The sequence below is a fragment of the Hordeum vulgare genome, chromosome 7H (assembly GCF_904849725.1).
Source record: "Hordeum vulgare subsp. vulgare chromosome 7H, MorexV3_pseudomolecules_assembly, whole genome shotgun sequence".
In the NCBI taxonomy this organism is placed as follows: Eukaryota; Viridiplantae; Streptophyta; class Magnoliopsida; order Poales; family Poaceae; genus Hordeum; species Hordeum vulgare.
This window is the reverse complement of record NC_058524.1, coordinates 210,312,246-210,383,540: the sequence shown is the minus strand read 5'-3', so window position 1 is coordinate 210,383,540 and position 71,295 is coordinate 210,312,246. Positions and strand designations below refer to the sequence as shown.

Below are 71,295 nucleotides of genomic sequence, written 5' to 3'. Positions count from 1 at the left end.
TTCTCCTTATTCTTTCTCTCATATTTCTCCATAGCTTTTGTTGTTGTGGTGGGATTTTGGAGTGAGGTACTTGACCACTTCGTGTGTTCTTGCCATTGCATTAGTTGCATCGGCTTGAGTTCTCCACGGTGATACGTTGAAGTGAAAGGTTGAGAAGTTTATTACTCTTGGGTGTTTGGGCGCCCTAGAGCATGTTTCTCTTGGGTGCTTGGGCGCCCTAGACGGTTGGTGGTGCCTTGGAGCTCAATCATTGTGGTGTAAAGCTTCGGGCAAGCGTGGGGATCTTCAATTAAATTGTGGAGATTTTCCCAAACATTTTTTTACGGATTCTGGTGACCGCCCCAAGGGCTGCCAATTATACGGGTTCGGTGACCGCCCCCAATGGTCACCATTGGTACTGGTTCGTTGACTGACCTCAAGGGTCCCTCACTGAATTCTTGAATTTTTATTGTGCGAGAGCATGAGGAGATTACGGTGGACCTAGTGGCATTTTAGGGAGCACTGTGCCTCCACACCGCTCCAAACGGAGATTAGCATCCGAAGGGTGTCTACTTTGGGATACATCGTCATCTCCACGTTCCTAAGTCATGTCTTACCCGAACTCTTTACTTATACACTTTACTTTATGATAGACATATTGTTTCATGTTATATATCTTGTTATCACTTAGTTGTTTATCTTGCTTAGCATAAGTTGTTGGTCCTCATAGGTGAGCCTAGCAGTAGAGTAGCCAGCTCAATAATCCAGGATGGTCCAATAGTAGAACTTTCATTTGTATTTAATTACTCACATTATATTTTACTCATTTTTTGCTATAATATATAGGCCATAGAGAAATCTCACGGTGGTCCATGGACCACCCGGACCACCCCCTAGCTACGCCAGTAGAGCCTAGTTGATTTAGTTTTTGTGTTTGACAAATTAAACGCTAGTTTGTTTCCGTATTTGTTTAAATCTAAACAGTAATTATTTTAAAGCGTTTATTCACCCTCCTTCTAGACGACATCCATGTCCTTTTAGTCACCCTTGAAAAATAAAAAAAATCTAGAGCAATTAATTAGCATTGAATGCCCATCCTCCAAACGTACTAAGGTTGGCCATAGTGGGAAGTATCATATAGTAGTATCATACATACGATACTATTGTATGATACTACCTTCATAGTGCATAGTATCATAAAGTAGTATCATAGATGACCTCATTTATTGACATGCATGACACATAGTAGCATAGAATTTAACATGTTATGGTATCTACCTATGCTACTCTAACCCTCTCTCTCTTCTTTAATTGTCTACCACATCAACATGTTTGCTAGTCTCAAGTACATGATACTAACTAAGTTACTCCCACTATGACCAGCCTAAAGAGTGTCAAATTGGGTTGCTTTAAGGAGATATTTTTCTGCAAACCGTAGAGTCCAGTTTTTCTGGTCCCTACATTTAAAGGATCCATAGGTTTCTTCCTCACACACCAGTCTATTCCTGTGGTTATTTTTCCTTTATTTTTCTTACCTTTATACTAGACGGAGCCTCGGTATTATGTTTGATATAGTAGGGTATTTTTCATGTGATAATTAATTTACGTCTTTAGTTGTGTCCCACTCAATTGTTTTGCCACTAATTCTAAAAAAAACTCGATCCTGCCCAAGTGACTTCAACCTCTTATGCATTTGCCCTTTGATCATTTGATCGTTAATTTAAAAACTTCATAATAAATTCATATTAACTCAGGAAAATAAAATAAAAATCAAAATGTTCGAAAAACATCACCTAAATGTGCATGTCATTTGCATTCACGACAAAAACAAAAACATCGCCTAAATGTGCATGTCATTTGCATTCACGACAAAAAATATTTTTTAAACCTATCGAGGTTACTAATATTATTAAACATAAAAATGTATGAACAACACTTTTGTCATGAATGAAGTGACATGAACATATGGATGATTGTTTTCTAAACACTTTGATATCTTATTTGCATTTTTTTGAGTTAATATGAATTTGTTATGAAGTTTTTAAACTAACATTCAAACGGTCAAAGGATAGTGAAAGGGCAAACACATAAGAAGAGCAAAGTTGTATGGACAGAAACAATGAATTTTGGAAACTAAGGGAAAAAGGCGAAGTGGGACATAACTAGGGGAATAAAATTAACTATCCCATTTGTCATAGATGGTGAACCAAATCTTGAGATTTTATTATACAAATCGAAAATATTCATTTTCTTATTTCGCTTTATAGACAAAATAGATAGTTTAACCATTTTACAAATTATAAATTCGCGAGAGAAACGGTTATGGGCTGGCCGATTTGACCTTTTGTGGCTGCGTGGGCCGTGCTCCGACTGCAGAGATCATTTTGAGACGCCATGGATGCGAGTGGGAGCGCGAGCGCGCCCGGACAAAAGCGGGCACGCGACCACGTTCCTGTCGTCCGGCCCTGACCCGACCGGCCGAGCCCGAAGACCTCATCGTCCCCGTCCCCTCCCACCTCTCCTTTCTTCCGCCTCCGTCGACGCCGCCGCCTCCGCAGCAGCCCTCTTCGGGGTGACCTCGGTGCGGCGGCGTTGCGTCCGGACCTCTCTCTGGGGAAGGCGAGGCAGGACGGGCCATCAATTGCCGTAGGGGCGGAGGTCGCGTCGGGGGGAGGGTACCCTAGGGTTTCCTGCCTCTGCGGCGGGCGGGATGTACGTGCCACGGCCCTCCCATTCCGATGCCGGCGAGCAGCCTAGGGTTTACCAGGTTTGGCGCGGAAACAACGTACGTTATCTCTCTTTCTCCACCCTTTCCATGTCTCCTGTCCATCGCCGTAGGAGGGATTTCGTAGTGGCTAATGTTACCTAGACTAGAAATTCATTGTGGAGTTAGTCAGAATGGGTTTTCGATAGTCATGTCGCTTTCCGCTCTTGTGCGATTGGAACGTTTGCATTCGAAAAAGAGCAAACTCATACCTGTGTCTCTGAAATTATCTTTTGACCAATCGCCAGTTTACCATCCCCATCTCGGACGGCGAATTGGAGATTGGTAAATGATCAGTATTGGAGGTACTTGTGACTTACTTGGATGGCTGCCGCTCTGTGATGGCTGTCACCCCAGAAAAATGGAAGTTTGGTTCCATTTGGAAAAGATATTCCCTTTTTCTTTTGTTCATTATCATACAACGACATGTCTGCGGATTAGGTATTTCATTCGGATAAATTCAGTTGAAATATATGTTGAGCAGTAGAATCGATGGATTTTAGTTGAAAATTTATCCGCAGTTTTGATGGTTGGTCTCTGTCTCTAGGACGAACAACTAACTCCTTGTGAGTTAGTATCTGTAAGGATGCCTATGCTTTAGCTGCAACTGATTTCAGTTAGTACATAGGTGAAATGAAACTGTGCAAATCAAAGAGTTGTATGTGTAAAGATGTTACCGATAATGATAAGTTTTCTTGCAATTGCTACCAACGCTGATAAGTTCAGGTTGATAACGATGATTTTAGAAAGCTTTGTTTCCTGACATCCAAACCTGCTAGTTTCTCCGAATATTTTTAGTCTTGTGATATTTTTGTTATCCTTAGCTTGAGTCGTGATTGACTGCACTTACAATACTTCTTGCTTGCTCTTAGATTAGATATGATGGACCTTGTTCATGCTAACATTTTCATGAGTTTTGTCATATTGTTCAGAAATCACAATAAGTTGCATTTTGTTCTCTTTTCTGTACATATGGCTTGATATTGACATATGTTTTCGAGTAGAGCTAAATAGTCAAAATGGTCATTGGTGAAAGATACAAACTTCTTTAGCTTATTAATTTATGATAGCTCAGCTATGCCATCAGACACTGTTTAGGTGAGCTTCTACTTAAATCCAATAGAAGCTTAAGCTCCTCCAAAGGGTTTACAGCTTGCAGGCTTCACAGGAAAGCTTTTGTTGCTATTTAGGCTGCCCGACTGCTTTAAATATGAAACATTTAATGTTTGCTATGATTGCTTATTACAACCACATTTGCTGAATTTTGTTGATGATATGCCTTCACATTTTCAGGAATTCTTCTTGCAAGGAAGATTTATATTTGGGCCTGATGCGAGATCCATATTTCTCACTATGTCCCTCATCTTTGCACCAGTGGTGGTGTTCTGTGTGTTTGTCGCCAGACACCTCATAAATGACTTTCCTGATCACTGTGGTATCTCAGTGATGGTAGTGGTGGTTGTCTTCACCATCTATGTAAGCATACTAGTACATCACAAATCATTAATTATTTATGATTAGAAGCAACAACAAAAAAGGCTACTCCCTCTGTTCACAAATGTAAGACGTTTTAGCAGTTTAAATTAAACTGCCAAAATATCTTACATTTGTGAACATTTAAACTGCCAAAGCGTCTTACATTTGTGTTAAACTACCAAAACGTCTTACATTTGTGAACAGAGGGTGTATTACTTAACCTTGTAAAATGAAATGGTCCGAGTGAACTTATGTTTATTTTGTTTATTACTGTCTCGTACATAGCACCGGCCATGGTTCTTTCGATGATAGTTTTTGCATGCATTGTAAATTAAACACAACTGAGCTTCTTCTTTTCCTTTTCTAGGATTTGATGCTACTAATTCTTACATCTGGTAGAGACCCTGGTATAATACCTCGCAATACTCATCCTCCTGAACCTGAAAGCATCGATGGGAGCAATTATATTAGAGGTCAAACACCTCTCCGTTTACCTCGGACAAAGGATGTTGTTGTAAATGGAATTAGTGTGAAGGTTAAGTATTGTGACACCTGCTTGCTTTACCGACCACCTCGATGCTCACACTGTTCTATTTGCAATAACTGCGTGGAACGGTTTGATCATCATTGCCCATGGGTTGGCCAATGCATTGGGCAGGTAAGTTTGAAGATTTGTAACAGTTTGTAATGTATCCTTATTTTTGCAAAGGCATGTTGCTTGGGTGTGCTCGTAGGTATGTCAAGGTTGATCTTTGTGCAGACATTTCTGATTGTAGGATTTCTGCTCACTTATCTTCAATATCAGTTGGGTCTAATCATAAGCATATATTTGGTGCAGCGTAATTATCGGTTCTTCTACATGTTTGTATTCTCCACCATGTTAATCTGCCTCTACGTATTTGCCTTCTGTTGGGTGTACATAATCAAGATTAGTGATGCTGAGCATTTGTCAATTTGGAGGGCAATGTTAAGGACACCAGCCTCAGTTGTTCTGATTGTCTACTGTTTTCTTTGTGTGTGGTTTGTTGGTGGTCTGTCTGTCTTCCATTTGTACCTGATGAGCACAAACCAGGTAGGCGTTGGTTTTTTTAATAACCATCTCCTACTCGTAGAACTTGCAATTCAATAGTTAATCATATACCCATTTCCTTTTGTAGACAACTTATGAAAATTTCAGATACCGCTATGATCGGCGGGCTAACCCGTATAACAGAGGTATTCTGAACAACATTCTAGAGATATTCTGCAGCTCTATTCCTCCTTCAAAGAACAATTTTCGGGCAAGAGTCACAGTAGAGCAAGCACGATCTTCATCTAGGGGTTTCATGAGCCCCAACATGGGCAAGGCTGTTGGAGATCTTGAAATGGGCAAGAAGCCAGTGCCTTGGGATGAACCCAGGACGACAGCCAATATTGGCGACTTGGAAGTAGGTCTTGGTGGCATGTTGGATGAGAAAGAGGGCAGAGTAGCCCATGCATCTCCAGATGTTAGTGGGGATGAACTTTCCCTGGAGCATGTGGAAGGTCGAGCAGGCATGCATTCAAGGAATTCAAGCTGGGATCCTAGAGCTGGAACCTCGGAGTCAGTGGAAAGCAATTCTGTGCAAACATCCCCTAGCAAAGCAGCTGATGGGGGCGGCCATGTTACTACAAGCGATGCACATTAGCAATCATAAACGGAATGCTACAGATGAACATTTGAGCTCTGCCTTGCAGTGAGCCATCGATCATGTTCTGAATGGAGCACCATGTGTTTACGGGGATAAGATCCTGGCCCCGTGTAATTCTGAACAGACTTCCTGTTCCTTTCCCGGTGGTGCATCAGACCGGTCAAGCTTCTGTTGTTGCGTGTGTTTGTTGTGTTGAGAAAGTGGCCTATAAGAGCTCAAGCTCCCGCCATTCCTGGGTTGGGGTTGATGATGTATCTGCAATACAATTGTGTGTATATATCTATAAAAATTATCGGACAGTTTGTGTTTGTGGTTGTGGTTGCGATGCTGTGGCTTGTCAGAGTGCCATCTCCTTTTTTCCCAGGTTTGATTGAAGGAGGTGTGTTAAATCAAGATTAATGTTGTTATTTTGGGAGTAAATTGTAAAAAACCACCACAACTGGGGCGAAGTTTCCAATGCTTCAGGAAAAAACCACCAGAAAACATGCATTTTGGTGGCTGTTTGATGACTTTTACACAATTGTGCTGTTTTTTTTGTTGCAATTTACTCTTACCTCGGAGTGTACTCTCAGCTGTGTTGAATGGTCAAGTTGGCTTCGGTTTCTGTTCTTGTTTATTTTAGAGATGCCCCTGTCTGTTTAGAACAAGCATCTTCCTACCAAATTGTTCTAGAATTACCAACTGCTTTGCAGAGAGGTTCGTTGGGAGCATATCATTCCTACTATACGTCCTAATAAAACAGGGTCCCCTTAATCGGGCTTGCCAGCTCCGTATGCTTGGAAACTCCAAACAGGGCTATTGACAGGTCTGCTTCGATGTCTCACGAATGAATCCTGCCGACTTGCCGTTGTACGTCCAGAAGCCGAATGAATCCTGCCGCGTTGCCGTTGTACGTCCAAAAGCCCAATCGCCTCAACACGCACATATGCAATGCAGGCGCGTTTCTCGTCTGGAGCCGACACGGGAGGCCAATATGAATATGAATATGTATGTGCACACAGCACACGAGAGACGATGCAACGACAGTGGCGCGCACACCATCGATCCATCCATCCTATCCTATCCTCATAATGACATCCTAGTACTTGGTCGCCGGCCGTGCGTGTCATTTCCAAGCACCCCATCCATCATCGCCTCGCGTGCGCGCATATCATCGACATCAAAGATGAAGCACACGGTGGGTGGATGGCTAATGGGCGGCTCCAATCGCATTTAGCAACTGGCAGTGCTGCTAGTACACTACATGGCGCGCTGCCGACCTGGCCCTACGTACATGCATGCATGTAATCATGTAGATGTAGCAGCACTCCGTGAAGTGAAGCGGGTGAGAGGGACCGGAGGTCGGTCGGTCGAGAGCACTGCAATTTGCAAAGGGAAGCTAGGTAGGTGAGATAGCCGATGGATCAAGCAAGCAAGCAAGCAAGCAAGCATGCTGGTGCAACAAGAGTGAGAGGGGTCGATCAAGCATATGCATATGCATATGCATATTGGAGGATGGCATTGGCATCGCTAGTGCCTCCTGCAGGCAGCAAGCAGGCCGCCGCAGTGCATGCATGGTGCCCTCCAGCTCAAGTGACAGGCAGGCCGGCCGGCCGGCCAGCTTTATTTCGTTTTCTCTAGATAGACACTCTATATAGTAGGAGTAGAAACAACTACGATCCCAAACTCAAGTACGGCCACGTTGCCATCCAAGGCGCGCACACGGGAAACGAAAAGCGAATTTGCGGCCCGTAGTGGCGATAGATCTCACCTCAGGCTCAGGGCTAGTCTAGTCAGGGTGATGTATACAAGCACGTAAGGCATGGAGGGGTGAGCTAGTGAGCAACAGCTGCACTACCCCGGCCGGGTATAGTGTGATTCTGTGCCCAAAACCGCCCGCAACTTGGCAAGTCGCCCCCCTGTCCTGCCTCAGCTCCAACGATCCATCGCCCCGGCCGGTGCATGCGTAGCTGTCCGGCCACCGCGCCGTTTCCTAGCCCACTCCCGTGTCTACCTACACTGTAGCCATCCTTCCTATATACCGCCCTACTCCACTGATCTGCACCTGCACGCACACTGTTTTCTCTCCCGCTGCTCCCACTCTGCCACTTGTACAGGGAGGGACGAATGTGCTGCCTGCCTATGTGTGTGCCCCGTGGGGACAATGGAAAGAATAGGAGGATTGCGGCCGGCGGTGGGGCCTGCGTGACAGTCACTGTCCACCGCCTCGGTGTAAGCCGAGCAACATGTGTGCCGTTAGGGCATGCATTTCAGTCACCACTCTCCGCCTGTCGGTGGAGCCAGTATGTCAGCGACTACTCGCAACGGTGGTTTTTCGGATATATGCATGTAACCGTTTGCTCTTGTACAAAAATGCGAAAATGATCTATTACATATTGAGGAAGAAGAGTTGGAGTTGAGGGCGCCAATGGCTGCATTTTTGCATGTGGGACCACGCGTTGCTTGGTTACCTTCACCTTTTGCGGTTGTGATGTCGACGGGACTGAATTTTGACAATAAGTGATTTTTTTTAATATATATTTGCATCCTACTAAGGCATATGTATGGTAGCGTACAAGTCACCAGACTAACACGAAAGCAGGTGCAACTAGAGCTAGCTAGCGGGGTTTTGCCATGGAGATGCATGTCACTTTTTGGCAAGGGCTAGAAATGAAGGCAGAGCACCATGTCCTCTTTTTTTTATTTATAAAGGTGCCTTTGCATGCTAGGATGTGACGGCCCCCGGGTGCTAGCTCACAAAATAGGCTGTATTTGTTGCGCGTTATCATGTCTATATATATTGAAAATCTTACTGAGGCATGTGTGTGATGTGTCAAGTACAACACCGAATTACTAACTCGAAACCATCATGAAAATAATGGGTTTCGACAAGAATTTGAAAAGGAAATATGAATTATTAGTTATGTACATGATATTTTTGCTTAATTAATTCGTCAAGATTTTCATTTTTGCCATCGCAGAAAGTAATAATTCCTTTTTTGGGTATTACGGAAATACTCTCATGGGAAATGCATGCAGTGTGAAGAATATGTTTCACCAGCATGCCGTTCAGGAATACTACTCCCTCCGTTGTTAAATATAAGTTCGTTTAGAGGTTCCACTAGCGGGCTACATACGGATGTATATGGGCATACTATATAATGTAGATTCACTCGTTTTGCTTCGATGTAGACCCCTAGTGTAATCTTTAAAAAAAAAATTTAGTATCGGAGGAAGCACATATCATGGTAAAACAAAAGTAGCCTCAGCTACAGTGTAGTCATTTTTTACGGATGTTTTAAAAATTAGAAACCAGATGCATGTGGAAGGTGCACACTGAGCTTCTACCTTTAGGAGCTAGGGCTGGTAAGATCAAAAGGCACAAACTTGCGTCGTTTCCTCAAAAAGAGATATCCCTGCCTCCCTGGTACAAGATGTGCTTAACCAACCCACGCCTAATCTTAAAATGACATGCTCTAACATGTACAAGCATTTATTAGAGAAGAGAAACAAAATAATAGTACGTCAGTTAAATCTCCACTACTACGAAACCAAGGCCTTTTTCAGCCGGGTAATTTCTCTCAATTCATACGACAATCAAACCGTTTTGTACGTACAAAAATTGGCGTGCTTGAAGATGGATCATGGTATAAAGAAATTTGAAATTGAAGAGCTCTACCAACCTACTCCCATAGTCCGTCCCATGTATGCATTCTAGGCAATGGGCGTGTAGTACTGATGTTCCAGTAGAATTGGGAGGTCCATGATTGGTAGGACAAGCAAGCAACCAATTTTTTTTTATCGTCCTTGATTATTCCTTTTGGTGTTGACTAGACGAGGCAACTGGAACCTCGTACGCGCGAGACGTCGACACTGAGGCAAGCACTTTAATAATTCATTCACCAGTACAGTGGCCACATAGGTCACAGCACACACGATAAGATATGAGTGTCAGAGGGGGGAAAAAGATCAAGTTATTGAGAGTCCTTGGCACCAACTTGCCGTTTTGGAAGAACCAACGGCCAGATCAGCTGCATGCATGTTGGCATGCACGCACACGCGGTTCAGAAAAGTCTAGTGGTGCTGAAAATAACCACCAAAATTCACGGCAAAAACATGCCATTTGATCACCTCGATTGTACTGGGTGCTGGTTTTCTTTGGGGTGCAAAGGGCACAGGATCGCTGTGTCCCCTTCCTTCTGTCTGGGTCTATGCGTGCAAGCTAGCCAGGGTTGTAAAGTTCAGAACCACTTTGGTTCAAATGATTGTTGTAAGAATTTTGGAGCTTTACTGGCTATCATCAGAAATCATTCTTCCGTGTGGCGGTTTCATTTGTAAATATAAGATGTTCCAACTCTTTTCTGAATCGAATGTATATGTACACGTTTTAGTGTGTTTGTTTACTCACTTCATGTAGTCCATATTGAAAATATCCAAAACATCTTATATTTATGAATGGAGGGAGTACTGTTTTTGCCAATTTCTATTGACTCAAAGGACCCCCCGGAGCTCGGAAGGATTCGATGCATCACCACCAAGCAATGCTATAGGGAGGTGGTAACTTGCGCGACATATTCATGGCGAGCCGGCCATCAGATACATATGTACGTGCGGTCTTTCTGCAAGATATGGTTGGTTGAGATGAGGTAAAGATTTTGCCTCCGTTTCAAAAAATAAAAATAAAAGATGGTTGGTTGATGTGCTCGTCTCACTGGCCGGCTGAAGGTGAAACGCTACAGATTTTTCATTGCGCGCGCGGGCCAGCAGGGAATGGAAGGGATCGGAAGAGATGAGGTGATGAGGTGAGATAGAAAGGGGAAGAAAAGCTAGGCCTAACCTCTACTGCAACCACCACTAGTAAAACCCGTCCGGCCGGTGCACACGCATTGTTTTGGGGCTGACCACCCAAGTTGCCCCATGTCCGGCCACCCCATGATCTTGATCGTGCGTGAAACAAGATTGGGAAAATGGGCACAGCATTACCGGCACTAGCAGTAGCAGCCCAGCCAGAGCCGCCTACCTACCCGGCTAGGTTAAGGAGATCTGCACACCTCTCGACTGCCGGCTGCTCTTTTGCTTGAGGATCCCAGTTTCTGTCTAGTAGAAACTTAACCAGATTCTGATCTTTCCCAGGAAAACAACACAAGAGCTTTCTCCCTTCACCACATTTACCCGTCACCTCCACCTCCAGCGGCAAAGTTTGTTACGGTCACCCCAGCCTTGCAGCAAAAACGGATGTCGACTTTTCTTGAGAAGGAGAACATATATGGGCTTGACATTTTCACATTTACCCGGCTAGGTTAAGGAGACCTGGAGTATATCGTAAAGTTCATTACTAGTATATCCCAGTTCGTGATATAGTAGTAGAGGGGCCCATAAGTGACACCTGTGCCTGTTTATATATAGCTCAATTAGTTGCTAATTCACACGGCTGTTCTGTCCCCAGGTTTGTTCTGTCCAGCATGCATCAAAGAATCTGTCCTTGTTTCCTTGTAAGAATTTAGCACCACTTGAGCTTCTCTACTACTAGTACTAGTTAGGAGCATTTAATGTGTGTGAAACATCTACTCTGATGGAGATTCTTCATTTGAAGTACACGTGAACCATTTCCAAGTAGTACACCATGCATGGGGAAAATGTCAAAAGATTCTTAGCAGAGCTGGGTTCCCGCCACCTTGAGTTGTTCATACCAGATACCGCTGCAAAACCACGCGCATTTAGATGCGTGTTGCGGAAAACGTAGACAGTTGAGGAAATGGCACGGGGGACATGGTGATTATGCATAAGATCAGATTTGCCATTCTTGAACGACAAGTCTGCAGTACTGCCCTACCGGGCTGGCCGGGGGCAAGGCAAAGCTAGTGGACGGCCATGGGTGAAATGCAGTACCCCACTATGCAACTGTAGGAACTGCACACCTTCAGTTCAGTCTCCCAGTTCATGATGCATGGGGGCACATGTAGTCAGAAAGGACAGCAGCAGAGGGAATATTAACATCTCCATCTGCAAAGCATAGGTGGTATTCATGCTCTTTGGTGTCACGTTAGTGATTGTTAATTAACTGACCTTTTTTTAGGAAGACAACATGTAACCATCTTGAGTACGGAGATGAAGTTTCAGAGAGGCACACGCTTTGATGGACACAAATGAAGAATAGGAGCCTCCAAATAGCCTAAGGGGGTGTCTGATTAGGCTTAGCTTTGGGTTTTGTGGCTTATAAGCCAAAAAAACACTTGTTCATGTGCTTTTCACTCTGGTCAAAAGCCAAAAGCACATAAATAGGGCCTTTTTTGGCTTATAAGCCCAAAACTAAATTTAAGCCGAACCAAAAGATTAGTTGGCTTTCTTCTTCTTTTTCTATATTAAGATCAGTTTTCTTTTTTTTTTTGGGAAAAGGAGGTTACGGTTAAGATCAGTTAGCTTTGTTTACAGAACATTTGCACTGAGGTCAAAGTAGATGCTGTCTAGAATTTCCACACCTAGTCGCAATATTTGGACAGGATAAGATAACAGGGCTTATCACCTACTGGCTGTCTCTTAGCATGAATCTATATATGAATGCCTTCTGAAGCAACTGCTAGGTAATATTGGCATGATAAGAACTAACTGCCCACATCATGGCTAAATTTGATGCTGAGTGACGCGACAGCCTGATGAAATATGGGAGCCCAAGCAAACACCACATCTCAGCATCTTTTCTTTTTCCGTAATTGGATGTTGGAATGCTGCCACGGGCAAGAAACAAGAAACTGAGACCAGCAAGTTACTACCCATCATCGGCCAGATTAATTCTAACAACAATGTACGATCAAATTTCTATTGGTTCTGGTTTACAACTAGAAGCTACCAAATTTGCTTGAAGAAGAGGTGTCGTTGAGAAGTTGCATCCCCTGATGGAAATTTAGTAATAAAATCAAGTGAATGTATAGACCAAGTTTTTGGAACAGGTTAATATTGGAGGCCAGCTATATGTCTACTTGTACGGCACCTCTGAGCAAATCTTTCTCTTCGGCCTAGCTGGTTCTATGAAACATAAATAGCAGTGGACTAGCTAGCAGCATCCATTTCTGTGGACAGTCTGGTGGTCTAGTTGAACAAGTGTTGCTAAATATGCCACTAAGATTTTTTTTGCATTCATGTCATGGTCCTCAACTCCTCATGTTGCATGATGACAGTGTTTGCTGCCTCAAGAGCTAAGCTGCTCAAGAAACCAGGGATCGTATCAAATAGGAAAGGCGGATCCAGAAAGTATGTAGTAGTACAAATGCAAAATATTCCAAACCAGTACAATAATAATGTGACACTTTTGAAGATAGCTGATGTGAACCTGAAGGGACCCAAACTCTGCATTCCAAGTCTCTTGGGAAGAAAAAAGGGAGGCACTGCTAGTTTCTTGAGTCCTGACCTTTTGTTTCCTTTTGGTGAAAAGAAGCCTGTCTATTAACTTCAAATAAAATTCAGTAACACTAACAATAAATTTTGGATTTTGAACCGCCCGCAACCTTCAAATGGGCTTTTCATGTATATCGTTAAGCCTTTTCGTCTGCATAAAGTAAAAACACTTCAATCATATGTCATAAGTAGTAGTAATGCTCATATCTATCATCTTCCTGAGATTAAACATGCATATCTCTTTGACTAGACACATTAATTAGCATACAATCATCTATAAGAATTGCAAGTGCATCCTTCAAACTGATACTACTCCATGTATTCCTGCAAGTCAAATTTGCACTCCACATACAGTACTGGTAATAAAAATTATTTTCAGAAATGGTATCCCCAGTTGATTGCAAGCAATCCTGGCTAACTAGTAGTGTGGATTCACATGGTTTCCCAGAACTCTTTTTTCATAGCTAGCTGATCACTTGGTGGAGGACAATATGTGCGCTACTATTCTTGATCAAGTCACTTTTCAGTGCATCATGTTTGAGCTCACCAATGGTGATGTAGTCAACATATATCTCTTCTGCTCCTGTCAGCTAAACTGTTCATGCCGAGGGCTTATGTATGGGTGATCATTCTTTTAACTTTCTCTGTATCTTGCACCTTTTGTGAACCAAAATATCTTATTGGGAGCTGGGGAAGAAAGAGAATATATTAAATTTGTTTTAGTACTTTTTTCAAGATGGTCGTCAAGGATATATGGGACAAATTCCCATCGGTGTGATGCCGTCGGCAAACACACCTCATGAACATTGTGAGGGAAAGCTGACAGGAATAACTACACTGTCATCACTGGAAGCCGACATCATATTTTCTGTTTGAAATGTTCCGCCTTTTTCGCACCCTCATATACCAACTTGGTGAGCCAAGAGCACCAAAATCCTGCAGATTAATTAATGCTGGCTGATCTCTTCCGTGTTGGTTGATTGTTAATTGGATTTCGGAATTCACTCCCTTCTATAGCAATTCCTAACTTATGGAATGGTGATTAATTCAATTAATTCAGTGCTAGCAAGCAATCAATGATGCGGCAACAAACTTACAAACCCCTTTCTTTCAGGCTATGTTTTCGTCTATGTATAGTATAGATCATGATTGCCCCTTAGAACACATTCATGGTTTAGCCAGGCAACTAGTTAGTTAAGTTGTGTAGTGAATAGCTTGGAAACTTCTACAATGACTAAGAGGGTGTTTGGATACTCTCTAGTCATGTGACTAGTAGTAGTCAGACTAGAAGTTTGTAGTCAGGCCCTCTTTGGAAGGTGACTACTACTAGTCAGCATTAAATGTCTCAGTATTAAATTATTCTCTCTTCCTTTCATTTATCTCCTTTCCATTGGCGTGTCCGCATGGGAGGATGAGCCTGCAACAGGTTGGGCCCGCCAAATTAATTAAAGAAGAGACTTTAGTCAGTAAAAGTTGGGGGTGGGGTGACTAGGGACTAAACTAGTTTTAGTCACCCATTAGTCAGGGGTGTTTGGAGGTTTACTGACTAAAGATGACTACTACTAGTCTCTAGTCTCTAGTGATCCAAACACCCTCTCAGCCTCCCGTGATCGGCTGACGGGTCTCGGTGGGGCTTCTCCTTGCTGTGATCTGTCAGCGGCGGTCTGGATCCGTGCACGAGAGTTGGAGGTTCTTCGAACAGATCTTGATGAAAACTGGCTATCGGCTATTGCCAAGGCCGGCGATGGTGGCGTTGTTTGCGTCATTCCCTTTCTGAACGCATCCTTGTGGGGAAGTTCGAGTTCACTCTCTGTCACCTTCGGGGAAACCCTAGATCAATAGATCTGATGACGGCGGCTCTCTGGTGTTTTCCCCCTTTGGGGCCTCATTTTTGAAGGTACACACGGGCTCGAGGAACCGGAGGACGACTTCTTTGGTGGAGCGGTGTTTCATCTTACACATTGTGGCGGCAGATCTCGGCGGCGTGGCGTTATGGAGACTCGACGTCCGATGCGTGGAGATGGCTCCCGCAGGAGGAGGATGTTGTCTGACGCCATGGTGGCATCGATGGCACAGAAGCCTCACAAGGTCGATGCATTAGTTTGCTCTGAAGATGGATTGGTAGAAGATGGCGACGACGACACATGAGAGTACGTCGGACCAGTTTGTGTCACAAACCGAGTATGTGGCTTGGTTGAGACCTCTGGCTTTAGATGTTAGGCTTTTGTGCGATGTTTGTTTGGTATTAGGCTCGGAATATTGACATTCCTTCATCATGTGGTCAGGATTAGCGACAGATGTTGTTAAGATGATGGCTTCAGACTACCTGATGTATTTTGTAAGGTATTTATGAATGATCAATAAAATGGTTGCATGCATCGCCCACATGCAGAAACCGGGGGTAATCCTCCTTTTCAAAAAAAAAACGAAAAGGCACTTTTATAGGGAAATGTCGTTCTAATCCAAGCATTAGTTGTTTTTATAGATGTATGTATTACATACAAATATTTTTTACCATTTTTTTGATTGTACTGTTTATCCGAGCTCACATGAGCTCGGGCTTAGAACAACACTTTCGCTTTTATAGATGTATACCATATATTGTTTACAACTCTCCCGTTCATAATCATGAAATGTTTTGCATATTTCAATATAAACTACATACAGACTAAAATAAGTGAACAAACACATTATATAACAAATTCTAGCCACTCCACTCCACTCCACTCCCCTGTGCCCCCAAGCTCACTTCCAGTGAACTCCGGCCTTCTCTGACATGGCGGGCAGCGTATCTGAGTCTTTCGTCGGCCGATCTGCCAACCGGAACCTCATTCTAGGCGGGCGTGAGGAGGAGATGGTCGTCCGCATTGCGATTGGTCGTTCCCGCAAGGCCCGACATCGGTCGGACTCGATCCGTCAGGAAACCATCGCCTCTGCCCAAATGTCACGTGGATCCGGCGCGCGGCTTATCGTTGCTGCCTCGTAGGAGGAGGTTCACTCAGCCTGGCGTCTAAACACCTTCGCGACCCTTATGTTGGTGTGCCAAGGACGATGACATGTGTAGCCCATCCGCTGAGTGTATGGCATGGCATACCCGTCATGCGAGGCAGAAGGCGCGGCAGGCCGCGACCGACGTCGACGAGGCGGAGTCTAATGCTCGTGATTTGTGTTGGGTTTTCCGTGAAGAGGAACGGGTTATCGCAGAACAAAGTGGATAAGTATTTCCCTCAGTTATGAAACCAAGGTTTATCGAACCAATAGGAATATTAACCACAACCATCTTCACCGGCTGCACATAAAAGAACAAGCAGCTTGCACCCAACACGGGCAAGAGGGTTGTCAATCCCCTTGGTCTCGTTATTTGCCAGCGAATTAGGTGTGTAGATAATTGTAAAATGTAAATAAAATAAAAGCAAATAAATGGTAGCAAGGTATTGGAGGTTTTAGCAATATGTTGTGAATAGACCCGAGGGCCATAGCTTTCCCTAATGGCATCTCTCATGAAAATAGCACACAATGGGTAAATAAATTAGTGTTGGACAATTTATAGAAGAGCGGATAGTTATGCGATTTTCACGGCAATGATCATGTAAATATAGGCATCACGTTCATAAAAAAATAGGCCGACTCGTGCCTGCACCTATTACTATTACTTCACTTCAAGAGCGCTTCTATGCTTGCCTCTCTACATATTAAGTTTATGACAAACGAAGTAATGCTTGGAGTAAGATGACATGATGTAGAGGAAGTAAACTCAACCAATATGAATAAACCCCAACCGTTTTACCCTTAGTAGCAGCAACACAAAGACGCAACTTGTCCCTAACTATCACATGGATATAGAAACTCGCGAGGCTGAACTAACTACAACGCAATTCTCTCACCAAAGAATATCAATCTAGTTGGCCAAGTTATTTCAACAGGTCGGAGAGAATTACGAAGCTATCGTAATCATCCACATAAGAATCATATTATATATTAGAGGAGACTCAAATATTTATCATGAATAATCTGAACATAAACCCACAATTCATCGGATCCCAACAAACGCATCGTATAAAAGAGTTACATTATATGGATGAAAGTGAATATGTGATGATCACTGTATTGAAGATCAAAGAGAGAGAGAGAGAGACTGCCATCTAGGTACTGCTATGGACCCGTAGGTCTATGGTGAACTACTCACACATCATCATGAGGGCAGGAAAGTTGATGAAGAAGCCCTCCATGACCGATCCCCCCTCCGACAGAGTGCCGGAACAGAGCTCTAGATGGCCTCCCGACAGACCAGAGACTTTTGGCGGTGTAAAAAGTGTTTTGGGACCTCTCTCGAAGGTTTTAGGGTAGATAAGAACTTATAGGCCATAGAACGGAGTCGGGAGAGCCACGAGGGGGCCCACCCTATTAGCTTGTGGGGGCCTCGTGCGCCCTCCGTCCTTCTTCCAATGCTGCACGGTCTTGTTTTGGTCGAGAAAAAATTCACAAGAAGTTTCAGGTCAATTTGGCTTCGTTTTGTAGTGGAACCTGAAAAATGGAAAAACCTGTAGAAAACAACAACTGGCACTGGGCATTGGGTCAATAGGTTAGTGTTCAAAAATAATATAAATTGGTAGATAAATGCATAAAAAGTGTTCTAAAATGATAACATAATAGCATGGAACAATAAAAAAGTATAGATATGTTGGAGATGTATCAGAGTTGCACTCTCCGCCTCCGTGGATGGCATGCTAGCTCGGGTGGCGCAGTCACATAGGCCTCCCCCGAACACGATGGATCCATCGACAATCTCACATCGACCGACACATGAAGGCTCTGGACTCCAACGAGGAAGAGTAGGGCAAGTGAGACGATGGTGCATGGGGTCCCGCAAGCCAGTGTGTGTTTCATGTCCTACTCTAGCTCGTAGACGGCCGGAGCAACACTACAAGGGGCACAACTGGCCGGACGACGTGGGCACGATGGAGGCGGACGAGCTCCTCTTAGATTATGTCTCACGCTACATGTAATAGTATCAAATTGAGGTTCCCTAATTGAGGTATCCGGTTGTGGAGAAAACTATTTGAGGCGTGACCAGTCACTGTGGGTGGACGCATCCACGCCCGTCCGCGGGCGTTTCAGGGGTTGAATTTTATATATGTGACTGTAGATCTGTAGATGCTCTTATACAAGTGTTGTAATGTAATATATGAAACAATAACAATAGTTATTTTTTACAACATTATGTACTCTCTTTACTAGTTAGGATGTGTCACATTGTAATTTTGCCTATGTGACAATCTAGGAGTGTGTCCAACACGGAGTACCGCGAGATGCCTCACGCAAAGCTACTCCATCTGACGCATAATGTAAGATGTTTTTTTAACAATAAAACCTTTTATCTTGATCATACAACTTTCCAAGAATAAACACACAAATGAATTAAGCCAAGATAACACACAATTTCCACTAGTTAGAGAGAGATAAACACACTGCTCCAAAATTCATTCCAAATACAACCAATGTTCACACAAGGGAAGAGACGGAGACATATTTGTAACTCATATGACACCCACCACAAATAGTGGTGGGCTGATGGCGATCCCCCGCTCCCGCTCCCCCTCCCCTCCCGTGGTGCTTTCGTCCCCTCCCACCTCCCCCTCCCCCAGGCCTTGCCTCCTCGCCGCGGCGGGCTTCGGTGCCGACCCCTCCTTCCCCCTGCCGGTTTTGTGGTGGCTTCACCCCTCATTCTCCATGCTTTGGTTCGCTCTTTGCCGCTGCACCCTATACTAACCGGTTTTGTGCCCTGGATGTTGCTTCATCGGACTTTGATTTCGAGGCACCTGATGGGGCTGATGTGCCTCTGGCCCCGGTCGTTGCGGCGTTGCCGGTGCCCTCCCAGCGTCGGTGTTTTGCACGTGGGGGCCGTGGGGGTGCTTGGCTGGTGTCATCACCAGCTCGCGTGGCGGATCTGGTCTGGGACATGGTCGTGTCACGGCTGTCTCGTCATTCCGGTAACTTTGCTCGCTGCTCCTTAGATGTTGGCATCCTTGGCTCCGGATCTGCGTGTGCCTCTCCATCCCTCTCTAATAGGTGCGGCCTCGCCGTCTTTCCCCTCGCCGGCGCCAGATGTGGTTCTCCTGGGTGTGCGGCCGATGGTGGAGGTGGATTGCGGCCCTGGTGTGGCTCCAATCCTAGTTTGAGGTGGGGTTGTGAGTGGTCCCTTCCGCGAGCTAGTCGTGTTTGTTGGTGGGTCGGTCCCTCCGTTTATCTATCTGACATGTCGCTCTCTCTAGTGGCGTTTCCCCCTCTCCTCGGCCGGGCTAGTCCGACATGTTCTCGTGCTTCTCCAGTTGGGCCTGAACAATCACGGCCTCGTCCCCTTCCCCGTGGCCTCATGTGGGTACTTAAGAGGAATCCATACCCCTGGCTAGGGTTTCGTGCCTCACTCCATGACTTGTCCACATCTAGGGTTCCCCCTCGCTCCGTCTCCCTCTACCTTCCTCCACCTCTGCTCTCCCTCTCGTTCGCCGCCTTTGTCACCATGGATTGTTCCAGTGGCTCCTCCAACGATCGTAAACCCAACGGCAAGAGGTTGTTGGGGTCTCCGGAAGATGGGGGGGGGGGGGTGGATCCGCTAGCCTATAATACGTCGTTGTAGTCCAAGCTTCATGACGTGCAGGCAGCGCGTGAGCATGATAAGGTGGGTTCCTCTCATGCCGTCGATGGCTGGGGCGCGTTGTCCGATGGTGTTGCAGACCTTGGGAGGCAACAACTTTGGTTGGTTCCGGCTCGGCGCATGCATCTCCGCCTCCGGTGGTGCCCAGATCTGCCCATGTTGGTGGCTCTCGGGATGGTGGCGGGCCTCTTCCTCTACAAGGCTTCAACAACTCATCCTTCTCCAACAAATCCCACAAGTTTGCGTCGGCGGTTCATGGCGACGATATTCTTCCCCCTCCCCCCGATGCTCCTTCTGCTTCCATCACCCACGTGTCCTCCATCGCCCTCATCTGGATCTCTCTCGTATTTTGCTTGTCACCGTCCTGGTCATTTTCAATCCCATTGCAAGTTTCCGCCGTTTTGCTTGATTTGTCGGCAAGATGGTCATCTTACGGTGGATGATGGTAACCGCTAGCCCCCTCCTTCACCTCCCATGGTTAAGCACTTTGGGGCTAGGCGGCCTGGTTGTGATTTCTTTGCGTTGGTTGGGAATCTCGAGTCTGCGCCTCCTGTTCCCGTCATCCAAAATGTTGCGGTGATTTTGGTGTTGTCTTCTAGTGTTTCTCTCGAGGTCCTTTCGGACGAGCTTGGGGCCACGGTCCTGAAGGGATGGGATTGGGAGATTCAGCAGTTGGCTCCGGCCTCCTTTGGGGTCATTCCTCTCTCTCTCTCTCCCTCTCTCTCTCCCTCCCTCTCTCTCCCTCCCCTCCCTCCCTCCCTCCCTCTCTCTCTCTCTCTCTATCTATCTATCTATCTCTATCTCTATCTATCTATCTATCTATCTATCTATCTATCTATCTATCTATCTATCTATCTATCTATCTATCTATCTATCTATCTATCTATCTATCTATCTATCTATCTCTTGCTCGCTCTCCCTCTCTCTCCCCCTCTCTCCCTCTCTCCCCCTCTCTCCCTCTCTCCCCCTCCCCCTTCCACTCCCTCCCTCCCTCCCTCCCTCTCTCTCTCTCTCTCTCTCTCTCTATATATATATATATATATATATATATATATATATATATATATATATATATATCGCACCTTCTTGCTTGAATTGTCTCTCAAATTGGATGTCGCGTGTGTGCCCTTTTTGTTGGGTGGAGACTTTAACCTTCTTAGGTTTCCTCGAGACAAAAACAACTCTATTTTTTCTTGGTCTAGGGCTGAAATTTTGAATAATTTTGTGACTCGTTTTGCATTGCATGAGCTTCATAGATCTGTTGGGAAACGTAGCATAAATTCAAAAAAATTCCTACGCATATTCAGATCTTCCTATGGAGAGACCAGCAATGAGAGAGGGGTGAGTGCATCTTCATACCTTTGAAGATCGCTAAGCAGAAGCGTTACTAGAACGCGGTTCATGGAGTCGTACTCGCGACGATTCAGATCGCGGTGTGATTCCGATCTAGTGCCGAACTACGGCACCTCCGCGTTCAACACACGTGCAACCCGGTGACGTCTCCCGCACCTTGATCCAGCAAGGAGGAGGGAGAGGTTGGGGAAGATCTCCAGCAACACGACGGCATGGTGTCGATGGAGAGACGAGGTCTCCCGGCAGGGATTCGCCAAGCACCGGTAGAGAGGAGGAGAAGGAAGAGCAGGGCTGCGCCGAGGGAGAGGGAAAAATGTGTCTCCAAAAGCCCAAAAGTGCCCACTATATATAGGGGGGGGGAGGGGCTGCACCCCCTTGAGGGTTTCCCTCTCCTGGGAGGGGCGGCAACCCTAGATAGGGGGAGGTGCGGCGGCCAAGGGGGGAGGAGGGGTGGCGCACCCTTCTGGTGGGCCTTAGGCCCACCTGCGCTAGGGTTCCCCCTCTCCCTTCTTCTTGCGCCATGGGCTGAGTGGGGGGGGGGGGGCGCACCAGCCTACCTAGGGGCTGGTTCCCTCCTGCACTTGGCCCATCTAGCCTCCCGGGATCATTGCCCCCTTCCGGTGGACCCTCGGGGCCACCTCCGGTGGTCCCGGTACGTTACCGGTGACGCCCGAAACACTTCCGGTGTCCGAAACCATCCGTCCTATATATCAATCTTTACCTCCGGACCATTCCGGAGCTCCTCATGACGTCCGGGATCTCATCCGGGACTCCGAACAACTGTTGATAACCTCATATAACAATTCCCTATAACCCTAGCGTCATCGAACCCTAAGTGTGTAGACCCAACGGGTTCGGGAGACAGGCAGACATGACCGAGACACCTCTCCGGCCAATAACCACCAGCGGGGTCTGGATACCCATGGTGGATCCCACTTGCTCCACGACGATCTCATCGGATGAACCACGATGTCAAGGATTCAATCAATCCCGTATACAATTCCCTTTGTCTGTCGGTATAGAACTTGCCCGAGATTCGATCGTCGGTATACCTATACCTTGTTCAATCTCATTACCAGTAAGTCTCTTTACTCGTTCGTAGCACGTCATCGTGTGACTAACTCCTTTAGTCACATTGAGCTCATGATGATGTTCTACAAAGTGGCCTCAGAGATACCTCTCCGTCACACGGAGTGACAAATCCCGATCTCGATTCGTACCAACCCAACAGACACTTTCAGAGGTACCCGTAGTGCACCTTTATAGTCACCCAGTTACGTTGTGACGTTTCATACACCCAAAGCACTTCTACGGTATCCGGGAGTTGCACAATATCACGGTCGAAGGAAAAGACACTTGACATTAGGAAAGCTTTAGCATACGAACAATGCGATCTAGTGCTACGCTTAGGACTGGGTCTTGTCCATCACATCATTCTCCCAATGGTGTGATCCCTTTATCAATGACATCTAATGCCCATGACCAGGAAACCATGATCATCTATCGACTAACGAGCTAGCCAACTAGAGGCTTGCTAGGGACACATTGTGATCTATTTATTCACACATGTATTACTGTTTCCTGTTAATACAATTATAGCATGAACAATAGACGATTATCATGAACAAGGAAATATGATAATAACCATTTTATTATTGCCTCTAGGGCATATTTCCAGCAGTCTCCCACTTGCACTAGAGTCAATAATCTAGTTACATTGTGATGTATCGAACACTCATAGCATTATGGTGTTGATCATGTTTTGCTCGTGGAAGAGGTTTAGTCAACGGGTCTGCAACATTCAGATCCATGTGTACTTTACAAATCTCTATTACTCCACTCTGGACATGGTCCTAGATGGAGTTGTAGCGGCGTTTGATGTGCTTCGTCTTCCGGTGAAACCTGGGCTCCTTGGCTATGGCAATGGCCCCAATGTTATCACAGAAGAGTGTCATTGGACCCGACGCGCTTGAACAACTCCAAGGTCGGTGATGAGCTCCTTCATCCAAATTCCTTCATGAGCCGCTTCTGAAGCAGCTATGTACTCCGCTTCACATGTAGATGCTGCCACGACTTCTTGCTTGCTACTGCACCAACTCACTGCCCCACCATTCAAAACATATACGTATCCGGTTTGTGACTTAGAGTCATCCGGATCTGTGTCAAAGCTAGCGTCGATGTAACCCTTTACGACGAGCTCTTGGTCACCTCCATAAACGAGAAACATTTACTTAGTCCTTTTCAGGTACTTAAGGATATTCTTGACCGCTGTCCAGTGTTCCATACCGGGATCACTTTGGTACCTCCCTACCAAACTTATGGCAAGGTTTATATCAGGTCTGGTACACAGCATGGCATACATAAGAGAGCCTACGGCTGAAGCGTAGGGGACATAACTCATCTTCTCTCTATCTGCAGCCGTGGTCGGCGACTAAGTCTTAGTCAATCTCATACCTTGCAAAACTGGCAAGAACCCTTTCTTTGAGTTCTCCATATTGAACTTCTTCAATATCTTGTCAAGGTATGTACTTTGCGAAAGACCTATGAGGCGTCTCGGTCTATCTTTATAGATTTTGATGCCTAATATGTATGCAGTTTCTCCAAGGTCCTTCATTGAAAAACTCTTGTTCAAATAGGCCTTTATGCTCTCCAACATCTCTATATCATTCCCCATCAATAATATGTCATCCACATACAGTATGAGGAAAGCTACAGAGCTCCCACTCACTTTCTTGTACAGACAGGCTTCTCCGTAAACCTGTATGAACCCAAACGCTTTAATCACCTCATTAAAGCGAATGTTCCAACTCCGAGATGCTTGCACCAACCCATAGATGGAGCGCTGGAGCTTGCACACTTTGTTAGCACCCTTAGGGTCGACAAAACCTTTTGGTTGCATCATATACAACTCTTCCTTAAGGTTCCCGTTAAGGAACGCTGTTTTGACGTCCATTTGCCAAATTTCATAATCATAAAAGGCGGCAATTGCTAACATGATTCGGATTGATTTCAGCTTCGCTACGGGAGAGAAAGTCTCTTCGTAGTCAATTCCTTGAATTTGTCGAAAACCCTTTGCGACAAGTCGAGCTTTATAAACGATTACATTACTGTTTGCATCAGTCTTCTTCTTGAATATCCATTTATTTTCTATGGCTCGCCGGTCATCGGGCAAGTCACCAAAGTCCATACTTTGTTCTCATACATGGATCATATCTCGGATTTCATAGCTTCAAGCCATTTGTTGGAATCCGGGCCCGCCATCGCTTCTTCATAGTTCGAAGGTTCACCATTGTCTAACAACATGATTTCCATCACAGGGTTGCCATACCACTCTGGTGCGGAGCGTGCCCTTGTGGACCTTCGCGGTTCAATAGTAACTTGATTCAAAGCTTCATGATCATTATCATTAACTTCCTCTTCAGTTGATGTAGGCGCCACAGGAACAACTTCCTGTGTTGCGCTACTATCCTGTTCGAGAGGGGGTGTAATTACCTCATCAAGTTCTACCTTCCTCCCACTTACTTCTTTCGAGAGAAACTATTTCTCTAGAAAGGATCCGTTCTTGGCAACAAAGGTCTTACCTTCGGATCTAATATAGAAGGTATACCCAATAGTTTCCTTAGGGTATCCTATGAATACGCATTTCTCCGCTTCGGGTTCGAGCTTTTCTGGTTGAAGTTTCTTCACCTAAGCATCGCAGCCCCAAACTTTAAGAAACGACAACTTAGGTTTCTTGCCAAACCATAGTTCATACGGTGTCGTCTCAACAGATTTAGAAGGTGCCCTATTTAAAGTGAATGCTGCAGTTTCTAATGTGTATCCCCAAAATGATAGCGGTAAGTCGGTAAGAGACATCATAGATCGTACCATATCTAATAAAGTGCGGTTACGACGTTCAAACACTCCGTTGCGTTGCGGTGTGCCAGGCTGCGTCAGTTGTGAAACGATTCCACATTTCCTTAGGTGTGTGCCGAACTCGTGACTCTAATATTCTCCTCCACGATCAGATCGTAGACACTTAATTTTTCTGTCACGTTGATTCTCGACCTCACTCTGAAATTCCTTGAACTTTTCAAATGTCTCAAATTTGTGCTTTATCAAGTAGATATACCCGTACCTACTCAAATCATCGGTGAGAGTTAGAACATAACGATAGCCACCACGAGCTTCAACGTTCATTGGACCACACACATCAGTATGTATTATTTCCAATAAGTCGGTTGCTCTCTCCATTATTCCTGAGAATGAAGTCTTAGTCATCTTTTCCATGAGGCACGGTTCGCATGTGTCAAATGATTCAAAGTCAAGAGACTCTAATAGTCCATCAGTATGGAGCTTCTTCATGCGCTTAACGCCGATATGACCAAGGCGGCAGTGCCACAAGTATGTGGGACTATCATTATCAACTTTACATCTTTTGGTACTCACACTATGAATATGCGTAACATCACGATCGAGATTCATCAAGAATAATCCATTCACCAGCGGAGCATGACCATAAAACATATCACTCATATAAATAGAACAACCATTATTCTCTGACTTAAATGAGTAGCCGTCTCGCATTAAGCAAGACCCTGATACAATATTCATGCTCAAAGCTAGTACTAAATAACAATTATTAAGGTTTAAAACTAATCCCGACGGTAGATGTAGAGGTAGCGTGCCGACGACGATCACATCGACCTTGGAGCCATTCCCGATGTGCGTCGTCACCTCGTCCTTGGCCAGTCTCCGTTTATTCCATAGTTCCTGCTTTGAGTTGCAAATGTGAGCAACAGCACCGGTATCAAATACCCAGGAGCTACTACGAGCGCTGGTAAGGTACACATCAATAACATGTATATCACATATACCTTTAATGTTGCCGACCTTCTTGTCCGCTAAGTATTTGGGGCAGTTCTGCTTCCAGTGACCCTTTCCCTTGCAATAGAAGCACTCAGTCTCAGGCTTGGGTCCTTCTTTTTCTTCTTCCCGGCATCTGGCTTACCGGGCGGCAATGGCTTTGCCGTCTTTCTTGAAGTTCTTCTTACCCTTCCCTTCTTGAAACTAGTGGTCTTGTTGACCATCAACACTTGATGCTCTTTCTTGATTTCTACTTCTGCAGACTTGAGCATCGAGTACAACTCGGGAATGGTCTTCTCCATCCCTTGCATGTTGTAGTTCAACACAAAACCTTTGTAGCTTGGTGGGAGAGACTGGACGATTCTGTCAATTATAGCATCATCCGGAAGTTCGACTCCAAGTGAAGTCAGACGACCGTGTAACCCAGACATTTTGAGTATGTGCTCACTGACAGAACTGTTCTCCTCCATCTTACAGCTAAAGAACTTGTCGGAGACTTCATATCTCTCGACATGGGCATGAGCTTGAAAAACTAGCTTCAGCTCTTGGAATATCTCATATGCACCGTGTTGCTCAAAACGCCTTTGGAGCCCCGTTTCTAAACTGTATAACATGCCACACTTAACCAGAGAGTAGTCATCACTCCGCGTTTGCCAGACGCTCAGAATGTCCTGGGCTGCTGCGGGAGTGGGAGGGTCACCTAGCGGCGCATCAAGGACATAAGCCTTTTTAGCTGCTTCAAGGATGAGCTTCAAGTTGCAAACCCAGTCCGCATAGCTGCTACCATCATCTTTCAGCTTGTTTTTCTCTAGGAATGCGTTGAAATTGAGGTTGACGCTGGCCATCTACAATATTTATAAAGACAACCTTTAGACTAAGTTCATGACAATTAAGTTCATTTAATCAAATTAAGTATGAACTCCCACTTAAATCGACATCCCTCTAGTCATCTAAGTGATACATGATCCATGTTGACTAACCCGTGTCCGATCATCACGTGAGACAGACTAGTCACCATGATGAGCAACTTCATGCTGATCGTATTCAACCATACGACTCATGTTCGACCTTTCGGTCTCTTGTATTCGAGGTCATGACTGTACATGCTAAGCTCGTCGAGTCAACCTAGATGTTTCGCGTGTGTAAATCTAGCTTACACCCGTTGTATGCGAACGTTAGAATCTATCACACCCGATCATCACGTGGTGCTTCGAGACAACGATCCTTCGCAACGGTGCACACTTAGGGGAATACATTCTACAAAATTTTAAGAGGGATCATCTTATTATTCTACCGTCATTCTAAGCAATAAGATGAAAAACATGATAAACATCACAATGCAATCATATAGTGACATGATATGGCCATTATCATCTTTGCTCTTTCGATCTCCATCTTCAGGCATCACATGATCATCATTGTCACCGGCGTGACACCATGATCTCCATCATCATGATCTCCATCATCGTGTCTCCGTGAAGTCGTCACGCCAACTACTACTATCACTACTACTATAGCTAACCCTTAGCAATGAAGTAAAAGTAGTAAGCACATGGCGTTGCATCTCATACAATAAATTAAGACAACTCCTATGGCTCATGCCGGTTGTCATACTCACCGACATGCAAGTCGTGAAACCTATTACAATAACATGATCATCTCATACATCATACATGCAACATCACAACTTTGGCCATATCACATCACATGTGAAACCCTGCAAAAACAAGTTAGACGTCCTCTAATTGTTGTTGCAAGTTTTACGTGGCTGATTTGGGTTTCTAGCAAGAACACCTTCTTACCTACGTGACAGCCACAACGATGATATGCCAAAGCTATTTACCCTTCGTAAGGACCCTTTTCATCAAATCCAATCCGACTAGAGTGGGAGAGACAGACACCCGCTAGCCACCTTTATGCACGGTGTGCATGTTTGTCGGTGGAACCAGTCTCACGTAAGCGTACGTGTAAGGTCGGTCCGGGTCGCTTCATCCCACAATACCGCCGGAAAAGAATAAGACTAGTAGCGGCAAGCAATTGACAAATTATCGCCCACAACCTTTTGTGTTCTACTCGTGCATAGAATCTACGTATAGAAAACCTGGCTCTGATACCACTGTTGGGAAACATAGCATAAATTCAAAAAACTTACTACGCATATTCAGATCTTCCTATGGAGAGACCAGCAACAAGAGAGGGGTGAGTGCATCTTCATACCTTTGAAGACCGCTAAGCAGAAGCGTTACTAGAACGCGGTTGATGGAGTCGTACTCACGGCGATTCAAATCGCGGTGTGATTCCGATCTAGTGCCGAATTACGGCACCTCCGCATTCAACGCACGTGCAACCCGGTGACGTCTCCCGCACCTTGATCCAGCAAGGAGGAGGGAGAGGTTGGGGAATATCTTCAGCAGCACGACGATGTGGTGTCGATGGAGAGACGATGTCTCTCGGCAGGGCTTCGCCAAGCACCGACAGAGAGGAGGAGAAAGAAGAGCAGGGCTACGCCGAGGGAGAGGGAAAACTCTGTCTCCAAAAGCCCAAAAGTGCCCACTATATATAGGGGGAGGGAGGGGCTACGCCCCCTTGAGGATTTCCCTCTCCTGGGAGGGGCGGCAACCCTAGATGGGGGGAGGTGCGGCGGCCAAGGGGGGGGAGGAGGGGTGGCGCACCCTTCTGGTGGGCCTTAGGCCCACCTGCGCTAGGGTTCCCCCCTCTCCCTTCTTCTTGCGCCATGGGCTGAGTGGGGGGGCACACCAGCCCACCTAGGGGCTGGTTCCCTCCCGCACATGGCCCATCTAGCCTCCCAGGGTCGTTGCCCCCTTCCGGTGGACCCCGCGGCCACCTCTGGTGGTCCCGGTGGTCCCGATACGTTACCGGTGACGCCCGAAACACTTCCGGTGTCCGAAACCATCCGTCCTATATATCAATCTTTACCTCCGGACCATTCCGGAGCTCCTCGTGACGTCCGGGATCTCATCTAGGACTCCGAACAACTTTTGATAACCTTGTATAACAATTCCCTATAACCCTAGCGTCATCGAACCTTAAGTGTGTAGACCCTACGGGTTCGGGACAAAGGCAGACATGACCGAGACACCTCTCCGGCCAATAACCATCAGCGGGGTCTAGATACCCATGGTGGCTCCCACTTGCTCCACGATGATCTCATCGGATGAACCATGATGTCAAGGATTCAATCAATCCCGTATACAATTCCCTTTGTCTGTCGGTATAGAACTTGCCCGAGATTCGATCGTCGGTATACCTATACCTTGTTCAATCTCATTACCGGTAAGTCTCTTTACTCGTTCTGTAGCACGTCATCGTGTAACTAACTCCTTTAGTCACATTGAGCTCATGATGATGTTCTACCGAGTGGGCCCTGAGATACCTCTCCGTCACACGGAGTGACAAATCCCGATCTCGATTTGTACCAACCCAACAGACACTTTCGGAGGTACCCGTAGTGCACCTTTATAGTCACCCAGTTACGTTGTGACGTTTGATACACCCAAAGCACTCCTACGGTATCTGGGAGTTGCACAATCTCACGGTCGAAGGAAAAGACACTTGACATTAGAAAAGCTTTAGCATACGAACAATACGATCTAGTGCTATGCTTAGGATTGGGTCTTGTCCATCACATCATTCTCCCAATGATGTGATCCCGTTATCAATGACATCTAATGCCCATGACTAAGAAACCATGATCATCTATTGACTAACGAGCTAGCCAACTAGAGGCTTGCTAGGGACACATTGTGATCTATTTATTCACACATGTATTACTGTTTCGTGTTAATACAATTATAGCATGAACAATAGACGATTATCATGAACAAGGAAATATGATAATAACCATTTTATTATTGCCTCTAGGGCATATTTCCAACAAGATCTGGGGCTAGTTTTACTTGGTCTAACCACCAGTTAGACCCGGTGCATTCAGTTTTTGATAGGGTGTTTGCTTCCCCCGACTTGGATGTTCTTTTTCATTGTTCTTTGCTCGTTGTGGAGCCTTCCATTGGCAGTGATCATACTCCTCTCCTCCTTGACTCGGGGTTGGCCTCTCTGATTTTTCCCCGCCCTTTCAGGTTTGATACCTCATGGCTACTTATTGAGGGCTTCCCTCAGTTGGTCTCTGATAAGATTTTGGGTTTGTTTGGTTCTTTGCATCATTCTTTTGGTCCTATAGATGATTTCCATTTCTTGTCCTCTAACCTCAGGCGATTCTTAGAGGGGTGGAGTTGGAATCGTGCCTCGGAAGCTCGTAAGGAGAAGGGTAGGATTCTATCTTTGATTAAGGAGGTCGATGCTACTGTTGATTCGGTAGGCCTGGATGTGGGTGGATGGTCCCATAGATATGAGCTTGAAGATTCTCGTCTTTGCTTGCTTAAGAAGGAAGATATGTACTGGCAGCAACGTGGTATCCTTTCCTGGTTGCTTAAGGGGGACTCAATTATGGCCTACTTCTTTGCTATTGCCAATGGCTGGCATAGGTGTTCCATTCTCAGGCTTTGTATCAATGAGGAGGTGGTCGCCGACCCTGGGATCATCAAGCACCACATTTTTTCATTGTTTCTAATCTTCTTGGGGCTAAGTGTCCGGCTGATGTGCGTTTCTCTCATGATTTGTGGGCGGTGTATGATAGCGTCTTTGTGGATGACAATATAATGCTTTTGATTCCTCTCTCTCATGATGAAATTGACTTGGTGGTCTTTTCGTCTAGATCCAATTCCACTCTTGGGCCTGATGGGTTTTCTGCCCCTTCCTTCAAGAAATTCTGCCCGGTCCCCAAATTCCTTGTTCAAGCTATCATCACTGGCTTGTGCTTGGGTACGCTATACATCTCTAGATTGAACTATGCCATCATTTATCTCCTCCCCAAGGTGAAACAGCTTGATTCCATCAAGCTGTTTAGACCTATTGCCCTTATTAACAATATTGCCAAGTTCTCTTCTAAGGGTTTTCCAACCCGTCTGTCTCCTGTTGCTCATAAGATCCTTGGTCAACATCAGCCTCCCTTCATCAAAGGTTGTTTTTATCTTAGATGCATTCCTCAACCTGCATGAAGTTCTTCATGACCTTAATTCTAATTGTTGAAGTGCGGTTGTGCTGAAGCTGGACTTTAAAAAGCGCAAAATTTAGTTAGTTGGTCCTTTCTCCGTTATATACTCCTTGCTAAGGGCTTTGATAGTACCTATGTTCACCATACCATGCGGCTTGTGTGTGTGAGGGAAGACACTGCTAGTTCGGTTAATGGCACAATCTGTCCCTACTTTAAGAATGGTCGAGGCCTTAGACAGGGTGAAAGGACGTGGATGTCTCCTAGAGGGGGGGTGAATAGGCGCTTTAAAATAATTAAAGTTTAGGCTTGAATAAATGCGGAATAAAACTAACGTTTAATTTGTCAAGCACAAAACCTAAAACAACTAGGCCCACCTATGTGCACCAACAACTTATGCTAAGCAAGATAAACAAATAAGTGATAGCGAGATATATAGCAAGAAACAATATGGCTATCACAAAGTAAAGTGCATAAGTAAAGGGTTCGGGTAAGAGATAACTGAGGCACGCAGAGACGATGATGTATCCCGAAGTTCACACCCTTGCGGATGCTAATCTCCGTTTGGAGCGGTGTGGAGGCACAATGCTCCCCAGGATGCCACTAAGGCCACTGTAATCTCATCATGCCCTCACACAACGCAAGATGCCATGATTCCACTAAGGGACCCTTGAGGGGGTCACCGAACCCGTATAAACAAGGTTGGGGCAATCTCCACAACTTAATTGGAGGCTCCCAACAACACCACGAAGCTTCACCACAATGGCATATGGCTTCGAGGTGACCACAAATGCTCGGGGCAATCTCCACAACTTAATTGGAGACCCCGATGCTTGCCCGGAGCTTTACACCACAATGGTTGAGCTCCGAGGCACCACCAAGCTTCTAGGATGCCAAAGAATCCACGAATAACAATCTCTAGGGGTACCAAGTACCCAAGGGGTAATAAGCTTCTCAACTTCTCACTTCCACGTATCACCATGGAGAACTCAAAGATGCAACTAATGCAATGGCAAAAACACAAGAAGTGGTCAGGTCCCTCACACTCAAATCCCTCCACAACAACAAAAGCTATGGAGAAATGTGAGAGGAAGAACAAGGAGCTCATAAAGAACTCCAAGGTCAAGATCCAAGGTGTTCCCCTCACATAGAGGAGAAAGTGATTGGTGGAGATGTGGATCTAGATCTCCTCTCTCTTTTCCCTCAAGAACTAGCAAGAATCATTGTAGGGATTGAGAGTTAGCAAGCTCTAAGAAGGTCAACAATGTGGGAAGAACACGAGCTCAGCGGATGGATTAGATCCAAAGGGGAAGAAGACCCCCTTTATATAGTGGGGGAAAGAATCCGACCATTACCCCCACTCACAGCCCGAGAAGAGAGGTACTACCACTGCTAGGAGCGGTACTACCGCACAGTAGGTTCACCAACCACGGTAGTAAAAAAATTACTTCTATGCCTGCCACCTATGAGGCTGCACTTGTGCAAAAGTCCGACGACACGGTAGTACCAGATGGTACTACCGCCACAGAGTGGCAGTAAAAAACTACTACCGCTCCAAGAGCGGTACTACCGCTGGCCACTGAAACTGCCATAACTTTCGCATACGAGCTCTGAATCGAGCAAACTCAAGCTTGTTGGATTTAGAACGACAAGAGCTATCCAAAATCTTGAGAATATGCAGTTGTGAAAATGCCAATGATATATAGATATGAGACCTCTATGAATGAAGAACCGACAAAAACTTCCAACATCGAAAACATCATAGAAGATGCATATGGACTCCATTTTCGATTTACTCGAGCTTGTCACGAAAATGACCATAAGCTCTAAAACTTACAAAGAGAAACACCAAACAAGAACCAAGAAAGATGATGCAAGGATGCAAATGGTTTGAGCTCTCAACGAATAATATGATCAAGCTACTCACTTGAGAGCCCCCCTTGGTAGTACGACAAACTATCCTACAATAGAAAAACCTATCAAGGGCAAACCAATAACTTGCAACTAGTCCTCTTGAGCTAGATGATGATGATCTTGGCTTCCTCGAGGTGGCCCACCTTTCTTGATTGCGTTGGTTTGATGAAGACTAGTTGATTGCTCCCCCATACTCACTATGGGTGAGCCACTCTTCAGCACATCTTCACAAGTCCATTGCCACCACAATGGACGGCAAGCTTCAAGCATGATATCTTCGTGATGCTCCACTTGAACTTGCGCGTCGCAATCTTGATGACGGTCACCACTTGATGTCATCCTTCATAGGTTGAATGAGATCTTCCTCTTGACGCAAACCCATGGAAACACACCTAACCCCACGTAGAACTCTCACGAAGACCATGGGTTAGTACACAAAAGTGTTATGGCAATGCTTACCATACCATGGGATCACTTGATCCCTCTCAGTACATCTTGTACACTTTTTGTGTTGATAATCTTGATTTACTCTCTGCTTAGTCTTCATCAACCTTGTGTCTTTATGACCAATCTTTGGATAATACTTTGAATACCACCTTGGTGATCATATAAACTCCTTGAAACCAACAGATGGACTTCAAGAAGTTCCTATGGACAAATCCTTCGAATATAACTTAAGGCAACCATTAGTCCATAGGGATTGTCATCAATTACCAAAACCACATATGGAGAAATATGCTCTAACACACGTGATCCCATTTCCCCTCTTCAATTTAATTTTGTAGCCGATGCTTTCTCCTGCATTCTGAATCAGGTCACGGTTGCGGGCCACACCCTTCCCGTGTGCTCTAACATTCTCCATGCGGGTCTTTCTCACCTTCAATATGTGGACGATACTATCATTCTTGTACAAAACAATGATCGGTGCCTCGCTAACCTTAAATTTCTTCTGCTATGTTTCGAAGAGATGTCTGGCCTTAAAATCAATTTTTCTAAGAGTGAGATCCTTATTTTGGGTGCCCCTCCCGAGGAGTCTAGGGAGGTGGCTACTCTTCTAAACTGTTCTCTTGATTCTTTCCCTTTCATATACCTTGGGATGCCTATCTCTCCCCTCAAATTGTTATTGAAGGATTTCAATTTCCGTGTTGTTGAGGTGGGTAATAGAGTTATGCCTTGTAGGGGTCGCTACAACTCCACGGCTGGTAGGGTTAGCGTGATCAATGTGTGCTTCAATTCCCTCCCTATGTTTCTCATGGGTTTTTATCGCCTTCCCGAGGGTATTCATGCTGGCTTTGACAAACATAGGAGTGGTTTTTACTGGAACACTGCGGACAACAAAAAGAAGTACATGCTCGTGAAATGGAAGCTTATGTGTAAGTCTAAGGGTTTGGGGGTCTCGGGATCCTCAATACCTCTATTATGAACAACTGCTTGATGTGTATTCTTCATTCTGATCCAATCTCTCTTTGGTTGTGCGTTCTTAAAGCTAAATACATCCTGTTTCGCATCCTCTCTTGGCTAATTCTGAGTCCGGATCCTCGGTCTCTCAGTTTTGGCGCCAGCTCCTACAGGTTTGTGATGGTTTCAAATGTGTGGTGAAATTTTCAGTTGGCAATGGCATGTCCGTTCGGTTGTGGTTGGACTGGTGGGTGGGAGATGGCCCTCTTGCCTTTTCCTTTCCTATGCTTTTTTTCTTTTGTGTGTTTTCCTTCTATCTCTATCGCGGAGCTTGTGGCCAGTGGTTGGGACATCGATTTCCGTCAGGTCTTTTCTCCTAAAGAGATGGAAGATTGGCATCACCTTGCTGATGTCCTCTCTATTCTCTCGGAGGATCATGATGTGGCCTTCTAGCCTCATTGTGCATCTAGTTGTTTTTTGGTTAAATCTTGCTATCGTGTTTTGTCCTCCGTCCCATCGGTGTCAAAGTTCATTTGGTCTTCTAGGGTGCCCCCAAAAATCAAAAATTTCATGTGGCAGGCCATGAGGGTCCGGTTACCCGCTACTGATCAGATTAAGAAACGACATGGCTTAGGTACGGAGTTCTGCTTTCTTTGTGGGAGCTTGAAGGATACTGATCACATCCTGTTTATGTGTCCATTGGCTTCCTTGCTTTGGAACTGTATGAGGGAGCGGATGGGTGTTCCTTGGGCCCCTTCTAATTTCTCTGATCCCCTTTTGCTCGCGGCTCCTGTGTCCGATTAGTTCAAGAGGTTGTTTTGGTTTGGCTTCTTTGCCATGTGTTGGATCCTATGGATGACGAGAAACAAGTTTACTATTAAACAGGTGTTCCCTGACTCGACAGTTAATGTCATCTTCAATCTGTCCATATTTTTGCAGCAGTGGAAATCTCTGATTAAGAAGACTGACAAAGCGGTTGTGGATGTCCTCATCGTTCGTGTGCATGCGTTTGTTACTTCTGTCTCCAGAAGTGATCGGGCCAGGTCGCCGTAGTTGGTGCTGCATTTTGCGTTCTATCATCGTCTTAGGCTGGTTTTGTTGGGTTCTTTTCTTGGCATGCGTGCCATTTTTGTTGGTTGTGGCCATCTTATTTTTGCTTGGTGGTTTGACACTTTGCCCCGAATGTTTGATTGTTACTCTGGTTCCATGATGGCTTTATTAATTTAAAGTCAGGCTGCGGCCTTTACTCCAAAGGAGATACCAAAAAATAGAACAAGTATTCATATTCAATCATAACATTTCAATTCACATTTGGGAGTAGTAGCTAGTGCGTTGAGGCCAAGGCGAGGGCAGGCTGAATTACAACGATTTTTATACATAAGTTATCAAATCTATGGTGTTTATATTACCATATATGTACGTTGGAATTATAAGGGTATGTTTCCTAATACATAAGTAAATCTCAGAACCGTAGAGGTATCACTGACACCATAGCCGACATCTTCCCTCGCAACCAGCATCTCCTGTAAAAGCCTCCCGTTTCACATCAATCGCAGCGCTGATGATGCACTAGAGAAACTCATGAAAAAACCAGGTAATAAATCCCCCTATACAAAATTTACAAATACAGCAGTAAACAAGGATTAAAGAAGCTGGTTTTCCTTTATATATTAGACAAGAAGTGAGTTGGTTATTGTTGTGAGTACTAGGTGGAGAGAAGGTGATGCTTTCAGCTTTGTCGACCCAGCCGATCGATGCGTATATACTAGTACCAGTTCAACGAGGAAACACAAAACAACCAAGGGAACCGTTCCGGCGGTCTGTCCAGCGGCTTTCGCAAAAAAGGAAAGAAAAATAAAAGATGGAAGAGGTCTAGGTCTAGCGGTTTTCAACAGAGGTAATAAACACAACGGAAATTGATACGCATCCTGCGAAGGTCGAATCGCTCGCGGCCGGCTTTGTCGCTAAAATTCTTAAGCTCGCCAATTTCACTTTCCTCTCGTAAAATAAAATGTACCATCTTCCCCTCCCGATCACACGACTTTCCAAGACTAAACCACGCAGATGCGATATACCCCACGTTTCCAAAAACTCATTTTGCCTACGTTCCAAATGCACCAAATGTTCACACACACACAGAGAGAGAGAGACAGAGAGAGAGAGAGAGTGGTAATAGGCTAATAGCTAGTGTGTTTGACAAGGCCGGCCGGGCAGGGTGATGAACGGACCGCTCCATCCATGGATGATGCGCGCGGCCAGGAGTGGGCTGCCCACTGTAGAGCACCAGCGCCAGGGAAAAGGAGCCCGGCTCTGGACCTATATAAGCCGGCGCCCGTCGCCGAGGCCAGAGCACACAAGCAGCAGTCGCATCTCCTCGAGAGCCAGGCACTGATCCTTGTGTCACCCGGAAAGGGAGTAGGAGAGGGGACTCTTGGCTTCGGGACTTGTTCTTGGCTAAGATCTTCTCTCTCTCTCTCCCTCCCCTTCCTCCAGCTGATACCAGCGCTAGCTAGCTAGTAGTAGCCGAGCCGTCGTCGCAATGGCTGGGGGCCCCTTCGACATGTCTCACCCGGCGTCCGCCCTCGCCGGCATCGCAGGTACGTGATCGAGAAATGCAGTTTCATTCAGGTGCATGTATCGCAAGATGGATCGTCGTCTAGGTTGGTTGGTTCCTTGCATAGGGTAGGGAAGCGCATCCAGAACCCCACCACCTCCCACTTCTAGCAAGAACACATCCTCGGCTGCTGACAAACGGCACAGACACACACAGACACAGATCGATCCATCACACCTAAAAGGCTAAACCTCCATCCATCAATTGTGCATGCATTCCTCTTCGTAGTTAATGCATTGTCACCAACAGCTCACCATGCACCCGGCCTCTATCCATTTCTCTGCCAAATTCCCTTTCTTTTTCTTCAAGTGGCGATTGGTTGAGCGGCGACGGATGCGTGCTCCCCCCTGCAACTTCCTTGCCGCCGTTAGTTGCACCCGTGCACTAATAAATAAGTTAAAATAGCATTTCAGTACTAATTAAGTGCCAAAACAATTAACTAAGGAATAATGTCAATGACAAACTTGTCAAGTAACTAACGGCGTCGATTTTCCTCCTCCTTGATGGTGCAGGGAACATCGTCTCCTTCTTCGTGTTCCTCGCGCCAATGTAAGTGCTTGTAACCAGCTAATTAGTTCCTATCAATGATGCATGTGGTGATCTTGAATTACTGACGCGCGCGTACGTTACGGGTGCAGGGCGACGTTCCTGCGGATCTACAGGAAGAAGACGACGGGCGGGTTCAGCTCGGTGCCGTACGTGGTGGCGCTCTTCAGCTGCTCGCTGCTCATCTTCTACGCGCTGGTCAAGACCGAGTCCCCACTCCTGCTCACCATCAACGGCTTCGGCTGCGGCATCGAGACCGTCTACATCATCGCCTACCTCGTCTACGCGCCGCCCAGGGCCAGGCTCAGGACGCTCGCCTACTTTTTCATCCTCGACGTCGCCGCCTTCGGCCTCGTCCTCCTCGTCACCATGTACGCCTTCGCGCCGGCACACCGCGTCAAGTTCCTCGGCAGCGTCTGCCTCGCCTTCTCCCTGGCCGTCTTCGTCTCGCCGCTCTCCATCATCGTAAGTCAGGCCCGCCGCCTCTCTCTCTTGTGCTTCGATTCGATCGTTTTGGCCGGCCATGGCCATGGCCATGCAATGCATGACAGTTGATTAATTGACATGGCGCGCATGCATGCAGTTCAAGGTGATCAAGACCAAGAGCGTGGAGTTCCTGCCCGTCGGCCTCTCCTTCTGCCTCGTCCTCAGCGCCATCGCGTGGTTCTGCTACGGCCTCTTCACCAGGGACCCATTCGTCATGGTATGCTTGCTACCTAATTACTCTGTTCCATTGGCATTGCTCCTGCCATTGATCGAGTGGACGGATCTCTGACTCTGCCATGCATGTGCGCATCCATGCAGTACCCGAACGTGGGCGGCTTCTTCTTCAGCTGCGTCCAGATCGGGCTCTACTGCTGGTACCGCAAGCCCAGCAACGCCGTGCTACCCACTACTACCGCCGACGCCGGCAATGGTGGCGCCGCGGACCAGCCGCAGGTGATCGAGCTGCCCGTGCACGCCGTCGCCATATTGTCCGTGAGCCCCACCCCGATCCTCGGCGTGCACAAGATCGAGGTCATGGCGGCAGAGCAGCAGACCGCCATCGACGTCAAGGATGCCGCCAAGGCGGCCGAGGCAGTCGACCAGCCGGAGGTCATCGAGATCGTCCCCGCCCCCGCCGTGTGAGACACACAGAACTCCACCCCACCCCACCCCACCAACATCGACCACGACACGACACGAATACGCAACACGACATGCATGGACATGGAGAAGTGATGGATTTGATTAGTTAATTACTACTGCAGGGTGCGCGCGCGTGTGGATTACTAGTTAGTTAATTACCATTTTTACTGGATTGTACTGTGTGGCGTTAGTTAATTTACCTTCAGGTGTGTGTGCCTCGATCTCTCTTAGTAGTCCTTAGGTTGGTGTGGTCACAATAATAAGACGCGATCTAGTACTACTTGTGCATGTTGTACATGCATGTGTACTGGCCATGCTCTGTACCACGTAGTAAGTACTTGCTTATGTTGCAGTCTCTATCTCGCCTCAGACCTTAACTGATTTGTGGCATCCATGTATCGATCAATAGACTGTAATATGGCAGTATATTAATTTAATAATTGGAGGTTCTTTCATTTACTATGATTGATTTTACTAGCTTGGTTGTCTCTTTCTACCTATACTGTTTACTGGCTCAACCACACAGCATCCCTTCTAGTGCCTAGACATCGGCCTGCCAAAAGCCAAAAGGGCAGTGGTTGATCAAGCAAACAGTGACAGCTTATATAGTACAATAAAAACAAGGTTTTTATTCACAACACATCCATCAGGACAGTGAGATCAGCTCCCTGTGTTGTGTTGTCCAATATAGCTAGCTTCTAGCTTGGCAAATGGGAGCACATCCACAGATACGGACGTTCTGATTAAATAGATTGGGCCATCGGCCATCATCAGGAATGCCCTTCCTGGCTCACGACGCCATATTCTTCCACGAGCTTCGTCACAAGCACCATAAAGGTCAACAAACACACTGAAAAATGATCGAAGGAACCGGGCCTCTGCTGCTTCAAAGTGCCTGAAATATATATATATGTAATCTCCAACAGCAGCACAAAAAATATCGCGTCCAATAAAATGGTTAGCGTGTCACTGTAGCACTTTTAAAACGCGAGGACCGAAGTATCTCCAACAGACGCGTACGAGTGGGGCGCCCAATCCAGCGACCCCACTGGCAGCAGCACAGAGTTTGCTGCGCGCGTAAGCCGGCGCACCAAATATGTTGCGCGCGTCCAAAAAATTTTAACGCGCACACTGTTTTGCAGCGTCTGTTGGAGCTATCCGGTGCCCAAAAAATGAATCTTTTAACGCGCGGAACACTTTTTAGGCGTCTGTTGAAGATGCTCAGGTTTAAACAGTGCCTCTTCGCAAAGATAAATAAATCAAATGCTTCCCTCATGGAGCAACGCAAAGGAAGCTTTTAGAAATGTGGGTGTAGGTTTACTAACATGAGAAGCTTGCCACCAGAAACAGTCGTCTCCCGCCTGACCTTATTGGGTTGCAACTGCAATATGATGCAAAGACATCAAATAGAGTATTCGACGAAAGTGTTTCCGTGGACCATGGTTCAGTCGAACCTACACTAGACACCATTGATCTCTGGACACTATTCATGAAGATCTGTGCATGGTTGATTAAAAAATGCATGATAAAAGATGTTTACAAGTTAAACAATGCATGACACAAACATACTAGAGGGTGTGGTTGTCCTTCATGAAACGCTGCACGAAATCCACTCAAAGAAACTAGGTGGGGTCATCTTTAAATTGGATTTTGAGAAAGCATATGATAAAGTTAAGTGGTCTTTCCTTCAGCAAGCGATACGTATGAAGGGGTTTGATGATGTATGGAGAAAACATGTCGAATCCTTTGTACAAAAGGGAAGCGTTGGAATTAAAGTCAATGATGACATTGGACATTATTTTCAAACGCACAAAGGCTTACGGCAGGGGGACCCAATGTCTCCTATCCTCTTCAATATAGTTGCGGACATGTTGGCAATTATGATTGGGAGGGCAAAACAGGAAGGCCTGGTCGGAGGCCTTGTCCCACACCTGATTAATGATGGTGTATCCATACTACAATATGTTGATGACACTATTTTGTTCATGAAACATGATGTTGCAAAGGTCAGGAATATGAAACTAGTCATTTGCTTGTTTGAATAGCTATGATGGTTGAAGATCGACTTTCACAAAAGTGAACTATTCTGCTTTGGGAAGGCCAAAGAAGAATAGGATACATACAGACAGTTGTTTGGGTGTGCTTTAGGTACCTTGCCTTTCAGCTATCCAGGTATACCAATACATCATCGGAAGTTATCTAACAAGGAACGGTTCGAGAAAAAACTGAGTTGCTGGAATGAAAAGCTATTGTCTTAGGGTGGTAGGCTGGTCCTCATTAACTAAGTTCTCATGAGTATGCCAATGTTCCTACTTTCCTTCTTTGAGATTACGGTTGGGTGAGGAAGAGGTTGGACTTCTATAGATCGCGTTTCTTTTGGCAAAGTGATGAGATAAAAAGAAAATACAGACTTTCTAGATGGGATATTGTCTGTAGACCCAAGGAGCAAGGTGGTCTCGGGATCGAGAACTTAGAAGTCAAAAACAAATGTCTTCTTAGCAAATGGTTATACAAATTGTCCGTGGAGAATGATGGCATGTGGATACAGATTCTGAGAAATAAGTATTTACATGCAAAAACCTTGGCTCAAGTCACCATGAAACCCAATGATTCACCCTTCTGGAAAGGTCTAATGAGAACGAAGTCGACGTTATTTCAGAGGACTAAGTTTATCGTCGGGAATGAAGGGACTACGAGGTTTTGGGAGGACGCATGGCTAGGTGAGACGTCGCTAGCCATGCAATACCCTTGTCTATATAACATTGTGCAGCCTAAGAAGGCTTATGTTGCTACTGTTCTTCAGTCTGTTCCTCTGAAATTCAGTTCATACGGAGTTTACAAGGCGATCGATGGATAGCTTGGATTGATCTAGTTAGGAGGCTGATGGAGGTTAACCTATGGGACGAGGCTGATAGACTTCATTGGAAGCTATCTAAGAATGGCATCTTTTCGGTGAAAACATGTACTTAGACCTCATTGACTCTGGAACAATTCCAAGATCTATTCATATTTGGAGGATCAAGGTCCCTTTAAGAATCAAAATTTGCATGTGGTTCATTCACAAGGAAGTGATTCTCGTGAAGGATAATTTGGCAAAACGTAATTGGCGCGAAAACAAAAGTTGTGGCTTTTGTAACCAGTTAGAGACAATCAAACATCTCTTTCTTGACTGCCCGTTAGCAAAAATTCTTTGGACTTCAATTCATATAGCCTTTAATATCACACCTTCACCAAGCATTCAAACGTTATTTGGGACGTGGCTGGATGGAGTAGACATCAACGTGGCAAGACAGATTCGCATAGGAGTTTGTGCGTTACTTTAGGCTATATGGAATTACAGAAATGACATGGTTTATAACAAAATTTATAAAACCAATTTTTTGCAGGTTTTACACAGGACAACTTCTTTGATCCGTACATGGTCCCTACTCACTCCTGCTGAGAATAGGGAGTGTTTGGCTACTGGATCTATCCGATGAGAGATGGTAGCTCGGGATTTCTTTAACCAGTTTGGATTGCGGTCCAATAATAGAATAGGTGGATAGGTTTCTAGTCTTATTTTAGGCCGGTTGTAGCTTTTTTAAAATTCACTTCTTTACTTTTCAGCCTTTGCATAGTCTATTTGTGGATTGCAGACATTATTTTCGATTTTAAATAAATATGGTCGTATGCATCTTTCTGATGCAGAGGCCGGAGGTGAGCCTCCTTTTAAAAAAAATAAAAAATGACACAAAATGTTAGATAAAGTTGATATGCATGACACAGATTCACATGTAAAAGGATGTTGAATCGTACGACGTGAAGGATACGTTCGGGTGAACCATGATCCTGAATCACGCCTCAAAAAATGCCATGAACGAACAACCATGAGAAAGTTAAGAACGTGGTGATCATGTTAAGAGTCCGGTAAACTGTGGCTTCTTTACCTCCTTGTCAACGGCTAGTGTTTTGTAGACAACGGAGGAATGCTCCTCGGATCCATAAACAACTTCATAATCACTGCCAAACAAAAACGAACAGTAACACAATGTACAAACATCTAGGAAATACCAATACTAGCTTAAAATCAGCAGGCAGCAGAAAGCGGACATTCGAACAACAACATTGCAATTTATCTGTTACATTAATTTCTGATGATACATATATACTTCCTCCGTTCGAAAATACTTATCATAGAAATGAATGTATCTAGATGTATTTTAGTTCTACATACATTTATCTGTATCCATTTTTGTGACAAGTAATTTCGGACTTAGGAAGTAGCATCTCAATCCTCAAACGAGCAACGCCATGAAGATAGCACAGCACAGAGTCCAGAAAAGCAACATATCAAGTTGATTATCAGTAATTTGAGGATTTATGTGCAAGGTTTGTGTTGGTCAAAATTGCCACAACAACAAATGCGCACAAGTTTTCAGTAATTTTTTAGCATCCACGATTCAGGTACCCATTGTTTCAATTGCTGTCACATAATATAAGAGTGTTTTTTTTTACACGGAGCGATTAGATTGTAGTGGCAGTGGGAGCAGCAGCTGCTTGTAGAGCTACTTGGCTCTCAAGGAATGATGTGACGTCCGATCGCTAAGTCATTAACCATCGCAATCTCAATCTCCCGTGGCATCTTTTCAGCTTTTTTTTTTTTTTTTTGCCTATGAACTACCGCCAGCTAGTCTCAAGTAATCCATCAAAAACCACGCGTGCAAGGAGTAGCACAAGGTAGTAAGCACTTGGCAAGCTACACAAATCTCTGCCAAGAAGCTACCAAGTCCACGAGCAGATCAGAGCTGACTACAACAGTCGTCACCACTCACCAGGCGAAAACCCCACCGAAGCCCATGAATCTACTGCGCCGTGGGTGTCGCGAGCGCCCAGCTCAAGTGCGGCCGAGGGCTCTGTTCGATTTGCTCCTGGAACCGTATGCTCTGCCCCAGGGATACAGAGTCAACGTTTGGATCGATCGTGTGTGGCTAGGATTGAAGCTATCGACTGAATTATATACATTGTTTGAGGGGAAACATCTACATGCTTTTTAGACCAGAATTTCCAGATCAGAAAATGTGCATGAACAAGAACATTTGGTATTTCCAAAATTAACAGTGAGCCGATGCGTTCTCCCAACGGGACATCTTTCTTCAGCAAACCGCCTAACGATGGTGAGCAACAGTGCTCCTCCGGAACTCAAGTTTATCTTCATATAAGGCCTGTTGACAAGACCGCAGAACTATCTTAACGGCTCCTGGTGACGCGGTTTTCAGTAGCCACGGCGACATCAGGTGATCCGTATGAGCAGAACCACCATGACAAACATGCAGGTCATCAGAAAGATGAGCAGCCACTGGAAGCAGGTTGTCTTGGAGGCCACCGAGTAGACCTCCGAGGCTCGCGCCGTTGCACGCCCGGTGCTCGCCAGGCTATGCTCCACAGCTCTCTCGGTGGAATCGAGGATCTGAATCACAAGTACACAAGCAAGTGAGCATTCTCAGTAAATGCCCAGCAGAAAGGGAACTGAAGTAACTTGACGCAAAGATAAAACAACGCCGAGGCAACCGAAAAGGCTACCTTCTCTGTATCTTGCACGGACTGGTTCATTAAAAGGCTACTCTCCTTCAGCTGGCGTGCTAGGTCAACCATTTCGTCAGTTAAATCTTCTTGCAGCTTCCTGTGCAGTTGGGAGATCTAACACAGTAAGAGGGTAGCCAGTATATTTAAACCCTGTTCGGTAATCTACCAACTCCCGGAATCCACGGAGCCAGGAAATTGCAGCTCCGTCATTTCAGCTACAGCTCTACCAGCTCCGGGAGCAGAGAGCTGTGGAGCAGAGCGATACCGAACAGGACTTTAGTTGTTCATCTTGTATGACCCTGAACTTTCCATGCTTTGCTCTTAAACCATTAAAAGAAAGGGGTAATAATAAAATATAACAGTGATTACAGCTTTCAACTTCTCATAACAGAAAAGTCACTAAAGACCAGTCAATAAATAGATCAATAAACTGGTTGCTCATGTGGATAAGAATAATGGGAGCATTAAGCCAGAGACTGTGGTCCAAAGAAACTTGCAAAAAAGGGGGACATACCTATGCTTCTCAATGTGAGCTTGAGCTTCTGCATCCAATTTAATAGGTGCTCCAGCTTCTCTTTCTTTTCTCTCATGACTGCTTGGTCCAACCTCCACCTGAGCCCTATTTAATTGCATCCATTGGTCCATTAGTTGGAACTTTAAGAAAAGTCAACATATAAAAGGACCAAATTTCACTTACGTCGATCTCCTCCGCAATCCTGATGATAAGGATATTGGACTCCCAACCTTTTCTCTTTCATAAGAGCTGTCTTGTTCTCTACTCTCATCAACCAGATTTTCATTTTCTGGCTGCATCGAAAAATATAGTACTGTAATGAAAGTGCATCTAGAAACTAAATTGTATGAGCAACAGTGGTATGCACCGTTACATGTAGAGGTATGTAGCATATCGATATAAACATGATAAACACATACCACTAGAGAAGCAAGCGTGGCAGCTAGTGCTTCAATCTTTTCTGAATACTCACTGAGCTTAGCTTTTGAAACACTGAATCAAGAAGGAAGTCATGAATAAACATGTTCTGATCATGGGAATGCACGCGTAAAGAGAAAAGGACAACTTGCTTTGCTCCACACAAGATTATCAGCATTAAGCTCGCCGATGAAAAGGCAGGCGGTATATCAGACATTCTCATTGTCAAAATGCAGGCATCAAATGGAAGAAAATCAGGAAAATTTGTAGTTTGAACCTTCATGTAAGATTTCTTTTGTCAAGCAAGGAGAGTATCTTTACAGATAGAGTATCCTGATTTGCATGAATTCAAAAGAAAAAGAGTATCCAGATTTGTGTGTCTTTATTGAGTGGAGAAGCATGGGCTCTTTTATACTGAAGAAGAATGGTACATCTGGAGTCCAGTTAATGTACAAAGAGAAGCTTTTAAATATGTAAGCTACAAGCTATAGTGGCATTCGTCATGAGTTCCTATCAAATTTTGGGCCCATTCCTATAGCAACATTATGGAGAAGTTGAAATGCTGAAACACACGATCAATGTAAGCAAGCTGGCAGCAAACTGTATTCAATGACTAACAACCACTAATCCTCTATCTTAATAGGAAATACATATAAATGGATGGTGGTATTGGTACAGATGCATTGGCATGATTTAAGTATTGGTACCTTGGAAGGAGACACTAAATTCACAAACTAGGAGCAAGAGTACACTATAATTTAATATTAGACTACAACATTGATGGTTACGATCTTGTCATATACCGGTTGCATTTCTTTCTATAATTATGGATCCTCAACAAATGCTAGCTGGAACACAGATTGCAGCTTGCAGGCTGTACCACCATCAACATATTAATCCTCCAATATCACACAACACTATACCATACCTTGATATTCCTTCTGGTGTAATTTCAGCTCCAAGCTGCTCCAACAGCTCCCTGGCTGTGGTTATGTACTGCAAATGGAGGCTGTCAGTGCCAGTACATGATTCAGACAAAATGATAAAGATTAAAATGACGATATCCATTAGCTACCACCTGTTAAAGTTGAACAAAAACAGAATGAAGCAAGCAAATTCCATTAAGAAATTTCCTTATACTAATTTTAACAACAAAAGGATCCACATGGAAGCTATACCTTCCTTCTCGTCCGTTCAAGTTAATTACGGAGCATTGCCGTCTCCGATGTTGAACAGAAATTAAGAATGGTACAAATCTAAGAAGATTAGAGGAGCTACACTTACATGGACAAGCTTAGCCTGATTCTGCTGGCGGGGGGCCGCCTCAAGCAGTCTTTTCAAGTTCACTTCCACCTTGCTGAACACCATGATTAACTAATACCCGCTTTCAAAGGGGGCACGCTGTGATATCACACAGAACAAACAGATTTCAGATTAAATCGCACCTAACATCAACAATCAGACTGGTACTACATGATAGTCACACCTGCAATGGTGACACTAACAGGTTTTGGGGAACGAGAGTTCAGGCTCTATCAGCAATAATCTGAGAACTTTCTGATCCAGCACGTGGACGAACTGTTGCCATGCTGCAGACCACAGTTGATCCCATTGGTCACAAACCAGGCAACGCCGAGGGTAACCCCTGCTGCTTGTTCCCCCAAATTTCCTCCATTATATTATTTCCAAATTTAATCACTGAATAGACCAATGTTGTTATGGCGTAGCGCGTTTTATGGTGACCGACCCCCTTCATAACATTATAACACTTATGGCGTATGACGTGGCGACATCATAGACACAACCTTATGGTGAATGATAGGAAATTAAATCACAACTTCATAGACATAACCTAATTCTGTAATATGTATGACAACAAACTAAATCACCAAATTAATCAAAGCATCAGCCACTAGCAATTTACAATAGCATTAGCACTAGCAGCAGTCTACTCTCTACAGATAGCGGCAGTGAAGCAGGCAGTCAGGCAGTACATGTACATCACATTCAGAAATTAGAACAGAGAGGACAGATACAGAAGAAACATAGCACTAGCATGGGGAGGAAGAGCAAGGAGAGGGGGAGAGGGGGGGCCGGGGAGATACATTGATGGTCACCTGATGCACATAGGAGAGGAGCAGTGGTGCTGGATTGGAGCAGAGGCGCTACCCTGCAGCTAGATCTGGAGGGGTAAGGGGGTGGCGGAAGGAGGGGAAAGGGGGTGGCGGGAGGAGGGAAGGGGGGCGGGGAGGGGGGTTGGCGGGAGGAGGTGGACCTTCCTGCTGTTGGCCGTTCGCCGGAGAGGACGAGACTAAGGACTCGAGGTACGCAGCAATTTCAAATCCCTCCCTCCTAAAAAATTCGAGAAATCAATCATGATTACGTCATTGCAATCGTGGAAGAACACTTTGAAATCGACAACAAATTTGCATTCCAATTTATTCTCCAACACACAGCTTGGAGACCTCCATATTAAATTGGTTTCAACTTCAATTCATTTAGGAAACAGCACAAGCCGCAGAAAGCAGACAGAGGCGGCGGCGAGCCCGCCGGTGTGTGATTTTTTCTTTAGATGGTGCCGCTGTGTGATCTGGAAGGGTGTCGATGGGGAAAATCATATTCTTCGCAATATAGGACATGGGCCGACCATTATAGATGGTTTTTCCCCGTCCATCCTCTGACTACGGTTTTTTCTATTGGCTCTTGTGTGTTTTCACCAACGCTATGTTTGGATGTCTGTATTGGAGGCCTCCATATTAAATTGGTTTCAACTTCAATTCATTTAGGAAACTGTAATGGTCATGAACACGAATTCGCTTGTTTGATGCCCATTGAATTGGCTGGTGGAAACTCGGTGAAATTTCAATACCAAATCATGTTTGAATGGCAAACTATGGAATTGGACAGTGTTTTGTTATATAAGCATCAAATCAGAATTTATACAGTGTGTGATTATATTTGAATGATTATATACAATAAAAATTAAATAATATTCTAGAAATGCATGACGACGCCATATGGCTCGAATGAACTATCCAGGTGACACACTGCAAATACAAATTATATATTAGATGGATTTATTAGACTGGGGGTATGTATTTTTTGGCAATTTTTAAGCTCATTCATGAACATGTTTGTTAATTGCTTAGGCCCTGTTTGGCAACCCAGAAATTCTTACAAACGTCATCATTTTCCAACTGTAAATTACCAGCCCCGGATGGAAACCATTGTGATACTATACAACTGTAAAATGCGGTTTGGAAACTCCACGGGTAGAGGCTACAGGTGAACTGGTTCACGGTCGCTTTGCTCACCTTGATTGATGCTAGCTCATACGGAAATACCGCAGTAGAGTCTAGCTTGCTACCCAGCTCGGCGTTGGCCGCACGAAGACGTCCCTGGCGCGCATGCAACCGGCCCGCATCGGCATCGCACAGGCAGACTGTCCTGTAGGCTCGCTGTTGCTCCCTGTAAAATGTGATGGCAGCTACGGCTCGATCCAGAGCAAACCGGAACGAGCTGTACCAGTACCACCGAGGAAGCAGAGTAACATCAGCCTCCCGAGTGTGCCAGGAGCCTGTTTCCCCACACATCCAGCTCCAGGGAAGGGGAAGAAGGGGATCCAAGGAAGGGAAAGAAGGGGATCCAAGGTAGGGGAAGGATAAGATGGAAGAGGAGATGGTTTCCGACGGCAAGAATAGATGGGGAGGCACGTGAGGGCCGCTGTGGGCCTGGGAGGAGATGGCCTGCCGCGGCCGGAGATGGGCGAGATGTGGAAGGCCTACGCCGGTCGTGCAGGTGAGGGATGGAGAGGAGGGATGCTGCAGGAGGAGGGAAAGGGGCGGCTGCCTAGGGGATTTGAAGGCAAGCCGCCGCCGGAGAGAGGAGGAGGAGGGACGGGGAATCGGGATGGATACCTGCGCCGCCGCCGTCGCCGTCGCCTGAAGCTTTTGGTCGCGGGGAAGGAGCCAGGCCTCACTCGGCGTTTCTGTCTCCAATCGTTTTCTTTTGCGGGAGTTGGTCAATTCGATCGAAATCGGAGCCAGGAGGTCTGTATTGCAGGAGGACTGCGCGCGTGAGACCGATTTATTGGGCCCGTTTCAGCCTCGGCGTTTCCGTGAGCAACCCAACAATAGATTTTTTTCACAGTACAATCTCGATCACATACAAGCGTACATCTTCTTTTTTTCATGAATGAAATGTACACTCATTTCTATGAACACACGCACGCACACCCTATCTCTATGAGCACCTTCGAGAGACTAAATCGGCACATCATTTTAAGATTGACGAAGTGGCCACTGTCGACTTCGTTGTCGACGGAAACGTCTCCTCCCACTGAAAGCACATCGTCGGAAGACCTGAAATAAATTCAGGAAAATGCAATCACCAACGTCAAGTCTGGAACTTGAACTCTGATGGACAGGGGATACCATCCAATCACGGGTTGGTTTGTGTCGTGGGTATAAGTCTGACAGTAGATGTGTAGGGTACGAAAGGATGGGCAGGGCCTTGGCTACGTCGAGGTTGTATGAGTTCAAGCCCCTCTACAGTGGAGGTAAAACTCCTACGTCTCAGTGCTCTTGGGAGCTTGATGTCGAGTGGAATATGGATTACAGTGAAATGCTAACCCCTGCATCAGTGGGGAAGGGCGGCTTATATAGAGTGCACGACCCTTCACAACGGTCCGGTGCACAGGGGTGAAGTAGTGGCGAATAAATGCCTATGTTACAGGTAATGTATGCCTTAAATGCTAATAAAGGTACATGAAAACGTATGACCGTTGCCCTCCAGGGGGGTTATGATATACAGAGTGGAATCCAGTCGGTAAGTTTGATACACTCCGAATGCACGTCTCCGACTGGATGATGGAGGGATCGTCACCAACTGGATGATGGGAAGTCCTTAATTCAGTCGGAACTGACTAAGGGCCTTGTCCCTTATGAAGGGTAGTCCTTGGGTAGGACCTATAGGGCAGGCCTATGACCCTACTCTGGGACTATAACCCCATCATTAGTCCCCGAATGGATCGGGGTTGGAACGACGAAGCGATGCTTGGAGTACGGATCCGGCTGGTATGGATGCGACTTTGGCGTTGTTTGCCTCGATCCATTTTATCCTCTTGACCAGTGATCCGAGTGGATATATCTGTGAAACGAACCGTCAGAGACCGAGTGCTTCCGCGGAATCTTTTGACGTGACCGGTCAACTGACAGCGGCGGATTTTCTGGGATCCTCAAATTTCGGTTGCCGCGCGCTCAGCGGGGATGACGACATCGTCATCGAGTAGTTTCTGCCGCCTCGATTACCGCGCCTTCATCTCCTCCACTAATATCGCAGCAACCGGTCGGGGGATAAGATTTCGGGGCCACCTGCTAGTGACCCAGTCGGAACCTTATTTAAACCTCTCCAGCGAGGGTTTCTCGTTGCGCTCGCCTGATAACTCGCACTCGCCCCGCTTCTCCCGTGACTTCTTGCGCACCCCAAGCTTCTTCCTTTCTCTCCTCCCCCGCGGATCTGCGGCCTCCACCATGACGAAGGGGCAGACGAGCAAGCTCGAGGCGCGGAAGAAGAAGAAGGCGGCGGCTCCTGTTCAGCGGCGACATCGGGCACTGCCGACGGGTTGGATCCAGGGGGATTTCCTCCCCTCCACGGTGACGACGAACGACATGCTGGAGCTGGTGGAGCAAGGTATGATCGAGAACAAGTCGTGGAGGCTGCCGGCGGAGGGCGAGACGGAGCCGGCGCCCCAGGAAGGGGAGCGCGTCTTGCTGCTCAGTCACGTGTACCGAGGCTTCTCTCTGCCTCCTCATCCCTTTTGCAGAGGTATCATGAACCACTTCGGGGCGCAGCTCCACCATTTTCCTCCCAACGCAATAGCTCATCTTTCTACCTTCGCCGTGCTTTGCGAGTGTTTTATTGGTTGTCCTCCCCATTGGGGGCTCTTTAAGCACATCTTCTCCGCTAGATCCCAAACCATCAAAAGACTTAGCCAGTCGGATGACAAAACTCATATCCTCCAGCTCTGCGGAGGTTTAGGCTTCCAGAAGAAAAACAAAAGTAGCTATCCCGCTCTTCAGTTGTCTGAGTCCGTTAGGAACTGGCAGTCGACTTGGTTCTACTGCCAGGACGTCGCTTGTCCGAATGCCGCAACTGGACTGCCACCTTTTAGCCTAGACCGACCGGCTCCGCCTAGGCAGCTTGCGCTCACGAAGATGGAAAAGATCCAGATTCAGCCTCTGGTTGAAGCGCTGGTAGATGTCGTCTGCAAGGGAGTCACTGGCACAGATTTGCTGGAGATTTTTCTGGGTCGGCGCATCCAGCCTTTGCAAGCTCAACACCACGCCATGTGGCACTACACGGGGCCTGAGGACTCCACTCGGACTCACCCCGAGTGCGTGACCGGGGAGGTTGTGATGGCATGGGTCCGCAGCATCACAGGCGCCTGCGATAACCCCAGAGGAGCCCGGCGAGTGAAGCCCTTCCGCGCAGACAACCCTCCTCCGAATGAGGTGAGTATAACTTGTCGAGTGCTCACAATTGTCTTAGATTTATCGCTTTTTCTTGTATCACTGTCTGACGTCTGATGTTGTCGACTGTATCTCGTGCAGGCGTGGACCAACTGGTTTTCTCCCGTCTCGAACGGGAATCCGGCTGAAGAAGAGGAAGGCAGCCAGGAGGGCAGCATGGAGAGCGTCGAGTACGTCTCCGACAGTGGGGAGACGGAGGAGGAGTCCGAAGAGGAAGAGGGGGAAGATGAGGAGCAGAGCTCGCCACCCCCACCACCAGAGCCTCGAACTAAGCGCCGTCACGAACCCATGACTCTGTCGGCTCCTCCAGCGGCCCCGAGTGCCCCGCCAGCTCCTCCCGTGGTTCCGAGTGCCTTGACAGCTACTCCTGTGGTTTCGAGTGCTCGGAGAACAAAGAGGACCAGGGACTCTGCTGCTAAGCCCGCGGGCCAGCCTTCTAAGGTGGCCAAACCGAGTGGATCCAAGCCTCGGAAGGCCTTGCCGCGGATGAGGATCGCCGTTCCCGTTGCCTCAGTGTAAGTGTATTGTTCTCCTAACTTCTTCCAGTATTTGATTGAACTCATGCTTATTGGTCGAGTGGATTTTACTCGACAGAGCTGCTACCTCCGCCACTTCTCTGCCACGCCAGGAAGACGATCCCATGGTTACGGACAACGTTGCACCTCCCAGCAAGGTACGTCGTGACGACTCCGAGAGCTTACATTATTGTTTTGCGAATTCTGTCTTTGATTTTGCCCTTTTTTCTGTGGTCTCACGTCGTTCAGTCGGGCTTCCTTCAGAGGTGATTCATCTGGAGGAGGACAACCAGAAGAGGTCCGAGCAAGCTTCGGTGCCTGTCCTTGAGGTTGTTCCATCTGCTACCGCTCCCGCCGTGGACGCACCGCCAACCGAGATGGTGTCGTCGACTGAAACGGTGCTCGTCGCGGCTGAACCAACTGGAGCAGGACTTGGGATGCCCAAGGAGTCTCTTGTCGTGCCAGGTCCGTCGACCGTCCAGTACAACGCCCAACGCCTCCCGGAAGATCAAGTGGGAGCTGCCAAGGAAGCCATGGTGCAGGTGGAGTTGATGGCGGGTGATGCTAAGAGTGCGTACGACTCCATCGCATCTTTGTACAAGCGAAGCTTGGAGCTCCGGGACGATATCCGAGTAAGTGCGTTAGTAAGTATTTGCTTTCCTCTTGTAACCGAGTGGGTGTTTGAGCGATATACTCGGATACAGTAGGATTATTTTGCAGTGGGTTCACTCTGAGTGAACCCAGTGGGTGTAGTCCCCGAGACTTCTGTCGAGTGCTTGCACCGACAGTTGTCTTTATATACATTTTCTTTAACTTGATCAGATCAAAACTAATCTGTCCGAATGTTACCGGTGGGGGCACTCCGAGTGCACCTACTGGAAGTAGTCCCCGAGAGTAATTTTACTCAGGTCGGGTAATAGTAGCCTCATAGGCTTGTTTTTTGTTACGTAGCTCAATAGGGCTGACATGTTTGAGCTTCATGCCAGTGGGGTCACTCTTAGTGAACCCACTGGGTGTAGTCCCCGAGACCGTTGTCGACTGCTTGCGTCGGCAGGGGTCTGAAGAACTTAGAGCTTTTATTGTTTTCCTTGTTGAATGTGTCTGATCGTCTCTTCGTGCTGATTTGCAGAAGACTTGCGAGATGGGATCAGCATACAACGCTGTGAAGGCTGAAAAGATTCAGCTTGCTGCGGAACTGGAGGCAGCTGTGCATGACTTGGCTGGTGTGAAGGGTGCTCTTGCTGAACGAGAGAAGTCTTTGGAGGAGTCCCGTGAGGCAAACAAGGCATTGGTGGCCGAAAATGGAGAAAATGGGGAAACAAAGAACTGAGCTGATGGGTCAGATGAGGTCGATGAACAGTCGGTGCATATCGCAGGAGAAGTACGTCAGTGACTGGGCTAGGAAGATGATTGCGCTTCTCGGTGGTAAGTTTATTCCGAGTGCTTCTTGACTTTGTATTTCATTCTGCGCTTACTTTCTGCTCGTCTTGTCTTTGCAGATTTTTGTATGGATGCTGAGGCTGAAGCAGCTGACGTTGAGCGGTCGGTTATTCTGAACGTTCCACTCGGCGACGACGCCAATCGAGACATGCTCCGAGTGCACATTCGCCTGGGCAAAGTGGGACCTTTCATCGGTCGCCTGAGAGAGGTCGTCGGCCGAATCGACAAGGAGTTGTGGCCCGAAGACGAGTCCCGGTGGGAGATGGAAGGGTTGATGACTCGACTGGAGGACGTCCCGAACCGAGTGCAGGCGTGGAAGAAGTCTGCTGCTTGCTGTGGTGCGGACGTGGCACTGTCGCTGGTCCGAGTGCACTGCAAGGAAGCTCACGGAGAGAAGCTGAAGGCGCTGCAGGTCGCCAACACCAAGAAGCTTTGATTCGAAGATTTCATGGAGACCTTCCTTGAGAGCGCCACTCGGATCGCACACGGGATCGACCTCGACACTTTCGTGGAGCCTGCCAGTCCCAGTGCCAGTCCTGACGACGCTTAAAAAACTTTACCTCGGTATGCCGAGTGGTACTTGTATCAAACTTTGTCCACTGCTGTTGGCCGTCACATTCGTGGTTCGGTGTGGATAAGCTTGATCTACACCGAACCGACTATCTTTAAACCAACTTTGAATTTGAATCGAATATTTTGCTCTTCCTTTGCCAAAAAATTCTTGACACGATTTTGGCTCGTGGTTTCTGTTTGGCTTTTCTTGGTGGATCCAGTGGCAAACAGGTGGAGCATGTAGTTGTCAGTTGTCTTGACATCTGCATGATCCTCAATGAGGGTCTGCTAAGCCTCCGAGTGGATCTCTAGGAAACACTCGAAGGGAGTTCTTTACTTAGGCGATTCGTTATCGCAGCTAAGTCTTCGAGCGCGACAGTAAGGTCGCACTCGGAGCGAGTTGCTACTCATGTAATTGTCAGTTGTCTTGACATCTACATGAGCCTTAATGAGGGTATTTGCTACTCATGTAATTGTCAGTTGTCCTGACATCTACATGAGCCTCAATGAGGGTCTGCTAAGTCTCCAAGTGGATCTCTAAGATACACTCGAAGGAAGCTTTTTTACTTAGGCGATTCTGGATCGCAGCTAAGTCCCCGAGTGCAACGTTTAGTGCACACTCGGAGAAAATTAGTACTTAGGCGATTCTGGATCGCAGCGAAGTCCCCGAGTGCGATGTTTAGTGCACACTCGGAGAAAGTTTGCACTTAGGCGATTCTTGATCGCAGCTAAGTCCCCGAGTGCAACGTTTAGTGCACAGTCGGAGAAAGTTTGTACTTAGGCGATTCTGGATCGCAGCTAAGTCCCCGAGTGCGATGTTTTAGTGCACACTCGGAGGAAGTTTGTACTTAGGCGATTCTGGATCGCAGCTAAGTCCCCGAGTGTGACGTTTTAGTGCACACTCGGAGAAAGTTTGTATGTACTTAGGCGATTCTTGATCGCGGCTAAGTCCCCGAGTGCAACGTTTAGTCCACACTCGGAGAATGTTTGTACTTAGACGATTCTGGATCGCAGCTAAGTCTCTGAGTGCGACGTTTAGTGCACACTCGGAGAAAGTTTGCACTTAGGCGATTCTTGATCGCGGCTAAGTCCCCGAGTGCAACGTTTAGTGCACACTCGGAGAAAGTTTGTACTTAGGCGATTCTGGATCGCAGCTAAGTCCCCGAGTGTGACGTTTTAGTGCACACTCGGAGGAAGTTTGTACTTAGGCGATTCTGGATCGCAACTAAGTTTTTTTTTGAGACCGGAGTCTGCCAACGTGGAAGAATTTTGAATCTGCAAAAATTCAATCTGCTTTGTATTACTTCAACGATACTTGTTCTTTACATTGCTTCAGTCGACGGTCACGTGTAGAAGCGCTTCAGGAGATCTCCGTTCCATGCTCGCGGCTCGTCCGTTTCCCTATCGAGGTTGTAGAGTCGATATGCTCCGTTGTTCAGCACCTTGGAGATGATGAAGGGTCCTTCCCAGGCGGGAGCCAACTTGTGAGGTCTCTGTTGATCCACTCGGAGCACCAGGACGCCTGCTTGGAATGTACGACTCCTGACGTGTCGCGCGTGAAAACGCCGCAGATCTTGTTGATAAATGGTTGAGCGAGTCGGTGCCATCTCGCGCTCCTCTTCTAGAAGATCCACTCCGTCTTGCCTAGCTTGCTCTGCTTCGGCTTCGGAAAAAAGTTCGACTCGTGGAGCGTTGTGAAGCAAGTCACTCGAAAGGACTGCCTCTGCTCTGTAAACGAGGAAGAACGGGGATCGCCCTGTAGATCTATTTGGAGTTGTGCGGAGGCCCCACAACACTGAAGGCAGCTCGGTGACCCATGCGCCGGCAGCATGTCCAACTTCTCGCGGAAGTCGAGGCTTCAACCCTTGAAGAATAAGTCCATTCGCCCGCTCTGCTTGCCCGTTTGTTTGGGGATGTGCCACAGATGCAAAATCCACTCGGATACCTTGGCCTGTACAGAAACCTTTGAATCTGTCCGAGTCAAAGTTTGTGCCATTATCAGTGATTATGCTGTGCGGTACCCCGAATCTGGAGATGATGTCCCTGACAAACTTGATGGTCGTAAGGGCGTCGAGCTTCTTGATGGGTTTGGCTTCAATCCACTTGGTGAACTTGTCGACTGCCACCAACTGATGAGTGAATCCTCCTTGGCCTGTCCTGAATGAACCGACTGTATCTAATCCCCACACTGCAAACGGCCAAACAAGAGGGATTGTCTTCAACGCAGATGTTGGCTTGTGCGACTTGTTCGAGTAGAACTGACAGCCTTCACATCGGTCGACCATATCCTTCGCCATTTCATTCACTTGCAACCAGAAGAAGCCAACTCTGAATGCTTTGGCGACAATTGCCCTTGAGGAGGCGTGATGACCGCAGGTTCCCGAGTGAATTTCTTCCAGGATTAACTGTCCCTCCTTAGGGGAGATGCATCGCTGAAGGACGCCTGAAACGCTTTCCTTGTACAACTGGCCATCAATGACGGTGAACGACTTCGACCTGCGGACGATCTGTCTGGCTTGAACTTCGTCTTCTGGTAATTCTTGCCTCAGGATGTATGCAATGAACGATACAGTCCAATCGGGGATGATAGCAAGAATCTCCATGATCAAATCAACCACAACAGGGACTTCGACTTCAGTCGGATCTGTCGAGCTCTTAGGTTGTACTGGTTCCTCTGTGAAAGGATCTTCTTTAACTGAGGGAAGGTGAAGGTGCTCGAGGCAGACGTCACTCGGGACTGGTCTCCGAGTGGATCCAAGTTTCGCCAATTCATCAGTTGCTTGGTTTTTCAGTCGCAGAACATGGTGGAGTTCCAGACCTTCAAACTTTTTCTCGAGCTTCCTCACCGCATTGCAGTATGTGGTCATGGTGGGGTTCCTTACGTCCCACTCCTTCATCACTTGATTAACTACCAAATCTGAATCGCCATAGACCATTAGGCGACGGACGCCGAGTGCGATGGCCATGCGCAATCCATAAAGAAGAGCTTCATACTCTACCTCGTTGTTGGAGGAATCGAAGTGTATCTGCAACACATACTTGAGTTTGTCACCTTTTGGCGATATGATCACAACGCCAGCGCCGGAGCCATTCAACATCTTGGACCCATCGAAGAACATTGTCCAATGAGCCGAGTAGATGTGAGTCGGTTGCTGTTGTTCTACCCATTCTGCTATGAAGTCAGCCAGAGCTTGAGACTTTATAGCTTTCTTGGCCTCGAACTTGATGTCGCAGTATAACATCTCCATTGCCCACTTCGCCACTCGGCCCGATGCGTCCCGATTGTGGAGGATTTCCGACAACGGAGCATCAGAAACGACAGACACCGAGTGGTCTTGGAAATAATGAGCCACCTTCTTCGCAGTCATGTAAATCCCGTAAATAAGTTTTTGATAGTGGGGATACCTCTGCTTGGAAGGAGTCAAGACTTCAGAGACATAATACACTGGCCGCTGAACCTTGTATGCTTTGCCTTCTTCTTCACGTTCGACTGTAAGAACAGTGCTGGCGACTTGATTTGTAGCCGCGATGTACAGAAGAAGGGGTTCTTTATTGAGCGCAGCAGTAAGAACCGGCTGGGTGGAAAGTAGGACTTTGAGGTCGTCGAATGCGATTTGGGCTTCGTCTGTCCACTCGAAAGTATCTGATTTCTTCATGAGTCGGTACAGAGGTAGTGCCTTCTCGCCGAGTCGACTGATAAACCTGCTTAAAGCCGCTAGGCAACCTATGAGCCTTTGAACATCGTGTATTCTGACCGACCGCTCCATTCGGACGATGGTCCCGATATTTTCGGGCTTGACATCGATCCCTCGTTCGGAAACGAAGAAACCGAGTAACTTTCTGCTGGGAACACTGAATGAACACTTGGCTGGGTTGAGCTTGATATCGTACCTACGAAGGTTGGCGAATGTTTCTGCCAAGTCAGTCAGCAGGTCGGAACCTTTGCGTGACTTGACTACGATATCATCCATATACGCCTCCACATTTCGACCGATCTGGTCAAGGAGGCATTTTTGGATCATGCGCATAAAAGTTGCTCCTGCATTCTTCAAACCAAATGGCATAGTGATGTAGCAGAAGCACCCGAATGGGGTGATGAAGGCTGTTTTTAATTCATCGGGGCCATACAGACGGATCTGATGATAGCCCGAGTAGGCATCAAGGAATGACAAACGCTCGCAACCCGCAGTCGAATCGGCAACTTGATCGATGCGGGGGAGCGGGAAATGGTCTTTCGGTCAGACCTTATTGAGATGCTTGAAGTCGATGCACATTTGGAGAGACTTGTCCTTCTTGGGTACCATAACAACATTGGCGAGCCACTCGGAGTGGTGTACCTCGCGAATGAAATTGGCCGCCAAAAGTTTAGCCACCTCCTCTCCGATTGCCTTCCTCTTGTGCGCGACGGACCATCGCAGGCGTTCTCGGACAGGCCGAGCAGCAGGATCCACATGCAGTCGGTGCTCAACCAACTCCCTGGGTACACCTGGCATGTCAGCGGGCTTCCATGCGAAAATGTCCCAGTTCTCACGGAGGAATTGGATGAGCTCGGCTTCCTATTTTGGATCGAGGGCGGTGGAGATGTTCGTCGGGGCAGCAGTGTCGTCCGTCGGGTGGATGCTGACCTTCTTCGTTTCTCCCACCGACTGGAATGCGGACTCCGAAGATGGCTTCTTTGAACGCATCAAGTCAGCGGGGTCGGCTGTCTTCTTGTACTCGTCGAGCTCGAGGGCAGCCATCTGCTGATCGGCGATCCTCGATCCCTGCTGCAGACACTCCTCGGCCCGCTGCCGATTGCCTGTGACAGTGATCACACCTTTGGGACCTGGCATCTTCAGCTTCAGGTATAGGTAACATGGACGGGCCATGAAATGCGCATACGCCGGACGACCGAGAATCGCGTGGTATGCACTCTGGAAGTCCACCACCTCGAATGTCAGCTTTTCCTTGCGGAAGTTCTTGTCGGAGCCGAAGACGACGTCCAACGCGATCTGGCCGAGTGACTTGGCCTTTCGTCCAGGGACGACCCCGTGGAACTACATGCTGCTCTCGCTAAGTTTGGACATCGGAATGCCCATCCCCTTGAGAGTGTCGGCGTACATGATGTTCAAGCCGCTGCCACCGTCCATGAGGACTTTGCGCAGTCAGAGTCCTTCCACCACCGGGTCGACGACCAGGGCCTGCCTCCCTCGGGTGGGTACGTGCGCTGGATGATCCGACTGGTCAAAGGTGATCGCAGTCTGAGACCATTTGAGGAACGTGGGGTTGGTTGGGGTGGCCATGTTCACCTCCCTGTTCACCAGCTTCAATCGACTCTTGCTTTTCACGTCAGCAAAAATCATCAGTGTTGCATGGACTTGGGGGAACGGATCCTCCTTGTCCTCTTCATCTTGTTCATTGTCCTTTTCACTCGGCTGCCCTTCGCCGAACCCCTGGATCAGGAGGCGACATTGCTGAGTGGTATGCTTCGGAAATATGGCGTTGCCTTCTTCATCCATCTTTGTGTGGATTGGACATGGCCGGTCCAGGATGTGGTTTCCGAACTGCTTTTTCTTGGGGGTGAACTGAGCCTTCCCCTTGCCCTTGAACTTGACATTGGTAACGGCTGCGGCCTCTGCCTGCGGAGTGGACGGAGTTTTCTGCTTCTGTTTCCGAGTGCTATTCCCATCTCCATCGGCGACTGCTTTGTGCTTGCCGCTACGAATGCGGTCCTCCTCTTCTCCATTGGCATAGCGTGCCGCTATCTCCATCATCTTGCTCATGGAGATGTCGCCGGTCCGACCGAACTTCAGGTACAGATCTCTGTACCGCACGCCTGCCTTGAAGGCGCAGACTGCTTGGTGCTCTGTGACGTTCTCCACCGTGTGGTAGAGGGTTGTCCAACGCTGGATGAAATCGCGCAGGGGCTCATTCTACTTCTGGACACAATGCTGGAGCTCTACGATACCAGCGGGGCATTTGCACGTGCCCTCGAAGGTCTTGATGAAGACTCGGGCCAGATCTGCCCAGCTGTAGATGCTTGAAGGAGCCAACTGGTTCAGCCACGCACGTACCGAGCCGTCGAGCATCAGGGGGAGATGTTTCATGGTGACCTGGTCGTCTCCACCCCCGATCTGGACTGCCACTCGGTAGTCGTCCAGCCACGTTTCTGGCTTGGATTGTCCTGTAAACTTGCTGATCCCCGTCGCCAATCGGAAGTTGGGAGGGATGTCAGCCGAACGGATGGCCCGACTGAAACACTCGGGGCCAGAGAGGATGATCCTGCTTCCACTCGGACGGTCTCTATCTTGACCATCACGGTGGGCTCGGATCCCGTCGACCCTCCTCTGTGCGGTGTATCCTCTTGCGTCGGGCCTTGGATCATAAGTGTCACCGACCGAACGCTGATCATCATGATGTCGGGGCCCAAAGGGCCCACCCCGCGGAGGGGTGCGTGAACGGCGATGATCTTCGGGATTCATGGAACGGTTGCCTCCTCTGTGTCGCTGATGAGAATCGGGGCTGAAAACTGACCGATGCGTGTTCGCGTGAACAGAACTGTTGTGGATCCTGTTGTGCGACTAGGAGACCGCCGAATTCTGCTACTGCGCCGTGTGCAACAGGGCACGGATTTGCTCGATCCCTCTGCCAGCCTCTGAATCAATCGGCTGGAGGGAATCGACTATCTTGGCGGCAGCAGCCAGGTTGAGGACGGGTGTGCGGAACACCTCCACGTTGCTCTGACGAGTGCGCCGACTGGCAGAACGGCGGGGCTGACGGCGAGCGCCAGATGTTTCGCCGACCTCGTGCTCGTTCTGGCCGGTTTGGCGGGGACTTTCATGGGAGTTGGCCATGTGCACTTCGGCTGCAGGCCCGCGACCCAAGTACTCGGAAGGAAACTCAGTCGGAACTGAGTCCGAGCGCTGGGACGGCGTCGCAACTACAACCGACTCGAGGACCGCCACTTGTGAAGACGCGTTCTGGCGCGCCTGAGCATGTTGCACCCAACGCTGGAGCCGCGGACGGCGAGACCGCTTGTTGCGGTGCGTGACGGGGGCGAAGATCGACACCGGAGCCGACTGCTGGAGAAGAAGGATGCCGCGGGCACCGGCACGGAAGTGCGTAGCCCCGCGACTGGGGAGCGCCTCGACGTCGAGAGGGGCATCCCGAAGCCATGCCGAATCGTCGACGATGAAGGAGAGAGCGCCGAAGAGGATCTCATGACCCATGCACAAATCTCCAGCGGATGACATGATGAAAAGATGTAGTCACAAACTCGCCGGAAGTCGCTTAGACGCCTGCCCCAAGGTGGGCGCCAACTGTCGTGGGTATAAGTCTGACAGTAGATGTGTAGGGTACGAAAGGATGGGCAGAGCCTTGGCTACGTCGAGGTTGTATGAGTTCAGGCCCCTCTACAGTGGAGGTAAAACTCCTACGTCTCAGTGCTCTTGGGAGCTTGATGTCGAGTGGAATATGGATTACAGTGAAATGCTAACCCATGCACCAGTGGGGAAGGGCGGCTTATATAGAGTGCGCGGCCCTTCACAACGGTTCGGTGCACAGGGGTGGAGTAGTGGCGAATAAGTGCCTACGTTACAGGTAATGTATGCCTTAAATGCTAATAAAGGTACATGAAAACGTATGACCGTTGCCCTCCAGGGGGGTTACGATATACATAGTGGAATCCAGTCGGTAAGTTTGATACGCTCCGAATGCACGTCTCCGACTGGATGATGGAGGGATCGTCACCGACTGGATGATGGGAAGTCCATAATTCAGTCGGAACTGACTAAGGGCCTTGTCCCTTATGAAGGGTAGTCCTTGGGTAGGACCTATAGGGCAGGCCTATGACCCTACCCTGGGACTATAACCCCATCAGTTTGCAAACAATTGAAATGATGTGTAGCGATATTTTCCGTCCAGTTTTACATTTGGCTGATTTTCAGGTTTTTTTTCTGGTTTCTAATTTTTTTTTATATTCATGAATATAACTTATTAAAATGTGTTATTACATGACAATTAATATGGATCAGAGGAAGTATCATTTTTTAATATCTTAAACATTATTCTCCGTGATCCAGCGACTATACCTTAGCATCGATTGGTCGTCTCATACACAGTAAGATTGGCCCATGCTTGGGCATTGGATCAAATGTCTGATTCGTTATCCCTCTGAACTCGCACATTTTTCTTGCACACTAGCCGCTGAGAGAAAAGGGGTCATGTCCATATCCTCGCATGTGGTGCACTCAGGTGTAGGAAACATCTAGATCGTCAAGTCGTCGCAACCAGTGAAAGATCTCACATCCTACTCGGAAGCAGCACCCTCGTGGGGCTCTTAGATGCGCATATGACCGGTAGTAGTTACTGTCGATGCTTGTCGCTGCAATGGTCGAAGTCGCTTGTAGTTGTGCTCGTGATCGGTCATAGATTTGGTAGATGACGGTCACTACAATGGTCAGCGCCGCTCGGAGCTGCGTCCGTAAATGCTCACATGCTTGGTGAACAAAGCAATGTTCGTTGTTTCTTGTAGCTTTGGTCGACATCGCTCGCAGCAAATAGTTTACACCATCGTTCGTCGCTCCAAAGCTCGTCACAACACGACCGCCTCGAGCGACAAGCACGGTTGCATCCCCTCTGGTCGCGTGCCACAACATGGACGCTCCTAGAGCTTGTAGCACCGGCACCCCCGAAAGAGTACACTGTCCAAAATATGACTCGCAAATGTCCTTCCACAAATTTGGATTCTCGCCATCGAACAACGTAAAGGGTATCGATGGTGGGTTTTGTGCCTCTTGTGCAAACACCTGACCAAAATTCTCGGGATCCCGAGAGTTGAACTCCGGAGAAGGAGAATCGAAGGGAAACGAGACATCGTCGTACAATTTGTCGAAGGGACCATTGATGTCACAAGAATACTGTTGGTCACCGTTTGTTGAACTGTTGTGACTCCATGGCCATCGACCCGAGGAGCGCCCTGAAGGTCGCCACATTTGTTGTTACAACACATCAACAAATGCCCGCGGATTGACAATTCACATCTCGATCGCCAGATTCCAGAGGCATAGTTCCTCAGCGACTGACTCCTTCATGCTTGCCTTCAATCACGCATCAAATCCTTCAAGTCTGCTCTAGGGAGTGATTTCATCAACTTTCAAGCTAAACGATTGGCTCTCTGATGCATTGTTTCTATGGTTGAAGATGTCACATCAATTGGGGTGGTGGGAAATTTTTTGGCTCCAATTACCAAGTGTTAGCACGACTGTTGTAACGCTCTCTCAAGATGAGCTTCTAGTATTAGTTGTTCTAGTAACATGAATTTCAAGCTCAATGTATCAATGGGTCATAGGCCTGTCCTACAGGTCCTACCCAAGGACTACCCCACGCAAGGGACGGGACCTTAAGTATACCCGACTGTATTACGGTGCCCCCATCATCCAGTCGGTAACATGCCCAGAATTATCCAGTCGGAGACTAAGACTCGGAGGACACCGGACCTACCGACTGGATACACTCGGTTCGTCGTAACCTCCCTGGAGGGAAACTGCCGTACGTTTCCGGGTGCATTAACTAGCATTTATAGCATACGTTACCTATAACGCATGCATTCAATCACCACTACTCCACCCTTGAATCAGAACCGTTGTGGAGGGCAGCGCACTCTATATAAGCCGCCCTCCCCCACTGGTGAAAGGGTTAGAAAAACATTGTACTCCATATTACACTCGGTAATCAGCTCCAAGAGCACTGAGACGTAGGGCTATTACCTCCACCGTAGAGGGGCCTGAACTCATACAACATCGCCGTAGCTAGGACTCTGCCCATCTCATTCGTACCCTATACATCTACTGTCAGGCTTATACCCACGACAACGTCCATCCTTGCCATCCCAGGCTTCCGGCCTGGAACCCATCCTAGATCGATGAAGAAGAAGAAGAAGAAGCAACTCCAAATGAACAATCAATGCGCTCGCGTCAAGTAACCTTTACCTGTACCTGCAACTGGTGTTGTAGTAATCTGTGAGCCACAGGGAACTCAGCAATCTCATTTCCAAAGGTATCAAGACTAGCAAAGCTTAATAGGTGAGGTATGGTTAAGTGGTGAGGCTGCAGCAAGTGACTAAGCATATATGAGGTGGCTAACTTACGAGTACAAGAATAAAGAGGGGGAAGATCTATGCATAACGGACGTGAACTACTGATGATCAAGTGAATGATCCTGAACACCTACTTACGTCAGACATAACCCCACCGTGTCCTCGATCAAAGAAGGAACTCACGAAAGAGACAGTCACGGTTACGCACTCAGTTGGCATATTTTAATTAAGTTAACTTCAAGTTATCTAGAACCAGTGTTAAACAAAGTTTCCACGTTGCCACATAACCGCGGGCACGGCTTTCTGAAAGATTTAACCCTGCAGGGGTGCTCCAACTAATCCATCACAAATTACCACAAGCTGCATAGAAATCCTCGATCACGAAACTCGCGATCTCGACGGACTCCTTAGTGAAAAACCTCAACTCTGAGATTACCCAAAGCATCATCGGAATCCCGATGCACAAGACATTCATCAAAGGTAAAACTAATCCAGCAAGGCCGCCCGACGTGTCGACGATCCCGATAGGAGCCGCGTATCTCGTTCTCAGGACACGACAGATAAGCACAACGTATGGTGGCCTGATAGAAATCTCCCAAGTTGACCCGGGTTGGCCCTGCAAACGGCTCTAGTTTTGGACCAGCACCATCAGCACTGCCCCCGTGTATTATGTTGAATTACTCCTCGGTTTCATGATGCCCTATGCATTCAGTATTAACAAAATTATTATGTTGGGAAAATGTAGTACCAATGTTGGGCCTTGCCAGACCAGCTTTAATCTAAAACGAATTATCAAGGGGGTCCCCATAACAACCCCGCTCGTGTTAGGAGCGCTCAATTATGGAACATAGCACCGGTAGCCGAAACTAAGGGGGCAAAGGTGGAACAAAACACCAGGCTAGAAAGTCGAGCCTTCCACCTTTTACCAAGTATATAGGTGCATTAAATTAAATAGCATTTAATAGGGTGATATAACAAGGAACCCATATTATCACATGGAAGCAACTGCACCTGCAACTAGCAACGCTAACACATGGTTAAGCAAGCGGTAACATAGCCAATTAGTGGTTTGCTAGGTTGTGAACAGGTTGAAGGTTTTCATGGCAATGTCGAGAGGCTGATATTTAACATGTGGTAGGCAACGGGACATAATCGATATAAACGGTAAAACTAGCATGGAAATTATAGTAATGGTATTTGGGGAAATGGTCATCTTGCCTGAGATCCCGCTTGGAAGAAGAACGACTCCGTGAAGCAGACGAACTGATGTAGTCGAACCGGTCCTCACTTTCCTATACGCTTGCGGAACTCTATCGAGACGAAGAAAACCGTAAACAAGAATCAACACACGATATACACCACACGATGCACAACACATATGATGCATGAACGGTTGGACACATGCAAGACATGGCATGTCAATTCACAACAATCAAACACTACACATTAAGTGAAGTACAATATGCAACGAGTTGCATATTGACGAAACTCCACATACGTATTATTTAATTCTATCCCGGTTAGGTACACGACAGTATTAAATGTGGTTAATCATGGCAAGAGGTGAAGCATAATTAATCTACCTATCTAGGCATTTTAAATGAGGTCGGAAATGACATATAGCACCTCCGAAACGACCTCACATGTTAATTTACAATTCTTTTCAGATCTGAATTAACACGTTTAAATGTTTATTAAACAGAAAAATAAATAGGTTCACATGGTTCTACGCGTCGTTACAAACAATTTACACATAGAGAACATCTCCAACGGAGCTACGCTTCAAAAGATACGAACACCGCAAGATATGATGGCATGAATGCAATATGTGTGCAACGACAGTCACAAGCATTCCAAAACACACAACCAGCAAGATATTATGACACTACAAGAGATTCTAAGCAAGTTTCATATAGGACACATCAAAACGGAGCAATGGTTCAACAACTACGAGCTAAACAAGAAATCACTACAATCTGCCAAAAACAGCCACATATCATTTTTACACCCCACAACTACGAGCTACCCAAATCCAATATACTCAACCAAGGCATGAGACGATAGAGGGCAAGAAGCACTACAACAAAAAACTAGTAACACCTAGCATGGAAGCATGGATCACTAGGAAAAGAAGTCACAAAATGGTATCTAACACACTGTTTCAGACTTAGTGAAAACCACAGTTTATGAAAGTGCAGTTTTTGATCTGAAGGCATATTGACAGCAGCAAAACCATAAGCTACATGACTCCAAATGGCATGAAAATTCACAGCATGCTAGAGAGTCCTAAAGTCTACAACTAACTCCATTGCACCAACCTCAAAAGAGATACATATCACCAGATAAAATCATGACAAGACAACAACAAAATATAACAGATTTCAGACTTAGAAATATTTCAGCATCTACAAATCAGCACTATTTTCTAGCAAGTTGAGAGCAAGCAAACCACACCTAAACATGTATTTCTATTGCAACCAAAATTACCAGAGGCTAGCCTACACATCTAAGGGCATATCTCTAGTTGACAACTCCTTCATATCACGCTGTCACATCCCTGAATCCCTAATAGAGTATAACAAGTTTGTGCTCATGTCTTCTTCTTTGCATCCAAGTATATGAAATGAAATAAAAAGCAAACCAAAGAAAACAAAAGCAAACCCTAGCAACTCTATATTCAAAAGCAATTCAAATTTGGTGGCAAATTAAAGAATCCAAAATTAGCTATTAGAAAAGTTCATCATTTCTGATAAATGTTGAAAACAAAATATCAGGGGTGAAATATATTTTCAAAATGCTTTCGGCATTTTATTTTAAACTTAAAAGTTACTGAAATCAACTATATAATTGATTTCAAATATTCCAAAGTTTCCAAAAATGCTGAAACTTTTATATATGTTTGGAAATACCTCAAATAACATTTCAGCATGTTTCAAACTATTTTAGGAATATTTTGGAGCCAAAAATAAAACGAAACAAAGTCGGAAAGGATTTAACAGAAACAGAAATGAAAAAAATAGAAAAAGACTTACCTGTCGCTCACCCCTGGCCCAGCCCAGCTCGCCCTATCGTCTTCCTCATGCCAACGAGCAGCAGGAGGTGGTCGCCGCTCCCTCCGACGCGGCCACGCACCTGCGTGCCTGCCTGGCCGCCGCTTCGCGCTGGCAAGGAGGGGATAAGCCTCCCGCAGCTGTCCCCGAGCTCTTCCTCGCCTCATTCCTCCCCCAGCTCTCTCCTCTCTCGGCCGCCATTAGAGCCCGAGCCGAGCTCGAGCTCGCCGTCGCACCAGCCCCTCTCCCTCTCACCTGAGCTGCGCAATAGCATCGCCTTGGTCTCCTGAAGCTCTCCAGCCAGCTGCTAGACGCCGAGAACCCCTGAGACGCTGTGACGCCATCGTCTTCAACCTCGGATCCCCGAAGCTCGCTGCCGTCGTTCTCCCTCCTCAGACCATCCCCGAGCCCGCTCTCGTCGCCTCTGCACTGCGTGTGAGCTCAGGGTGCTTTCCCCCTCATTTTCCCTCTCGATACCGAGCTCTAGGCCCCGATTCCACCGGAGCCCGACGAGATCCACCGCGGGACCTCGTCGCCGGTAGCTCTCCGGTGATCGGCTAGTCATTCTCCGGCCACCAGCAGCATTAGTGCACCGCGTAGATGTCGTAGGTGCTAAGCCTTGACCCTCCTAGCCTCTGGATCAATGATCCCGATGGTGCCCGAACTCTGGCAGCCCCTGAGCTCGTCGCCGGCGTCATCTCCGGCCATCTTAGCCCCTCTTCTTTGAAAAATGGGTCTGCGATCGAGCGGCCGATCATCTGGTGCCTTCCGCCTTGCGTTTGGTCGCCGGAATAGAAAACCTGAAGCTCCCCGCTGTCTCTGTTGTCGCCAGAGCTCATCACCGGCGATTTCCACCTCGCCGCCGTTGGATTTGAGCTCCCTAGAGTCAATGACATGTGGGGCCGGCCTCATACTAATTAGGTTTAGTTAAAATAAAAATAGAAGTTATATTAGAAGTTAAATAGCCACTGACATGTGGGTCGAGCTCTGTTAAATAGCTAATTAACTTTAAACTTAATCTAAAACTGGCCACAGTCACTGACCAGTGGGTCCGACTAGTCAGGTTTGACTTCCAACGGCCAGCTGACGTGCTGATGTCATGCTGATGCAATAAGTCCAATTCTGGTTTTAATATAATTCCAGAATAATTGCAAAACTTTGGAAATTCAAAGAAATTTGATTATAACTCCAAATCAGACAAATAATATATGCAAATTGATCAGAAAAATTCAATGAACACAATGGTGTTACTTTCATGCATGAAAAACAAAGTTATGAAACAACATGAGGTCAAATCAATTAAATGATTAAGATAAATATGCCATTTCAAATGATATTTGAATTTGGATTTCAATCCAGATGCAAACTAAGGTTTCACCAACCACATTGAAACATATCACCCTTCATTTCTTGTCATGTTCATGCATCATGATTGTTGCATATGATTGTTATTAATTGTATGTTGTTATTCGGTAGGCCCCACCCCTCCAGGGACGACTGATTATCCGACTGACGGATATCACCCCTCTGCTGAGCAACAAGGCAAGCAACAATTTTGATCATCCTGATAAATCCCATGTTCTCGCTCCTACTCTTATTTATTGCATTAGGTCAAAATGCTTCAAATGCCTTTATCATGTTAGTTGAACCCATTCCTTTTCATGACATGTCTTTGTCACAGTAATTAGCTAAACCTTGCAACCTAGCATACCTGGTAGATGCTTGAGCCATGATGTGTCTTACCCTGCTATGCATGCTATGCTTAGAGTTGTGTTTGGTCTGTCATATGGGTGATGAACAGGATCATGAGAATGTGTTCAGTTATTATGGTTGTGTGTTGAACCTGATTTGGTAAAGGTACCGGTGAAAGGCTATGTAGGAGTACATGGCGGGTTGTTTCATAGGAACCGTCCTTAGGAACTGAGTTCCGTGTATCTAATCCAAGACGAGATACTACCACATGCTGGGCCCTGAAATATGACCCCGCTCGACTTATTAATCGCCTAGTATTCGGTCCAGGAGTCACAAGTAGTTTCTGGTGTTTATAGTCATGCTGGAGGCCATGCATAGTGCTGACCTTAGAGGTGGGCTATGACGCGGTAGGCAGTGGCACGGTGTACCAAGTGACACCCGGATGGTGGGCTTGGGAACCCTGCGCACATCGTTTGGGGCCGTGGCGGAAACCTCGGTCGGACTTCCGTGCGGGTTACACTCAGATAGGCGATAAACCTGGACTAGGTATTAACATGGTTAACGGTCGTGGCCGACTCCCTCGCTGGGCTTCCGCTTGAAGGTTGCCGAGATGCATGATGTGCACATAGCGATAAGTGGCGAGAGCGTGTGTGAAGAAGTACATCCCTGCAGGGTTATGATCTTTTCGAATAGCCGCATCTGCGGATATGGACTACTTGGAAACATATGTTGTTCATAGACAACTATAATGACTACTCATAAAAATGTCAAGATAAGTGTGAGTGTCGTGGATGGCATTTCCATAGGGAGACGGAATGATTCCATGATGGTGTATTGTTGTGGAGTTAGTGGACTCGTGTGCGAGAAAACAAAGTTGTCAAAACTATTTAAAAATGTAGTTTTGTCTAGCCAAGAGTCAAATCTGCCTTTCTGCATGAAACCCCACAACTCCTTGTTGATATATTGCATGAATAGATAGATTATTCTAAAGTCTTGCTGAGTACTTTTGTACTCACGTTTGCTTAATAAATTGTTGTAGAGGTTGTTAATGACCCTAATGGTGGGTTCTATCTAGACGTTGACGACGACGAGTAGCTAGTGTCCCAGCTACGATCTGGCCCTAGGTTGGGTCTGTAGATAGTCAGGCCATGTGCCTTTTACCTTTCCATCTGTCTATACTCAGACAATTTTAATCTTCCGCTGGCTTATAAGACTTGTTTGAATGACTTGTGATGATGGGTCATGAGACCCCTATGTGTGTAATATTATGTGTGAGGCTCTTCCGAGCGTTCTAAATAAAGTTGTATGTTTATGGTTTTGTTGTGATGCCATCGATGTATCTATGCATATCGGGTACGCCATGCGTACGTGTGTTGTACTTGATATGCCTGGGGTTCGAACACCTAGTCGTATGCCTTAGTAGCATTCCTTACGGGGAAATGCCCCTTTGTGTTTCCACCGAGCCATGGTAGTTCGCTACTGCTCCAGACACATTGGTTGACTGGCATGTGTCCTTCTTGGATGTCGTGTCTGTCCCTTTGGGGAAATGTCACGCGGTGTAATGGAGTCCTTGTAGCTTGCTACGACCCGTCTACACTCGCTGATGACGGACACCTTCTTTGCTGGGTCATGTATGCCTGTCCCTGTACGGAACTGCCACTTGAGTTTATGACTAGACATGTCGACCCGGGTTCTTTGACATCGGAATGCTAGAGACACAATTGCATACGCGAGTCAAAAGGCGCAAACGGTCCCGACTAAGGTAAGGCTGCAGCCATGGGGATAACCCTGGGTGAGACCGCAAAGGGATGTGATGTGTTACAGGCTGGATTCCTATGGCTTAGGATCGGGGTCCCGACACACGCGCGGATTAAATCCCACAAAAAAAACAAAAGGGCAACATGGCAAAATATCACGCACACTAACTTGCTCAAAAGCTAAAACTAAATGCACAGTTAAATTCTATGGATTTTTCTACCCCGAAAACATATATAACATGTGGGGTTGCACAACAATAATACCACACGTATATGCGAGATTATGTCCTAAACGCGGTATAGTAAACCAGCGACAGAATCCTACATGCAAAAATACCAACAACCACTCTAAAATACATGGCAAAGGGTCCCTAAAAGCATGAGCATTTTATCTAGGAGTTTGAGCAATC

At 46.7% G+C, this 71,295-nt stretch overlaps 3 protein-coding genes and 1 pseudogene across 6 annotated transcripts; 2 read left to right on the top strand and 2 right to left on the bottom strand.

Annotated features, from left to right (window-relative positions):
- Positions 1–2,359: 2,359 nt before the first annotated feature.
- LOC123407600 (probable protein S-acyltransferase 7) lies at positions 2,360–6,197 on the top strand. The gene is made up of 5 exons (XM_045100764.1): positions 2,360–2,764; positions 4,037–4,219; positions 4,587–4,877; positions 5,058–5,291; positions 5,377–6,197. The coding sequence occupies exons 1-5, from the start codon at positions 2,690–2,692 to the stop codon at positions 5,884–5,886; spliced, it is 1,293 nt and encodes a 430-aa protein (XP_044956699.1). The 5' UTR covers positions 2,360–2,689; the 3' UTR covers positions 5,887–6,197.
- A 30,635-nt stretch (positions 6,198–36,832) lies between these two features.
- Positions 36,833–38,873, top strand: LOC123408707 (bidirectional sugar transporter SWEET11-like). Its single transcript, XM_045101761.1, has 5 exons — positions 36,833–37,090; positions 37,620–37,656; positions 37,746–38,118; positions 38,237–38,356; positions 38,458–38,873. The coding sequence occupies exons 1-5, from the start codon at positions 37,033–37,035 to the stop codon at positions 38,779–38,781; spliced, it is 912 nt and encodes a 303-aa protein (XP_044957696.1). The 5' UTR covers positions 36,833–37,032; the 3' UTR covers positions 38,782–38,873.
- Positions 38,874–39,551: 678 nt separating this feature from the next.
- On the bottom strand, positions 39,552–43,618 carry LOC123408631 (annotated as a pseudogene).
- Positions 43,619–43,754: 136 nt separating this feature from the next.
- Positions 43,755–49,332, bottom strand: LOC123409658. 4 transcript variants are annotated; one of them, XM_045102525.1, is made up of 11 exons: positions 49,192–49,310; positions 48,589–48,793; positions 47,550–47,626; positions 47,392–47,444; positions 46,559–46,675; positions 46,203–46,270; positions 45,277–45,349; positions 45,041–45,150; positions 44,858–44,962; positions 44,341–44,440; positions 43,755–44,227 (listed from the first exon to the last, which is right to left on the bottom strand). In XM_045102525.1, the coding sequence occupies exons 5-11, from the start codon at positions 46,640–46,642 to the stop codon at positions 44,051–44,053; spliced, it is 717 nt and encodes a 238-aa protein (XP_044958460.1). In that variant the 5' UTR covers positions 46,643–46,675; positions 47,392–47,444; positions 47,550–47,626; positions 48,589–48,793; positions 49,192–49,310; the 3' UTR covers positions 43,755–44,050. The 4 variants fall into 4 exon arrangements, with proteins under 4 accessions (XP_044958460.1, XP_044958462.1, XP_044958461.1 ...); XM_045102527.1 differs by lacking the exons at positions 47,392–47,444; positions 47,550–47,626; XM_045102526.1 differs by lacking the exons at positions 47,392–47,444; positions 47,550–47,626; positions 48,589–48,793 and having other exon boundaries at positions 49,192–49,332.
- Positions 49,333–71,295: the final 21,963 nt, after the last annotated feature.

Coding starts and splice junctions, on each gene's coding strand:
- LOC123409658 (XM_045102526.1), bottom strand. CDS start 46,642: ATGGTGTTCAGCAAGGTGGAAGTGAACTTGAAAAGACTGCTTGAGGCG. Junction 45,350..46,202: donor ACACCAGAAGGAATATCAAG/GTATGGTATAGT, acceptor TTCTTGATTCAG/TGTTTCAAAAGCTAAGCTCA. Junction 44,441..44,857: donor GCTCACATTGAGAAGCATAG/GTATGTCCCCCT, acceptor CCAACTGCACAG/GAAGCTGCAAGAAGATTTAA.
- LOC123408707 (XM_045101761.1), top strand. CDS start 37,033: ATGGCTGGGGGCCCCTTCGACATGTCTCACCCGGCGTCCGCCCTCGCC. Junction 37,091..37,619: donor CGCCCTCGCCGGCATCGCAG/GTACGTGATCGA, acceptor TTGATGGTGCAG/GGAACATCGTCTCCTTCTTC. Junction 38,119..38,236: donor TCTCGCCGCTCTCCATCATC/GTAAGTCAGGCC, acceptor GCATGCATGCAG/TTCAAGGTGATCAAGACCAA.
- LOC123407600 (XM_045100764.1), top strand. CDS start 2,690: ATGTACGTGCCACGGCCCTCCCATTCCGATGCCGGCGAGCAGCCTAGG. Junction 4,220..4,586: donor TGGTTGTCTTCACCATCTAT/GTAAGCATACTA, acceptor TTCCTTTTCTAG/GATTTGATGCTACTAATTCT. Junction 4,878..5,057: donor TTGGCCAATGCATTGGGCAG/GTAAGTTTGAAG, acceptor TATTTGGTGCAG/CGTAATTATCGGTTCTTCTA.